At 38.4% G+C, this 72,089-nt stretch overlaps 2 protein-coding genes and 1 long non-coding RNA gene across 3 annotated transcripts; 1 reads left to right on the plus strand and 2 right to left on the minus strand.

Moving 5' to 3' along the window:
• Positions 1-27,646: 27,646 nt before the first annotated feature.
• LOC127120362 (uncharacterized) lies at positions 27,647-45,011 on the plus strand. Its single transcript, XM_051050775.1, has 24 exons — positions 27,647-28,104; positions 28,244-28,353; positions 28,482-28,647; positions 28,750-28,850; positions 29,001-29,073; positions 29,176-29,311; positions 29,494-29,654; positions 30,024-30,148; positions 30,230-30,329; positions 30,871-30,967; positions 32,384-32,435; positions 32,645-32,746; positions 32,835-32,981; positions 33,144-33,306; positions 33,401-33,631; positions 34,138-34,304; positions 35,442-35,570; positions 35,811-35,928; positions 36,061-36,256; positions 36,401-36,512; positions 36,591-36,745; positions 36,953-38,333; positions 39,216-39,410; positions 44,215-45,011. Exons 1-24 carry the CDS (start codon positions 27,972-27,974, stop codon positions 44,692-44,694), a joined length of 4,830 nt encoding a protein of 1,609 aa, XP_050906732.1. The 5' UTR covers positions 27,647-27,971; the 3' UTR covers positions 44,695-45,011.
• A 531-nt stretch (positions 45,012-45,542) lies between these two features.
• On the minus strand, positions 45,543-49,018 carry LOC127120363 (uncharacterized). Its single transcript, XM_051050776.1, has 9 exons — positions 48,305-49,018; positions 48,111-48,227; positions 47,563-47,991; positions 47,153-47,475; positions 46,978-47,077; positions 46,829-46,888; positions 46,654-46,737; positions 46,409-46,525; positions 45,543-46,143 (listed from the first exon to the last, which is right to left on the minus strand). Exons 1-9 carry the CDS (start codon positions 48,377-48,379, stop codon positions 45,841-45,843), a joined length of 1,608 nt encoding a protein of 535 aa, XP_050906733.1. The 5' UTR covers positions 48,380-49,018; the 3' UTR covers positions 45,543-45,840.
• Positions 49,019-65,444: 16,426 nt separating this feature from the next.
• Positions 65,445-67,640, minus strand: LOC127120364 (uncharacterized). The gene is made up of 2 exons (XR_007803189.1): positions 67,187-67,640; positions 65,445-65,742 (listed from the first exon to the last, which is right to left on the minus strand). It is a non-coding gene; the product is annotated as an uncharacterized LOC127120364 (long non-coding RNA).
• Positions 67,641-72,089: the final 4,449 nt, after the last annotated feature.

Below are 72,089 nucleotides of genomic sequence, written 5' to 3' on the forward strand. Positions count from 1 at the left end.
GGAGGAATGATTTGGAAGCTTCTTTTTCCTCAATTTCTTATAACGAGGATTTATTAATACACCCCATATGTTTCTTAGCCACCAAACAAAGAGACTTAAATGCCCATAGATTCCGGAGACGCATCTCCGGACGCACCCAAACATAAATGAACGTTAAAATATTCCGGAGATGCATCTATGAAATAATGTTGGGGATGCATCTTCCGAACGATTTTGTAGCTTAAATCGCGCCACAATCCTTCCCCTCCCTCATTTCTCATATTTCTTAAAAAACACTCCAAAGTCTCTCAAATTCATTCTCATCAACAAGTCAAATATCAAGTAAACGAGGTCAAAGGAAATTCAATCAACATCATCCAACACTAAGGCAAAGTGAAAAATTGTAAGTTTTTTGATGTTTTGAAAAGTTTTTGATTTTTTGTGTAAATGAGTAGAAATTGATGTATAAGTTAAGAAATGAGTAGAAATTGGATGATTGATAGCATAGTGTAAAACATGATAGTTGGCTGAAAATGACGATCAATTCAACATGATTGAGTTTTCATGTCTGCATTGCCTCCATTGACGCAATTTCTGAGTTGCAAAGAATTCCATAGATGTATCTCCGAATTTTCAATGTTTTATTTCCCCAGCAATCGGAGATGCATCTCCGCAATTTTGATTGTTTTTCTTTCTTACTTGTGGTGTTGTATGCTTGCATTAATTATCTGTTTTACTTTAACTTATAGGCATAATGACAGATAAGCATGATCAATTGAGGCACATGAGGGTTGCACAACACGCATCAATACGGCGAGAGAAGATTCAGCAGGTTTCAGATGCTCCTGGTCCCTTTGAACATGCAAAGCCATTTACTTCTGGGCCCGTGCTTCTCCTTATGCTTCTCCATTGTCATACCCCAAAATTTTCCCGTTAATCTTTCAAGACACTTTCAAGGCACTCCAACTCATTGTTCAAGGCATTGGAACAAAGACCCAGCTCACAGGTGGCCAAATCCAGAAAATGGCTCAAACTGGCATGCTCGCTAGGCGAGCAAATCCTTCGCCTAGCGAACCCTTCGCTATGCCACTCGCCTAGCGAAGCTTGCGAACATCAGAAAATTCTGGGCTTCATTCTGAGCCCATTAGGTCATAAAAAGAGCATTATAAATACCACAACTTCAGCCAGAAGAAGGGGGGACGAATGGAGAACGGAAACGGAGGGGAAATGCGAACACTCACAGACGGCAAACCCTGGAGGCTAACCCTGAGAGTTCAGAGCAACCCTAAAAGAAACCCTGAAGGAAACTCAGCCGCATCAAGGTTACCTCCGCCCAATTCAATCCGATTTGCCGATTCAAGGTTGCAATTCAATTGCAAACAGGTTTGCATTACTCTTACCGCTTTATGTTCTTAATTTGCATGTGGCATTATGATTGATTTTATAAAAATATCTTAAGTTTTGCATGTGAATTTAAGTATGTATGAATATCTTGAATGTTTAAACCATGTAATCTCTGTAATGGATGCCATAGGGTGTGAAGCTTGCTGAAATTGTACTGTTATCAAAACCAGAATCCGCAGCCGCTCGCTAGCACATCGCTAAGCGAGCATGTAGCGAGTATTCGCTAAGCCTTCGCTAGGCGAGGCAGGAGCGAACGTGACAGTCGCTGACTTTTCTGTTCTGATTTTTGCTCATCTGACATGTTTTATCATAGCCATGCATTGCTTACCTGACCCTACGACTGTTGTGATTTCTTTTGTGGTGTAATTCTCGATTGCACCTTGATTTGGTATTCTGACATGTTTGTTGAGTTTTGTAAAGGTTCACATATCCCTGGAAAAGATAGCTTGATAGGTATTCCACTTTATTTGTGGGATACCCTTGTGGAGATTCACCCTAACTTACTTAATTGATTTTAATGTATTAATTTTATTGCGAAGATCCACCCTGAATTACTTAATTGATTTTAATGTATTAATTTTAATGTGGAGATTCATCCTAATTACCTAATTGATTGTAAAATATGGCCTTTGAATATGTGATCTCGGACCTCTTTTTGTTGCCTTACGGTATTACGGTATTATGGTCATGTCCCGCGAATGTGGGGATACACTTAGCAAAGACCCTTCGATTAAATCATCATGTCCCTATAAAATAAATCATAGTCCCTCGGATGTTACCTTCGAATATATGATTTTGTCCCTCGATGACCCTTCGGTGTAGCCTACGGTTAAATGATGATCGTCCCTCCGAATGCTAAGGTATCCTTACGAATGTTGCCTTCAATGACCGATCGATGACCCTACGATAACCCTTTTACATCCAAAGGATAAAACTACTTACTTCTCAATAGTAAGGGCGGTTTTACCCTCATAAGGATAGGAAATGCCCATAAAGACCTTGGGTATGTATAACTCTTAAATGCTGAATCACTACTTAAAACATTTTCCATATCTCACACTTTGCAAATACTAGAAAATCACCACTTGGTATACATTCATACTAGAATCATTGCCAAGTTATATTTTTCTAAACCGCTTTCCAAATTAAACGAGATAAATACTTTGTATACATTCGCATAAGAATCATTACAAAGTTAAACTCTCTTTTCAAAAACATTTTAAAGCAATTCACAAACACTTTTTTCAGACAAGACAAACATAAGTGATCAAGCAATTAAGAGCCCATGGATAACCATGGATACAAAGGGTGCTAACACCTTCCCTTTGTATAACGTACCTCCCGAACCAAAAATCTAATTAAGGTCTTTCCTGTTCTTTTCCACCTTTCCTTATTGGATAAAAGAAAAGTCGGTGGCGACTCTTGCTATCCGCGACATTTGCTTTCCAAAGCAAAAACACATCACCAAGTCAGTTCACCGTATGACAGAACTGGCGACTCTGCTGGGGACGATTAAAGAGAGGTTACCTTAAAAAAAAAACAAGATCACTTATTCGAATTGTCTGATTTATTTTTAAGGGATTGTTTGGGTATTTTATGCTTGAGTGAAAGATCCTACACCCGGATCTAGTGTACCTTAGGTAAGTAGCAATAGATCATCGCGACTATCCGGCGTATACTGGAATGGTCAAAATGATGGCTACGGTTAATGTGACACTTTGGATGTCCTGATGTTCCTCATGTTTACTTGAGGAAAAATTTGGCTTCCGCGTGGTGTCATCAAAGCATTAACCAGACCTTTAGAACCCTAATTGACTCATCCTGGCCATTAGAAAGTAGTGAGATAACTGACTTCGGTTCCGACTGGGGTTGGTTGAGACTCGATACTACACTCTTTGAGATTGGACTTTAGGGAAGCTTCGGTCAACCACTTGGTGTTGCACTGAAGTGGACTTAAAGAAAAATCGATGATTTGAGATCCTTCTAGAACCCGGTTACTACTCTAGGACAGGTTGAACCAACCAAACTTCAGTGGGGAGGGTACTTACCTATGGAACTCATGCAAGCCTTTAAACTTAGGAATGGCTGTTGTGTGACTTGCTTGTGCTTGTTATTTACTTAACATCATAACATCATGACATCGTGGCATTGTACTAACCATTTCAAGGACTTTAAACATTGAAAACATTTCATACATTGCATAGCATAACATTGCATAACAGGTATTCTAAGGGATCAATGTTCTCACGGTTTTCCTCCAAACAGAAAAATGGACCTCGAACAAACTGTCAAAGATCTCCAGGCTCAGAATGCTCAGTTCCAGGAGATGATCTTGAACTTATCCAAGGGGCGGGGGGAACTGAAGGCTCTCTTGCTCGAGAAGAAGAAAGACAAGAAACCTGTGAGTTACATTAACCCGGGGAGAAGGCTTAAAGGACAGGCTGCAGGAGTCAAGATTAGGATTCCGAAGGATTCATAAGAGGAGAATGCTGATCCTTTCAGCCAGGAGGATGACGATGAAGATTATGAGAAGGAGCAGTACTCTCCAAAAGGTGATAAGTATAAACTGCTGGAAGAACGTATGCTAGCTATGGAGGGTCAGAGGGCGCCCGGTCTGGATTTCGAAAGCTTGGGTCTAGTCTCTGATGTGGTCATTCCTCGCAAATTCAAGATCCCCACTTTCACTAAGTATGATGGTGCATCTTGTCCTCAGATGCATCTGAGAGCTTACGTGAGAAAGATTCAGCCGTATACCATTGATAGGAAGCTATGGATCCATTTCTTCCAAGAGAGTTTGTCTGGCACACAGTTGGAGTGGTACTATCAGCTCGAGAGCTCTGACATCCGCACCTGGACTGATTTAGCGACAGCTTTCTACAAGCACTACCAGTATAATTCTGAACTAGCGCCTACTCGGCTACAGTTGCAGAATATGACTATGGGATCTAAAGAAAGCTTCAAAGAATATGCTCAAAAATGGAGAGATTTGGCTGGCAGAGTCAAACCCCCTATGACTGATCGAGAATTAGTGGACATGTTCATGAGCACACTGACTAGCCCATTCTACAACCATCTATTGAGAAGTTCCTCATCGGGTTTCACTGAACTTATATTAACAGGTGAACATGTTGAAAGCGGCATTCGAAGTGGAAAGATACAGGCGGCCACCTCTGATCCTCCGGAGACTCCTAAGGTCATCACTGCTCCTCTGCCTGATCATGACAAGACTCTCAATGCTGTGGAAGATACTGATAACGATTATGACTGGGATAGCTGGATTTTCCCAACAACTGGCGACGGACTCAATAATTGGAAGGCTGAAGACACTATCCTGATTTCCTTTAGTCAGGAGTAATTGTTATTGCTTATTTTAATGTATTAAATTTTGTTAAAGGTTTTGTCATTTTCATAAGCATATTCACATTCGATAAATCAATGGCCCTTTTTGCATTCAAATATTGCGCTCTTTATCTTTCCTGTAATCTTTCAAATAAGCTATGTTTTCTTGCACACACTCACGTAACAAATTGCAGATCCATATCCACTCTGGATCCTGTTGATAATAATTATGCTACTGTTTATTATGACTTTGAAAATCCGATCTACCAAGCCGAGGATGGAAGTGAGGAAGATTGTGAGGTCCCTGGAGAACTTGCCAGACTACGACAAGAAGAAAAGACTATACAGCCGCATGAGGAATCAATTGAGGTTGTAAATCTGGGTACTGAAGTAGACAAGAAAGAAGTCAAAATAGGAGCAGGCTTGGAAAACAGTGTCAAAGAAAGATTGAGTCGGATGTTACGTGACTATGTAGAGGTTTTCGCTGGAAAAATCAAGAGATGATATGGAATGATGAATGTCAAGAAGCTTTTGACAAAATCAAGAAGTATCACCAAGAACCTATAAATCTGATGCCACCAGTTGAAGGAAGACCTCTAATCATGTATTTGACCGTGTTAGAAAATTCAATAGGGTGTGTGTTGGGGCAACATGACGAGTCTGGTCGAAAAGAGCATGCAATATACTACCTTAGCAAAAGGTACCGACTGTGAAACAAGATACTCACAGCTCGAGAAAACTTGCTGTGCTTTGGCTTGGGCTGCTCGCCGACTAAGACAGTATATGTTGAATCATACCACTTTATTGATTTCTAAGATGGATCTTATCTTATATACATCTGAGAAACCTGCTTTCTCCGGAAGAACAACAAGATGATTGCTGAACTCTGCACGCAGTTCAAAATAAAACACCATAACTCTTCTCCGTACCGGCCAAGGATGAATGGCGCCGTAGAAGCTGCTAATAAGAATATTAAGAAGATCATACAAAAGATGGCAGTAACGTACAAAGACTGGCATAAGATGTTACCGTTTGCTCTTCATGGTTATCGCACTTCAGTACGCACTTCGACAGGGGCAACTCCTTTAGTCTACGGAATGGAAGCCGTCTTACTAGTGGAAGTTCAGACTCCCTCTCTAAGAATCATGGAAGAGGCGGGCTTAGATGAAGATGAATGGATTCAGACTCGACTCGATCAGATAAATTTGATTGATGAGAAGAGACTCGCGGCTGTTTGTCATGGGCAGATATATCAGAAGCGCATGACCCAGGCATTTAACAAAAGAGTCAAGAGTCGGGTGTATCAAATTGGTGACTTGGTAATAAAGCGTATCATTCTACCACAAGGTGATCCCAGAGGCAAATGGACTCCCACATACGAAGGGCCATTTGTAGTTAAGAAAGTATTCTCTGGTGGAGCCATGATGCTTGCTACAATGGATGGCGAAGACTTCCCACATCCCGTGAACGCAGACATAGTCAAAAAATACTACGCATAAAAGAGACCCGCTAGGTCAACGTACCTAGGCAAAAGTAAGGGCATCCCGGCGAACCAAAAGGGTTCGGGCAAAAATTAGGGATAAACATATAAAAATGTACACCCGGCAAGTCGAAAACCTGAAAAGGCGGCTTGGGCAAAAAAGGGTATCCTGGTGGACTGAAAACCTGAAAAAGCGGTCCAGGAAAAAATTAGGGATTAGAAGCGTATGACTATGTCCCGTTCTCAGTCAGCTTCACCCAAGTTCAAGGGACTGAACAAGCCAATCACTTCTATCCGACAGCAGGAGATGAGATGCTTGAAGACATAATAATAGTGGCAGAATTAAAATCAACAGGGCTTTTCCTTCATAGCTTTTTCTTTGTGTTCTCGACAATTTCCTCTTACTAGGATTTCTGTCTCCGTGTATTCAAAATTGCCTGTTTATAGGCCCTCTTTCAAAATCAATACAATGTTATTTCCAAAAAGATGCTTTTGTTTTACTCTCTCTGTTTTGTTTGCGTAAATGTCCATTGATTTAATTTGAATTAATATATGCATTTGAATATGATCGATGTTTACCAAAAATGCATGCATGAAATAGAAATAGCGATTACTACAAGACTTCAGGATCAAGGAGAAGGTCTAACCATGCTTTCCAATGAATCCGCTGCTAATTCTATTCCCCAGCAAAGCCAATTATTCCCCAGAAGAAATTGGCATTACTAGATAAATTGGCCATCTCTTCCACCCCCATCCAGGCTTCTGTTGAACATTTCTACCATCAGACAGAAATCCAATACCCCCAGCTGAGAAAGAGTCATCAATACAAATATCGCCAACCAGGATATGGGGATTTATGTCCCCTGGCAAAATTCCCAGACGCATGATTCATTCCATGCATCATTTCACATCACATACATGCATACAATGTTCGCATTTATTTTCAAAAGCATAAAACATCTCATGCATCATGACATGGCATAAAGCTAACTTTATTTTTCAGGTTAATTATCCTCCTGATACAGTCAACATAAAGATCCATTCAGACAAACATCTTTATCGATTACATTCAAGATTCAAATATATCTTTCAGATATAATCCATATGAACATTCATTCGGATAAGCACTCTGATATCCTCCCAATGGTGGCATCTCTAAAGCCTACCCCAGATATTCATTGCAAATACTATCAGATTTAGCCTAGCGTACAGTTCATTCTGATTCAGCTCAACATATGACTCCTTCAACTCAGATGCGATCTAACGTACGATCCATTCTGACCTTCGCCAACTCCAATACGGTCTAACGTACGACCCATTTGGATCTTCAAATCCTCAAATACTGCCTAGCGTACGGTACATTCCGGGGTGTAGTCTAGCGTACGACTACTTTCTTCTTCAGATACAGCCTAACGTACGGCTCATTCTGCAACTCCAATACGGTCTAACGTACGACCCATTTGGATCTTCAAATCCTCAGATACTGCCTAGCGTACGGTACATTCCGAGGTGTAGTCTAGCGTACGACTACTTTCTTCTTCAGATACAGCCTAACGTACGGTTCATTCTGCAACTCCAACACGGTCTAACGTACGACCCATTTGGATCTTCAACTCAGATACGATCTAGCGTACGATCTATTCTGATTCTACCTTCGTCAGATACAGCCTAACATACGGCTCATTCTGCAACTCAGAGACGATCTAGCGTACGATCCATTCTGATCTTTCATCCCCAGCGAAGTCACCCGCCTAATGGATAACTCATTCTGCTACTCAGACACGATCCAGCATATGGTCCATTATGATCCTTTATCCCCAACAGTGTATGACCCGTTCTGGTCTTTCATCATCAAACTTCCTGGATGGCATCTTTAAGCCCATCTCCATCTAGATCAACTTTTGATTAACAAGTGCAAATTTTTGGGGCATTCTAGTGTTTAATAATCTTCCACCTCCAGACCACGAATGGCGTACATACCATTCTAACTCTCTCGGTTCAAGAATATTGAACAGGGGCAGCGGTCATACCCCAAAATTTGCCCGTTAATCTTTCAAGACACTTTCAAGGCACTCCAACTCATTGTTCAAGGCATTGGAACAAAGACCCAGCTCACAGGTGGCCAAATCCAGAAAATGGCTCAAACTGGCATGCTCGCTAGGCGAGCAAATCCTTCGCCTAGCGAACCCTTCGCTATGCCACTCGCCTAGCGAAGCTTGCGAACATCAGAAAATTCTGGGCTTCATTCTGAGCCCATTAGGTCATAAAAAGAGCATTATAAATACCACAACTTCAGTCAGAAGAAGGGGGGACGAAAGGAGAACGGAAACGGAGGGGAAAGGCGAACACTCACAGACGGCAAACCCTGGAGGCTAACCCTGAGAATTCAGAGCAACCCTAAAAGAAACCCTGAAGGAAACTCAGCCGCATCAAGGTTACCTCCGCCCAATTCAATCTGATTTTCCGATTCAAGGTTGCAATTCAATTGCAAACAGGTTTGCATTACTCTTACCGCTTTATGTTCTTAATTTGCATGTGGCATTATGATTGATTTTATAAAAATATCTTAAGTTTTGCATGTGAATTTAAGTATGTATGAATATCTTGAATGTTTAAGCCATGTAATCTCTGTAATGGATGCCATAGGGTGTGAAGCTTGCTGAAATTGTACTGTTATCAAAACCAGAATCCGCAGCCGCTCGCTAGCACATCGTTAAGCGAGCATGTAGCGAGTATTCGCTAAGCCTTCGCTAGGCGAGGCAGGAGCGAACGTGACAGTCGCTGACTTTTCTGTTCTGATTTTTGCTCATCTGACATGTTTTATCATAGCCATGCATTGCTTACCTGACCCTACGACTGTTGTGATTTCTTTTGTGGTGTAATTCTCGATTGCACCTTGATTTGGTATTCTGACATGTTTGCTGAGTTTTGTAAAGGTTCACATATCCCTGGAAAAGATAGCTTGATAGGTATTCCACTTTATTTGTGGGATACCCTTGTGGAGATTCACCCTAACTTACTTAATTGATTTTAATGTATTAATTTTATTGCGAAGATCCACCCTGAATTACTTAATTGATTTTAATGTATTAATTTTAATGTGGATGTCATACGGTGAACCGACTTGGGGTGTTTTGCTTTGTATCCATGGTTGTCCATGGGCTCTTAATTGCTTGATCACTTATATTATTTTTTCTTGTCTGAAAAAGTGTTCGTGAATTGTTTAGAAAATGTTTTGAAAAAGAGAATTTAACTTTGTAATGATTCTCGTATGAATGTATACAAAGTGGTTATCTCGTTTAGTTTTGAAAATGGTTTAGAAAAATATAACTCAGTAATGATTCTAGTATGAATGTATACCAAGTGGTGATTTTCTAGTATTTATGAAGTGGGAAAAGTATTTTTAAATTGTGAGTAAGCAATTAAGAGTTATACCTACCCAAGGTATTGATGGGCATTTCCTATCCTTGTGAGGGTAAAACCGTCCTTATTATTGAGAAATAAGTAGTTTTATCCTTTGGATGTAAAAGGGTCATCGATTGGTCATTGAAAGCAACGGTTGTAAGGATACCTTAGCATTCGAAGGGACTATCATCATTTAACCGTAGGCTACACCGAAGGGTCATCGAGGGGCAGAATCATATATTCGAAGGCAACATCCAAGGGGCTATGATTTATTTTAGAGGGACATGATGATTTAATCGAAGGGTCTTGGCTAAGGGTATCCCCACATTCGCGGGACATGACCGTAATACCGTAAGGCAACAAAGAAAGGTCCGAGAGCACATATTCAAAGGCAATATTTTGCAATTAAGTATTTAAGATGAATTTCCATATTATGATCAATTAGGATGAATCTCCACATTAAAATTAATTAGGCAATTAGGAGGAATCTCCACATTAAAATTAATTAGGCAATTAGGATGAATCTCCACATTAAAATCAATTAGGACGAATCTCCACATTAGAATTAAGTAATTCAGAATCCATCTCCATAAGAGTATCCCACAAATAAGGTGGAATACCTAGCCGACCGTTTCTTCGGGAATATGTAAGCCTTTATACAATTCAGCATACGGGTTAGAACATCGAGATAAAGTACAATTGAAAATTGCACCACCAAATAAACACAACAGTCATAAGGTCAGGCCAACTAATGCAGAATTATAATAGATCTTGATTAGATAAACATAAGGCAGAACAGAAAAGAAACAAAACAGCCACTGTCCCGTTCGCTCCTGCTTCGCCTAGCGAAGGCTTAGCGAGTGCTCGCTACAGGCTCGCTTAGCGATGTGCTAGCGAGCGGCTACGGGTTTTGAGTTTGATAGCAGCATGATCTCCGGAACCCTGAACTTTATGGCATTTAATTACAGGAATAGCATGGACAAACATTCAGGATATTCAGGCATACTTAAATTCACATGTGAAATCAAATTACATATCCGAAAATTTAATCATGATGCCTTATGTATGTAGAGATTACCGATTAAAAGCATAAAACAGTAGTGATGCGCAAACATGTTGCAACTGAGCTGCGATGTTGAAGGGACTGACCACTCTTGGTATTGGATGGAGTTGGGCGGAGGTAACTTCGGTGCGGATGAGCGGCCTTCAGGGTTTCTTCACTCAGAATTTTCTGAGTTAGTCTCCAAGGTTTCTATGCCAGGGTTTCTGTCCGTCTTCGTCTGTCCATTTTCGTGACTGAAGTGTCGGTATTTATAGTGATTGTGGTGACCTAATGGGCTCAGAATGAAGCCCGAAAATTCTGACATATCGCAAGCTTCGCTAGGCGAAGGAGTCGCTCGCCTAGCGAGCGAGCTAGTTTGGGCCTTTTTCTGGATTGGGTCTGTTGTGAGCTGGGCTTTTGTTCCTTTAAGGTCAGTGCCTTGCAGAATAGGTTGGAGTGCTTCGAGAAATGTTTTGCAAGATTAATGGGCAAATTTTGGGGTATGACAGCTGCCCCTGTTCAATATTCTTGAACCGAGAGAGTTAGGATGGCAAGTATGCCATTCGTGGTCTGGAGGTGGAAGATTATTGAACACTAGAATGCCCCAAAAATTTGCACTTGTCAATTAGTCTTGATGGAGATGGGCTTAAAGATGCCATCCAGGAAGTTTGATGATGAGAGCTTCAGATTGTGTCGTACGTTAGACGATATCTGAAGACATGGGTGTCATACCGGGTCGTACATTAGACCGTATAGTGAGTCGCCCATTAGGCCGTCGACTTCGCTGGGGAGTCGGAGTGTGTTATATACTGTTGGGGATAAAGGATCAGGATGGATCGTACGCTAGATCATATTTGAGGGGATGAACATCCAAATGGGTCGTGCGCTAGGCCGTATTAGAGTTGCAAAAGGAGCCGTCTATTAGGCTGTATCCGAAGAAATAAGGATCAGAATGGATCGTATGCCAGATCGTATCTGAATTGCAGAATGAGCCGTCCATTAGGCTGTATCTGAAGAAAGTAGTCGTACGCTAGACCACACCTCGGAATGTACCGTACGCTAGGTAGTATCTGAGGAATGAAGATCCAAATGGGTCGTACGCTAGGCCATATTGGAGTAGTTGAGGCAATCATATGTCGGGCTGAATCAGAATGAACCGTACGTTAGGCTGTATCTGATAATATTCGTATATGTTGTATTTGCAGCAAATGTCCGGGATGTGCTTGTCGGAATGGACATTCATGTAGATTATATCTGAAAGATGTATCTGAATCTTGGATGTGATTGATAACGGTGTCTGTCTGAATGAATTTCTTAATTTGACAATACCGGGAGGATAATTAACCTGAAAAGACAAGTTAGCTTCATGCCATGTCATGATGCATGAGATGTTTTATGCTTGCGAGAATAAATGCGAATGTTGTATGCACGCGTATGCTGTGAAATGATGTAATGAATGAATTATGCATCTGAGAAGTTTTTCCTGGCGACTCCACTGGGGAAAATAAATCCCGAGATACTGGTTGGAGATATTTGTGTTAATGACCCGTTCTCAGCCGGGGGGGTACTTGGTTTCTGTCTGGTGGCAGAAATATTCAACAGAGCCTGGCTGGGGATGGATGAGACGATCAGCCTGTCTGGTGATTCTGACCTCTTCTGGGAAATAGCTGGTTTTGCCGGGGAATAATGCCAATTCCTTCTGGGGAATAACAGGCTTGCCGGGGGAATAGAATTGGTAGCGGGTTCATTGGAAGCATGGTTAGACCTCCTCCTTGATCCTGAAGTCTAGTAGTAATTGCTATTGCTATTTTAGGTATGTATTTTCGATAAACATCAATCATGTTCAAATGCATATATCAATTCGAATTAAATCAATGGACGTTTATGCAAACAAAGCAGAGAAAGTAAAGCATCTTTTTGGAAATAAAATTGTATTGATTTTGAAAGAGGGCCTATAAACAGGCAATTCGTGTACAAGGAGACATAAATCCTAGTAAGAGGAAATTGTCAAGAAAACAAAGAGAAAGCTATGCAGAAAAAGTCCTATTGATTTTAGTTCCACTACTGTCGTTATGTCTTCAAGCCTCTCATCTCCTGCTGTCGGATAAAAGTGATTGGCTTGTTCAATCCCTTTGACTTGGGCGAAGCTGACCGAGAACGGGACATAGTCGTACACTTTAATCCCTAATTTTTGCCTGGACCGCCTTTTCAGGTTTTCAGTCCACCAGGATACCCTTTTTTGCCCAAGTCGCCCTTTCAGGTTTTCGGCTTGCCGGGTGTACATTTTTTTATGTTTATCCCTCATTTTGCCCGAACCCTTTTGGTTCGCCGGGATGCCCTTACTTTTGCCTAGGTACGTCGACCTAACGGGTCTTTTTTCATGCGTAGTATCTTTTAACTACATTTGCGTTCACGGGATGCGGGAAATCTTCGCCATCCATTGTAGCAAGTATCATGGCTCCACCAGAGAATACTTTCTTAACCACAAATGGTCCTTCGTAGGTGGGAGTCCATTTGCCTCTGGGATCACCTTGAGGTAGAATGATACGCTTTATTACCAAGTCGCCACTTTGATACACCTGTCTTTTGACCTTTTTGTTAAATGCCCGGGTCATGCGCTTCTGATATATCTGTCCATGACAAACAGCCGCGAGTCTCTTTTCATCGATCAAATTTATCTGATCGAGTCGAGTCTGAATCCATTCATCTTCATCTAAGTCTGCATCTTTCATGATTCTTAGAGAGGGAATCTGAACTTCCACTGGTAAAACGGCTTCCATTCCGTAGACTAAAGAGAACGGGGCTGCCCCTGTCGAAGTGCGCACTGAAGTGCGATAACCATGGAGAGCGAATGGTAACATCTCATGCCAGTCTTTGTACGTTACTGTCATCTTTTGTATGATCTTCTTAATATTCTTATTAGCGGCTTCTACGGCGCCATTCATCTTTGGTAGTTACGGAGAAGAGTTATGGTGTTTTATGTTGAATTGCGTGCAGAGTTCAGTAATCATCTTGTTGTTCAAATTAGTACCATTGTCAGTGATAATTCTTTCCGGAATGCCGTATCGACAGATGAGATTATTCTTGATGAACCGTGCCACCACATGCTTGGTGACAGAAGCAAATGAGGCTGCCTCTACCCACTTTGTAAAGTAATCAATAGCAACGAGGATGAAACGATTTCCATTAGAAGCCGTAGGTTTAATCTCTCCAATCATATCAATGCCCCACATTGCAAAGGGCCAAGGAGTTGTCAACACGTTTAATGGAGCAGGAGGCATATGTACTTTATCCGCATAAATCTGGCACTTGTGACAAGTTTTGGAGTGATGGTGGCAATCAGCTTCCATGGTAGACCAATAATACCCTGATCTCAGAATCTTCTTGGCCATCGTATGTCCACTAGAATGAGTCCCAAAAATACCATCATGCATGTCTTCCATAATCTTTTCTGCTTCCTTTTTATCCACACAGCGAAGCAAAGTTGAATCATGATTACGTTTGTATAATACTCCATTACTCAAAAAGAATTTAGCGGAGAACTTCCTCAGAAATTTTCTGTCATTGATGGATGCCCCTTCAGGGTATTCCTGAGTTTCTAAATATCTTTTCACTTCGTGGAACCAAGGTTTCTCCTCTACTCCCTCAGTATTAAGTTCATAACAATATGCTGGTTCATCTAATCGTTCAATGGTGATCTTGGGAGCTTCATTGTCCCATCTGACTCTGAACATAGATGACATGGTAGCCAATGCGTATGCCAACTGATTCTCTTCTCGTGGGATATGTTCGAACGTGATCTCTTCGAAGTATGGGATTAATGTCAACACTCGCTCTCGATAAGGGATGAGGTTCGGATGTTTAGTGTCCCATTCTCCTTTGATCTGACTGATTACTAAGGCTGAGTCTCCGTATACGCTTAGAACCTTGATTCTTAGGTTTATCGCAGCTCGGAGTCCCAAAATACATGCCTCATACTCAGCCATATTGTTGGTACAATCAAAACATAGTCTGGCAGTGAAAGGCGTATGGCAACCCCTGGGAGAGATAATTACAACACCAACACCGTTGCCCAATGCATTAGAAGATCGGGTCCTTCATCCGGTCCATGTTCTTCATGATCAGCAACAAGCATGACGTCCTCATCTGGGAACTCAAAATTCATAGATTGGTAATCATCCACCGCTTGATGAGCCAAATGATCAGCTAGCACGCTTCCTTTGATTGCTTTCTGGGTAGTATACTGGATGTCATACTCTGTTAAAATCATCTGCCATCTTGTTATTCTTCCGGAGAGGGCGGGTTTCTCAAATACATATTTGATAGGATCCATCTTAGAAATCAATAAAGTGGTATGATTCAACATATACTGTCTTAGTCGGCGAGCAGCCCAGGCCAAAGCACAGCAAGTTTTCTCGAGCAATGAGTATCTTGTTTCACAGTCGGTAAACTTTTTGCTAAGGTAGTATATGGCATGCTCTTTTCGACCAGACTCGTCATGTTGCCCCAACACGCACGCACCCCATTGAATTTTCTAACACGGTCAAATACATAATTAGAGGTCTTCCTTCAACTGGTGGCATCAGAATTGGAGGTTCTTGGAGGTACTTCTTGATTTTGTCAAAAGCTTCTTGACATTCATCATTCCATATCATCTCTTGATTTTTCCTCAGTAACTTGAAGATGGGTTTGCAGGTAGCGGTCAAATGGGAAATAAACCGGGCAATGTAATTCAAACGTCCCAAGAAACCCCTGACTTCTTTATCTGTACGAGGGACTGGCATTTCTTGAATGGCTCTCACCTTAGCCGGGTCAACCTCGATTCCTCTGCCACTGACAATAAATCCCAAGAGTTTACCGGATCTTACTCCAAAGGTGCATTTGTTCGGGTTCAATCTCAGCTTGTATTTCTTCAACCTCTCAAACAATTTGTACAAATGGTCGAGATGTTCTTCTTCAGTATGAGATCTGGCTATCATGTCATCCACATATACTTCTATTTCATGATGAATCATATCATGGAACAAAACCACCATAGCACGCTGGTACGTTGCCCCTGCGTTCTTTAAACCGAATGGCATTACTTTATAACAGAAAGTGCCCCATTGCGTCACAAACGTAGTTTTCTCCATGTCTTTAGGTGCCATCTTAATCTGGTTATAACCCGAGAATCCATCCATGAAGGAGAATACTTTGTGTTGAGCGGTGTTGTCTACCAGAACATCAATGTGCGGAAGTGGAAAGTCATCTTTGGGACTTGCTTTATTCAAATCTCTGTAATCTACGCACATTCGCACCTTACCATCCTTCTTTGGCACTGGTACCACATTAGCAACCCATTGCGGATAAGAAGTAACGGCCAGAAAACCTGCATTAAATTGTTTCATAACCTCGGCTTTGATTTTCTCAGACATTTCAGGACGCATGCGCCGAACCTTTTGCTTGACGGGACGGCAATCTTCCTTCGTCGGCAAACGATGCACTACTATGTCAGTATCCAGTCCTGGCATGTCTTCGTAGGACCAAGCAAAAATATCTATATAGTCATGTAACATCCGAATCAATCTTCCTTTGATACTGTTTTCCAAGCCTGCTCCTATTTTGACTTCTTTCTTGTCTACTTTAGTACCCAGATTTACAATTTCGACTGACTCCTCGTGCGGCTGTATAGTCCTTTCTTCTTGCAGTAACAGTCTGGCAAGTTCTCCAGGTACTTCACAATCTTCCTCACTCCCATCCTCGGCTTGGTAGATCGGATTTTCAAAGTCATAATGAACAGTAGTAGAACTATCATCAACAGGATCCAGAGTGGGTATGGATATGCAATTTGTTACGTGAGTGTGTGTAAGAAAACATAGCTTGTTTGGAAGATGACAGGAAAGATAAAGAGCGCAATATTTGAATGCAAAAAGGTCCATTGATTTATTGAATGTGAATATGCTTATGAAAATGACAAAACCCTTGACAAATTAGTTATTGTGCCCCGGGCATAGACACAATGCTTTAAGAAGTTCAATTGTAAAAAATTAAAATTTTGCAACACTAAAATAGACAATAACAATTACTCCTGACTAAAGGAGATCGGGATAGTGTCTTCAGCCTTCCAATTATTGAGTCCATCACCAATTGTCGGAAAAATCCAGCTATCCAGGTCGCAATCGCTATCAACATTTTCTACAGCATTAATCTGATCTTTGACCATCCTTTCAGAGTTAAATCCCAGACCAGACTTGTCAGACTTGTGCGGTACGTTGATCAGTTGACCCCAGCCAGTACGGCCACCATCTTCGACCACGGCTTGAGCGTCTTTCAGAGAAATCATAGCAGGAGGAGCACGAATGACCTTGGGCACACGGGCAGTTGGCTTAAGGACAGGATTAGTAGGAGGAACTACTTCAAATGACTGAGACGGAGTCTCAAAGAATTCACCATCCATCTCGACGTATCTAAAGGTATGCACACTACTGACAATATACTCTTCTTCCCCACACACAGTGACGATCTTACCCTCTATTGGATATCTCAGCTTCTGATGGAGAGACGAAGCTACAACACTTGCCCCATGAATCCAAGGGCGTCCCAGCAAGCAGGAATAGGCGGGACGAATGTTCATTACATGAAAGGTAGTGTTGAAGACTTGAGGACCTATCTTGATAGGGAGAACCACTTCACCATGGACAACACTCTTTGCACCATCGTAAGCACGCACCACAATGTCACTAGGCTTCAGTTCAATGCTTTTGCAGTCAAGTTTATCGAGCACGGCTTTCGGCAGCACATTCAAAGAAGAGCCATTATCGATCAACACATGAGACAAGGTGATCCCCTTACACTCAATGGAGATATGCAGAGCTTTATTGTGATTCTTCCCTGCTGGTGTCAGGTCAACATTGGAAAAACCTAGGCCATTGTCAACAGTCAGGTTCGCAACATAGTTTTCGAACTGATCGACAGAGGTCTCCTGAGGTACATGAGCAGTCTTCAAGAATTTTATCAAGGCATTGGCATGAGATTCAGAAGATAACAACAAGGATAACATCGAGATCTTAGACGGGGTATGCCCCAACTGTTCTACCACATCAAAATCACTCTTGCGGATGATTTTCAGCACTTCTTCCATTTCCTGCTTGGCAACATCTTCGGTAGTAACTTCGACCGGTGTTTCTGACTGAGAAAGGTTGACTGGCTCCTTTCCTCGAATTTCAGGGGCGGGAGGTGAGATTTCCGGAGAGAAGATCCTTCCACTTCGAGTAATTTTACTAGTCCCAACAATGCCATTAGGATTAGCAGAATTATCGACTTGCTTTACGCCATGGATGTAAATATCACCTCCGTAATTCCACGGAATAGCTTTGCTTGAGGAATATGGTACTGGGCCAGGTGCAGTAATGATTAGGGGAGCTACCTTGGGTTCAGCAGTGATCTTCACAGGCCCCCTAGTAGCGGTAATCTTCACTGGAACTTTGGACCTAGCAATCACAGATATTTCTTCCACAAGGTTTTCCACCTTAGGAACCCTTTCAAGGAGAATTGTACGATCATCCATCAGTCTTTGAATACCATTCCTCAATTTCAGGCAACCATTGGGTCGGAGTACACAAAGATCACAATTTTCAGCACAACCTGGAAATAAACCAGCTTGCAATAAATTCTTCTTGATGATCAGGAAAGGAGATGTTAAGTCCGCTACATTAGAAACATGAGAATTGTCATCCACAACATTAACAGTCTGGTCATGGTTAGGCATAGGTGCAGTGATGACATTAGGAGTCCCTGGAGGATCAAATTCAATTTCACCAGCGTCGATCATATCCTGAATCTTATTCTTCAATGACCAGCAATCGTTTGTATCATGCCCGGGGCTATCGGAGTGATATACACACCTGGCATTGGGATTATAACGAGAAGAAGTAGTGTTGGGATTCGTAGGAGGATCTCTGAGGGTGATCAAATTTGCCTTTAGTATTCCCTGCAGTGCCTGTGCTAAAGTCATATTGATCCTGGTAAACTGCCTTCTCGGCTTGTCCTGTCTGTGTTGGAAGTTTTGAGATGGCGGTGCTGCAATCGTAACCGCTCCAATGGTATGATCACGATTTTTCTTGTTACGACCCTTTTGACCGTACACAGCATTTGATTCGTTCCTCCCCTGATAGGACCTTTTGGTGCTTGCAGAGGTAGCCGCCTGTATCTTTCCACTTCGGATGCCGCTTTCAACATGTTCACCTGTCAATATAAGTTCAGTGAAACCTGATGAAGAACTTCCCAGTAGATGGCTGTAGAATGGGCCAGTCAGTGTGCCCATGAACATGTCCACTAATTCTCGGTCAGTCATAGGGGGTTTGACTCTGCCAGCTAAATCTCTCCATTTCTGAGCATATTCTTTGAAGCTTTCTTTGGATCCCATAGTCATATTCTGCAACTGTAGCCGAGTAGGCGCTAGTTCAGAGTTATACTGGTACTGCTTGTAGAAAGCTGTTGCTAAATCAGTCCAGGTGCGGATGTTAAAGCTCTCGAGCTGATAGTACCATTCTAACTGTGTGCCAGATAGACTCTCTTGGAAGAAATGGATCCATAACTTCCTATTAGTGGTATAGGGCTGAATCTTTCTCACATAAGCTCTTAGATGCATCTGAGGACAAGACGCACCATCGTACTAAGTGAAAGCAGGGACTTTGAATTTGCGGGGGATGACCACATCAGAGACCAGACCCAAGCTTTCGAAATCCAGACCGGGCGCCTTCTGACCTTCCATAGCTATCATGCGTTCCTCCAGCAACTTGTACTTGTCATCTCTTGGAGAGTACTGTTCATTCTCATAATCTTCATCGTCGTCTTCAGGGTTGGAGAGATCAACATTCTCCTCTTCTGAATCATTCTCTGCCTCCTCTTCCGGACCATTCGGAATTCTAAACTTGACTCCCGCAACCTGTCCTTTACGCCTTCTTCCCGGGTTAATGTAACTCACAGGTTTCTTGTCTTTCTTCTGCTCGAGCAAGAGAGCCTTCAGTTCCTCCTGCCCCTTGGATAAGCTCAAGATCATCTCCTGAAATTGAGCGTTCTGAGCCTGGAGATCCTTGACAGTTTATTCGAGGGCCATGTTTCTGTTTAGAAGGAAGACCGTGAGAACATTGATCTTTTAGAATACCTGTTATGCAATGCTATGTTATGCTATGCAATGTATGAAATGTTTTCAAGGACTTTTGGAATTTAACTTTGCGTAAACTACCAAAAAGAGAGGAACTTTTATTAATAATTTCTTTAATCAATGTTCATTACAAAAAGAATAATAATAAAAATACAATGAAAGCTCAAGTTTCCCACGGGCGGCTTCTTTTTGGGCGAAGATATGCATTGAGTCTTCGTTCCTCATTAAGCTGACTGGTAAGTTCTAGCACTTTCTTCCTTTCAGCACAAAACTGGGCTTCGAAGGTATCCCTTTCCTCTCTCAACTGGATCCAGGACCTCTTCAATTCTTCAACATCAGTAGGCATATCTGGATAAGAGATGATCTGAGGAGTACCTCCTTCAACTTCTGGTTCGACAATCTGAGGTCCGATTGCAAGATATGGCATGACAAGTTCACGAGCTCTGGCGCGTACCCGTCTGAGATAAGGTTCCATAGGAATAAAGTTTTTCTGTCCTAAAGTACTTCTTTTCACCATGCCCCAAGCTCGTACAAACCTTTGACGGAGACCTTGAGAATCGTTGTCATAGTCAAACACAGTGCCTTGGATAATTATCTCATGCGGACCGTCTCTTCGAGCACGACCGAACTGACGCAGGGCTAAAGCAGGATTATAGGTAATACCTCCTCTTATCCCCAGGAGTGGTACATTAGGGAATTCTCCACAACGGTCAATGAGGATAACATCTTCTTTGAGATGAGGACACCAACGGATGTCTGAATGGGAGAGCGACATTATCCTTTGAGACCATTTTAGATTCTGCTCGTTCTTCAAGACTGATTGAGGAAGGTGCGAAATAAACCACCTAGACAATAAAGGTACACAGCACATGAGGGTCCCTTGCCTCTTTATAGTACGGGTGTGGAGGGAATGTAAAATGTCTCCAAGCAAGGTAGGCACGGGGTTATGAGTGAGGAATATCTTAATAGCATTTATGTCTATGAATTGGTCTGGATTAGGGAATAACATCAAACCATAGATTAGTAATGCTAGGACATCCTCGAAAGCATGGACATCCATAACTTTTAGGAATTCTCGGACCTTATTTGTCAGGAATTTGGCAAGTAAACCCTTAACTCCACTCCTTGTTACCCAATTAGCTTCAATGTCGAACTTTGTCATGTGTAAAGTTGCGGCAACTTCTTCAGACTTCGGAATCTTTTCTAAACCACTGAAAGGTATTTGATCAAGGATAGGTATCCCAAGCAGTCTGGAGAATTCTTCTAATGTGGGTACCAACTGATAGTCTGGGAATGTGAAGCAATGATGTTTAGGGTCGAAGAACTGGAATAAAACTCTCATCATATCTTCCTTGAAACCAGTGATAACCAAATTGAGGAGAGAACCATGTTTCTTGATAAACTGAGCATGATCGGGAAGTTCTGACACTAAATCCTTGAGTTGAGGAGAGATGGCTACAAAATTGATCCGGATGGTCTTCCTGGAAGCCATAACCTGTTTAACAGAGCAAAGCTAAATCCCTAAATCCTTGAAATGGTTAGTACAATGTTATGATGTTATGATGTTATGTAAATAAACAATCATTCCTAGGTTTTAAGGCTTGCATGAGTTCCATAGGTAAGTACCCTCCCCACTGAAGTTTGGTTGGTTCAACCTGTCCTAGAATAGTAACCGGGTTCTAGAAGGATCTCAAATCATCGACCTTTCTTTAAGTCCACTTCAGTGCAACACCAAGTGGTTGACTAAAGCTTCCCTAAAGTCCAATCTCAAAGAGTGTAGTATCGAGTATCAACCAACCCCAGTCGGAACCGAAGCCAGTTATCTCACTACTTTCTAATGGCTAGGATGAGTCAATTAGGGTTCTAAAGGTCTGGTTAATGCTTTGATGACACCACGCGAATGCCAAATTTTTCCTCAAGTAAACATGAGGAACATCAGGACATCCAAAGTGTCACATTAACCGTAGCCATCATTTTGACCATTCCAGTATACGCCGGGTAGTCGCGATGATCTATTGCTACTTACCTAAGGTACACTAGATCCGGGTGTAGGATCTTTCACTCAAGCATAAAATACCCGAGCAATCCCTTAAAAGTAAATCAGACAAATCAAATAGGTGATCTTGTTTTTTTTTTAAGGTAACCTCTCTTTTATTGTCCCCAGCAGAGTCGCCAGTTCTGTCATACGGTGAACCGACTTGGAGTGTTTTGCTTTTAATCGCAATGTCACGGATAGCAAGAGTCGCCACCGACTTTTCTTTTATCCAATAAGGAAAGGTGGAAAAGAACAGGAAAGACCTTAATTAGATTTTGGGTTCGGGAGGTACATTATACAAAGGAAAGGTGTTAGCACCCTTTGTATCCATGGTTGTCCATGGGCTCTTAATTGCTTGATCACTTATATTATTTTTTCTTGTCTGAAAAAGTGTTCGTGAATTGTTTAGAAAATGTTTTGAAAAAGAGAATTTAACTTTGTAATGATTCTCGTATGAATGTATACAAAGTGGTTATCTCGTTTAGTTTTGAAAATGGCTTAGAAAAATATAACTCAGTAATGATTCTAGTATGAATGTATACCAAGTGGTGATTTTCTAGTATTTATGAAGTGGGAAAAGTATTTTTAAATTGTGAGTAAGCAATTAAGAGTTATACCTACCCAAGGTCTTGATGGGCATTTCCTATCCTTGTGAGGGTAAAACCGTCCTTATTATTGAGAAATAAGTAGTTTTATCCTTTGGATGTAAAAGGGTCATCGTAGGGTCATCGATTGGTCATTGAAAGCAACGGTTGTAAGGATACCTTAGCATTCGAAGGGACTATCATCATTTAACCGTAGGCTACACCGAAGGGTCATCGAGGGGCAGAATCATATATTCGAAGGCAACATCCGAGGGGCTATGATTTATTTTAGAGGGACATGATGATTTAATCGAAGGGTCTTGGCTAAGGGTATCCCCACATTCGCGGGACATGACCGTAATACCGTAAGACAACAAAGAAAGGTCCGAGATCACATATTCAAAGGCAATATTTTGCAATTAAGTATTTAAGATGAATTTCCATATTATGATCAATTAGGATGAATCTCCACATTAAAATTAATTAGGCAATTAGGAGGAATCTCCACATTAAAATTAATTAGGCAATTAGGATGAATCTCCACATTAAAATCAATTAGGACGAATCTCCACATTAGAATTAAGTAATTCAGAATCCATCTCCATAAGAGTATCCCACAAATAAGGTGGAATACCTAGCCGGCCGTTTCTTCGGGAATATGTAAGCCTTTACACAATTCAGCATACGGGTTAGAACATCGAGATAAAGTACAATTGAAAATTGCACCACCAAATAAACACAACAGTCATAAGGTCAGGCCAACTAATGCAGAATTATAATAGATCTTGATTAGATAAACATAAGGCAGAACAGAAAAGAAACAAAACAGCCACTGTCCCGTTCGCTCCTGCTTCGCCTAGCGAAGGCTTAGCGAGTGCTCGCTACAGGCTCGCTTAGCGATGTGCTAGCGAGCGGCTACGGGTTTTGAGTTTGATAGCAGCATGATCTCCGGAACCCTGAACTTTATGGCATTTAATTACAGGAATAGCATGGACAAACATTCAGGATATTCAGGCATACTTAAATTCACATGTGAAATCAAATTACATATCCGAAAATTTAATCATGATGCCTTATGTATGTAGAGATTACCGATTAAAAGCATAAAACAGTAGTGATGCGCAAACCTGTTGCAACTGAGCTGCGATGTTGAAGGGACTGACCACTCTTGGTATCGGATGGAGTTGGGCGGAGGTAACTTCGGTGCGGATGAGCGGTCTTCAGGGTTTCTTCACTCGGAATTTTCTGAGTTAGTCTTCAGGGTTTCTATGCCATGGTTTCTGTCCGTCTTCGTCTGTCCATTTTCGTGACTGAAGTGTCGGTATTTATAGTGATTGTGGTGACCTAATGGGCTCAGAATGAAGCCCGAAAATTCTGACATATCGCAAGCTTCGCTAGGCGAAGGAGTCGCTCGCCTAGCGAGCGAGCTAGTTTGGGCCTTTTTCTGGATTGGGTCTGTTGTGAGCTGGGCTTTTGTTCCTTTAAGGTCAGTGCCTTGCAGAATAGGTTGGAGTGCTTCGAGAAATGTTTTGCAAGATTAATGGGCAAATTTTGGGGTATTACGGTATTACGGACCTCTCTTTGTTGCCTTACGGTATTACGGTATTACGGTCATGTCTCGCGAATGTGGGGATACACTTAGCAAAGACCCTTCGATTAAATCATCATGTCCCTATAAAATAAATCATAGTCCCTCGGATGTTGCCTTCGAATATATGATTTTGTCCCTCGATGACCCTTCGGTGTAGCCTACGGTTAAATGATGATCGTCCCTCCGAATGCTAAGGTATCCTTACGAATGTTGCCTTCAATGACCGATCGATGACCCTACGATGACCCTTTTACATCCAAAGGATAAAACTACTTACTTCTCAATAGTAAGGGCGGTTTTACCCTCATAAGGATAGGAAATGCCCATAAAGACCTTGGGTAGGTATAACTCTTAAATGCTGAATCATTACTTAAAACATTTTCCATATCTCACACTTTGCAAATACTAGAAAATCACCACTTGGTATACATTCATACTAGAATCATTGCCAAGTTATATTTTTCTAAACCGCTTTCCAAATTAAACGAGATAAATACTTTGTATACATTCGCATAAGAATCATTACAAAGTTAAACTCTCTTTTCAAAAACATTTTTAAGCAATTCACAAACACTTTTTTCAGACAAGACAAACATAAGTGATCAAGCAATTAAGAGCCCATGGATAACCATGGATACAAAGGGTGCTAACACCTTCCCTTTGTATAATGTACCTCCCGAACCAAAAATCTAATTAAGGTCTTTCCTGTTCTTTTCCACCTTTCCTTATTGGATAAAAGAAAAGTCGGTGGCGACTCTTGCTATCCGCGACATTTGCTTTCCAAAGCAAAAACACATCACCAAGTCAGTTCACCGTATGACATCCATCATCTTCTTTCCGTAGGAGACATGTTTCACCTACCAACGCATTTATCCCCCATCCTTTCGTAGGTGCCAAGTTTCACCTATTCAGGCACCTGAGGTACCCGAGTCACCTGTGGTACCAGATGGTGAGGGTGCTGATGTTGCTGATCCAGTGCCACCTCCGGAGAGTGTGGCTATTGCGGATGTTGAGCCATAGGCATTTGGAGGAGTCCAGTGTAGATTTGTCATTATTACCTCTGTGCCCAGACCATGCTGCCAGATATATCTGAGACAGAGAGGTAACATTAGTTGGATTCATTATTTTTTTATTTACGTTAATTTTAATTGACAACTGTCTGCCGTTGATTTTTTTTCTAGGAGCGTGATCCGCATAAGTTTATTAACCACAGGCAGAAGATTACTGGCTTGCCTCAACAGAATGAGGATTGGTTTCAGGCAATTTTGTCCCTATCAGGCCTGAAGGACTTATGCATGACTAGTTATACTACGACCAACCATGGGATACTTAATGCATTCGTGGAGAGATGACACTCAGAGACCTCGCCATTTAATCTCCCGTTTGGTGAGATATCTATCACACTCGACGATGTCTCGTGTTTGCTACATCTTTCGATTAAGGGGAGACTCCTAGATCATGAGAGGATTATCAAAGACGATGCAATTGATATGATGGTAGACAATCTAGGGGCTGACCCATGGGAGGAGGATGAGGAGTTTGATAGGACCAACGGATCTCATGCTAGATTTTAATACTTGAAAAAGGTATATACAGAGGAGCTCTAGAGAGCACATCAGACTACAGATGATGACTAACAAGTGGCATTCCATATAGCGCTTACTATGAGATCATACTTGTTATATTTGGTTGGCACTACAATTTTTACGGACAAGTGTGCCACTTATACATATGTCTCCTACCTACGGTGCTTCTAGGATTTCGAGCGGATCCATGAGTACAATTGAGGGGCCGCTTGTTTGGTCTACCTGTACTCAAAGTTGAGAGGATTGTATGTGGAAGACGAAATAGGTCACAGGCAACATCACACTACTGACGGAAATAATTATTGGTCTTTTAGTTTTTCTTTGTCATTTTCATTTCATCTTTGCAAAGCCATTACTGATAATTCGTGTGTTATAAACTTTTCATTTTAGGCTCAGATCCTCCAGCAATTCCCGCGCATCTCCAGCTAGGCGAGTGTTGACACTTACACCTAGGATATGCCGCATGCTACTGCTTTTTCCTCTTTTAGAGGGAACTAGGCGGCCGAATCTTTCATAGTGTATCTTGATCGTTTGGTTGCCGATGACATGCACTTCAACAACTATGTCGATCACCGTCAGACGCGGCCATTTGACGAGATAATGCTATACTCTTGATGGTTGGACTACGGATCGCGTCTCATTCTCCTCATCTTCCCGAGCGCATCATGCGGCAGTTTGGTTACGCTCAGACCATTCCCAGACACTTTGTTGTCTCTACTTCTCCTGCTTTGACACTTAGACATATATATGACATGTTTGATGATTATGAGAGTCATCTTATATCGGAGGAGGCACAGAGTATCATAGTCGTGAGCGAGTGGAGCTACATCGAAGGGTATATCAGATGGTTCTTCAGGGTGTCACATTTGTACATGGTGCATGCTGCTCTAGAGACCCGCCGAGACCAACTATTCATGAGATATTAGAGGAGGAACATGCACAATTAGATCATGTAGATGATGTCTTTCCTAGATGTCATCGTATTGTGGAGATTGTGCAGACAGACATTGAATGAGGTATCTTCCCTGATCGGTCTAATGTGAGACAGGTCCTAGATGCCATCATGAGGGAGACACGGTGGACATTGATGAATCAGAGACAACGCCGAAGGACGGGGGAAGATTGATGGGCGAGGAGGCAGAGATGAAGTAGTTCGACATATACAGTAGTGTATTAATATATAGTAGTAGTGGTATGAATTGTATTCTATTTTGACATCATGCTACTTTATTGTTATTCTCAACCTTTTTTCATTTATTGATCTTTTATTTATATATGACATTTTTGAACTATCTTGATTTATCTACATCACTATTTGTATATTGATTATATGGTTTATATCGCGTCACATAACATGACACATAATGTCAATAAATCTTAATCTGAATACACGAAAACAAGAAATAACTTATGATTCATTATGTGCTGATATGTTATGATGACGCATCTCCAGAATATTCTAACATTCAATCAGGATTGGATGCGTTCGAAGATGCATCTCCGAAATCTGAGAGTATTTTAGAAATTTCACATGATGGTTGAGAAATATATAGGTGCATTAAAAAATCCCCTTATAAAAAAGCTAATCATGTCTTTAGATACTTTCAAGCACATGTCAAAGGTGAGAATAGAAGATCAAGATTTTGCAAGTGACTTGAGTTTGCATCTAATTAGACTCTCATCAAGGGTGCTCAAACTATCTTTAGAATGGTCAATTATCTCCCTCCTCATATTAGATTACAGTTTTCTTTCTTTGAACATTGAGTTCTTCCTTAAATAATTAGAATAAACTCCTAATTTAGTCGTGGGTATCAAACTCTCAAATTAATTTAATAAAATATAAAAAAGAAATTAGTCTATGTTGTTAGATGCCAAGAAATAATGAAACATTTTCATTAAATTTAGGAATCAAAGTATGCTTTTAGAACTATTTAATACCTTTATATGATTTAAGTATGTGATGATGCTTCAATAATAAAATTGAGGGGTTATCATGATTCATACACACAAAAATAAACTGAGGGGTTATTCTAAATACCAATCAAAAAGAGAAGGAGGTGTATAATAGAAAAACCGTGTTGCAAATGGCAATCATGCTCTTTATATCAGCCCATTTGAAGCAGTCGCTCAGTGGGTTTATGGACAGAAGTTCAAATCCGGTTGAATCTCGCGTTCATTTCGTTCCTTCCTTCAGTTGTGGCGCGAACATCATGCAATTCCTACTACTATTCCATTTTACCGTTATATAACAAACTCTAGTTACAATTCCACGCTTTTTTCTAGCATCTTAACTCTGACACTAGATCTCAATCACCTCGATTCGCAAACAATGAATTGGTTGTAGATGAAGAAAACTTGAGGAGAATCGGGTTAATTCATTCATGGAGTGGACAACATTACAGCATCTTGATCTCCGTCACGTAGGACGTGGCGTCGTGCCTTATCAACCTCATGCTGCTTCCTTCCATTCTCATCAGGCACTCGTTGCCGTCGCTATCGGAACCTACATCGTCGGTGAGTTTAGCAACCTCACTATCATAGAACATTAGAACTAACTCTCTTTTAGCAATACAGTTTTTATATGCTCCGTTATTTGGCTTTTGAATTGATTTTGGCAAATACATTACGAATTAGGGTTTTTCCATGCATGCAGAATTCGACGCGTTGACAGGAAGCAAGATTTCTGCTCTTGATATTGGTGCACCTGTTGTCCGCATGTCATATAGTCCTACAGGTGGCCATACTGTGGTTGCAATTCTCCAGGTTGGATCCACCTGAACTTCTCTTTGATGCATATTTGAATTATTTATTGTTGTGTATAGTTTTTTTGTGAGTTGTTGTGATTGCAAAGTTCTTTTCGATTTATTACCGTTGTTGCTTTTTCTTTGTAGGATTGTACAATAAGATCTTGCGATTTTGACTTGGAGCAAACATGTGTATTGCATTCGCCGGAGAAGAAGTCAGAGAAAATTTATTCTGATACGGACGTTCATCTGGCAATGACCCCATTACAGCATGTTGTGTTTTTCGGGTTTCATAAACGGATGAGTGTTACAGGTTGGATGTCTTGTTTCTTATCTGTGTAGGTAGATGTTTTATTGTCACAGGTTTGATCAATAATCATTATATTTCTTTACATCTGTTTTTGCATAAACGAAGTTGTTGGAACTATTGAAGGCGGTAGAGCACCTACAAAAATCAAGACAGACTTGAAGAAGCCTATTGTTAATCTTGCATGTCATCCTCGCCTTCCTGTTCTGGTATTTCTTGATTATACTACTTGTCATAAATCTATTTATTGGCAAGTTCATGTTATATGTATTTCTCGGTAACATGATCCAGTCTTCTGTTTTTCTTCTAATGATACTTCATTCTCCTTTCTCTTTGTTGTTTTTGTGTTTGTGTCCTAGTATGTTGCTTACGCAGATGGTCTGATTCGAGCATATAACATTCACACTTATGCTGTTCATTACACACTACAACGTGAGATGATTTGTGACACATTCTATTCTTATTGATATCGTTTATATTTATCCATTAAGCTACACCCTTAATGTTATTTTTTTATTTTTGTCTCTTATTCAGTTGAAAATACTATAAAGCTTAATGGCGCTAGTGCATTTGCATTTCATCCAACTCTAGAATGGATTTTTGTTGGAGATCGACGTGGTACACTATTGGCATGGGATGTATCAATCGAGAAGCCTAGTATGATTGGAATGTGAGTGACTGTAGTTTACCTATGACTGAGGTTTCTCCATTATCTAAATGAAAGACCTATCATCATGGTTATCTATTTTGAATTTGTTATTTACTCGTATCCTATTGATGGAAATGTTTGTATGTTATTTTGGTTACTCTTGTTCTAGACTTGGAATCTAATGATTTTCTTATGGAAATCAGAATTCAAGTTGGCTCACAACCATTAACTTCTGTTGCTTGGCTGACCACTTTGCGTATGCTTGTAACCCTATCAAAGGATGGAAATATGAAGGTTTGGAAAACACGGGTTATAGTTAATCCTAATAGACCTCCTATGCCAGCAAATTTTTTTGAGACTGCTGGTTAGCCATCTCGATTCTTTCCGCCTCTACTCTGAAATTTCTGTTGGTTTTTGAGAAATGGTTTCCCATGTTATGTTTATTTCAAAATTCCCATGCTATGTATCCCTCCCAATAGCATGAATATCATCAGTGCCTTCTTAACAAGGTGTCCATAAAGTCCTTGGCCTAGAAACAACACTTCAACAACATTATGCCAATCCATATAGTTCTTACCTTTTCTCTGTGGTGATGATGGGATGAGGAAAGAATAAAAGAAATTTAGAAAGAATTAAATCAAATATAAACAATACCAACAATCGACTTGCTTCACTTTATTATTGTTCTTGTCATTGTACTTGGCTGGTTAATTCATAATAAATTCTGATGCAGCAATTGAATCAATTGATATCCCACGTATCCTGTCTCAACAAGGTGGAGAAGCAGTGTATCCCTTACCGCGAATTAAAGCTATAGAATTTCATCTAAAGTCTAATTTGGCTGCATTAGTGTTTACAGTTAAGTGCCACCCTTCATTATTTATACCCTTCTTGCTAGTGAATATATAGGACACATAAACTTGCTGTTGACTTTAACAGAATGCAGCAATTGGCGATACTTCAAAAAACAAAACCATATCCAATAGAGAAAGGAGAAAGCAACTTTTTGCAGTTTTGCAAGGTGCACGGGGATCGTCGGGTAACTATTTTTTATTTAACTGGAATAAAGGCTAAAAACCCTTCAGTATTTCAGAATATTTTCAGTTGGAACATATAAAATTTCCACAATTTAGGTTTGTAATTTGTTGCTATACTTTCATCCATCAACATGATGCATAGTAAAATCTTGAGTTTTTCTGTTTATTTTAAATAGGACATCTTACTTTCTGAGCCTTGTTGCCCTGTGTGGTAAATTTATATGATATTTTTTTCTCCACCTTTTTTGGATATCTTGTTTAGTGTTCCATGCAATGTGTTATATATTTATTTATTTGTTGGGTACAATTCCAAGACATATCTTTAATTGTGTCTTTTGGACAAAAATATTTGTTCATTTAGGTCTATGTCTTGATTTTCTAACATACCTCATTTGTTTAGTACATATTTTTGCTTACTGTTGTAGGCTGTGTCTTTCACTTTCTGACTTCTAACAGTATCATTGAGTCAGTCGTATTTGCATTAAACTTGTTGTTCTGTCCATCTCTTTAATCATATATACTAATGGTTGAGATTCTTCACAGCATCCGTTTTAAAAGAAAAATTATCCGCCTTGGGTTCATCTGGAATCTTAGCAGATCATCAGCTTCAATCTCAATTACAAGAACATCATCTGAAAGGGTGAGTTGAAATTTGTAACGGGTAGAGGAAATATATAACTAGTATTTTATGGAAAACTAGAAGTTGGAATATATTTTGTTGTTCAGATTTTATTCCCCTCACTGTTCTGAGTATTTAGTCTTGAATCTTTTGTTGGATTTGTTTGAATTATGAAATTTCACTTGGTATCTACACTTGCACATAGGTATAGTTGCAAGTTACAACAATAATGTTGAGTTTTGGATGCAGCATGTAACCTAGATATGTGGACCATTGATGACAAAGTTTTTGGTACTTTAATTGAAAGTGTTTTGTATTTGTCCATTATGCTCCTTCTTGGACTGATTTTTCATTTAGCAGTTATCCGTTTTGAGAAGTGTATTGTTTCTCAGCATGTTCTGTGAAACCATTTCCTTAACTTGTCAATGAACAAAACTTCTTCACAAATCAAACATGTATGTAGGTTTCCATATTAGTCAGCCTTGACCCTCAAACCTATGATGGGAGACATAGATCTTACCATCGAAATGAAATGTTCATTGGCTTCTTTTAAGTCGTTGTTAGGAGTGTGTTTGATTTCTCAACGTGGCTTCCACCAGTGGGGGGAAATTTACAAGTCTTGCAATTTGAGCCTGACTTACATCTAGTGTATGAACTTCTTTGGTGAAACCAATTATTGTTTGCATATATTTTTGTCAATAAATAAACTTGTGCCGTATGTACAATGTATTGATCTCTCACTTGGGTAGAATTTTTCCATCAACTTTCATATTTTTAACTCGTTATCCTTCTCCATTCCTTAATTGAAGTATTTAGGTATTTGCACAAGATCCATATGTTGCTTAAATAGAGCTGGTCTATGAGGTTGCATCTCAATTTTCTAAGTTTTATAAGGCCACACAAAAGAAGATTGAACTTGGGACTTAAATGGTCTAGTAATGATTAAGCTGGACAAATATAAATTCAGCTTTAACGTCCAAATTTCAAAATCAGAATAGGAAAAAAAACTTTTAGTCCATGAAGGGGTAGAAAAGAAAAATGTATAATTCAAAAATGTTTTGTATTGCTTTAGCACTAATTTTCATAAACACTTCTGAAAGGGACTTGATAAGATTGATTACATGCCTGTTTAGTTATGCATTTCAACCTATAAACATGCGAGACAATGGAAAAAAATGTGAAAAAAGTGAAGCTTCAATTTCTAGCATCAGGGAAATGTACGGTGGGGATACCCACCGTGTTTCCAAACACATACTACAACACTCAGAAGAGGTGTAAACCATCTCTTTTGGCTGAATTTCTATGTTTCCTACAATTACATGACTGTGGACTTCAAGCAGCTATAAATGCCATGGAATCTTGGTCTTGGAATCCTTGATTTGTGATAATTCATAATTATTATATGTCATTATTGACAATCTAGTCTCTTTCTTGCAGCCATAGTCATCTTACGATATCAGACATTGCAAGGAAGGCTTTTCTTCACAGTGTATGTTTCTTTCATATTGTATTACTTTCATTTTTATTTTTATAAATATCAGAGTCAGAAGGTGAAATGGCTACAATGTGACTCTTTAATTTGACAACAAAATTTGACGGCTCAAATTTCCTTACAGTCCTACATATAACTTCCTTAGAAAGCTTTAGGAAATCTCTTTGCCTTGACTTAAGTTTTGATCTTTTGCATTATTCTTGTAGCATTTTATGGAAGGCCATACAAAAAGTGCTCCCATATCCCGCCTACCCCTTATCGCTGTTCTAGATACAAAGCATCATCTGAAGCACATCCCTGTTGTCCAGGTAACGTTTCTTTGGCAATTTGGTTAGGATCTGATGAACCTTATTAGACATTTTGTCCAATCACCTAAAACCACTTATGCACTACCAGCCATTCCATTTGGAGCTTAATTTTTTCAATAAAGAGAACCGAGTTCTTCATTATCCAGTCAGGGCTTTTTATGTGGATGGACCAAATCTTATGGCATATAATCTCTCATCTGGATTGGAGAATACCTACAAAAAGCTCTATAATTCGGTAATGTAGAGAGTAGTAATTTTTTCAAATATCGCTGCGTTGTCCCTCTAATGCTATTGATACCATCCATTGCATAATATAGTTTATGTTGTAACTATTTATCTTTGCAAGTGAGTATTCATGTCTATATCCAGTCTTTTAATGTTTCGCAAAATTTTATAGGTTCCTGGCCATGTGGAGTATCAAGCAAATTACTTGATTTACAGTAAAAAGCAACACCTGTTTCTTGTAGCTTATGAATTTAGTGGCATTACAACTGAAGTTGTGCTTTATCGGGAAAATACTGAAGTAGAGGCAGTAAACTGTAAAAGCAGCACTGTGAAAGGTACTTTTGTGTGTGGAATACATTTCTTTTCTCATTTAGCCACAGTTTGGTCATGCATTATTTGCTATAAAATGATTCAAGCAGTTGTCTACAGGTCTAGATGCAGCATTTATTGGTCCCAATGAAAATCAGTTTGCTATTCTTGATGATGACAAGACAGGGTTGGCACTATTTACTCTACCGGGAGGGCCCTCACATGATCCGAAGGAAATTGAAAAAGCTTTTGAAGAAAATCAACCTACAGAAACTAGTGATGGTTCAATTAAAGGCCCAACACCATTTATGTTTGAAACTGAAGTTGATCGTATCTTTTCTACTCCTTTAGGTGCTTGAAAGTTTAATAATTACCTATCTCCACGTATACATTTATAGATTGTTTTTTGGTTTGTAGACATGGGATTCATTGATAGTGACGTAAATCAAAATTCATCTATGACAACTAAAGTAACCTTTCTATAGGGTGTATTTCATCCAAAGTCCACTCATGCATATGCATTAAATTTCCTATTAATTGCTTCATGTGCTCCATCAAACATTTTTAAGATTAATGTACACCTTACTTTTTTCAAATACATGGAAATATCTATGCTTCTTCTATAAAACTTTTATTGTTTTACATTTTCTTAAATTTAGCCTGCAACATTTACATACTATTTACTCACATTTCACAGGTTGGATTGGTAGTTTTCTAAAAGAAATCATTCCACAAAAGCATAGTCTTAAACCAGTCTCTATGTATTCCCCATTCATAACAAGACATACACAGCTTTTTATATGCTTACTATTAATTTAGTAATAATATAAAGTAATCATTAGTTTTCTTGGTTGTAGAGTCAACATTGATGTTCGCTTCTCATGGAAACCAAATTGGATTAGTGAAGCTCGTAGAAGGGTATCGCCTTTTAACTTCAACTTCAACTTCTAATGGACAGTATATATCAAGCAATAGCGAGGGGAAAAAGTCACTCAAGTTGAAAATAAATGAGATTGTACTCCAGGTATCACTCAGTTGCATGCCTATTTATGACTAGAACTAGTAGTGATACACAGTTTCCCTGTGCAATCAAGCACAGGTGGAGAAAATAAAGAAAATGGAGAGACAAAAGGCCTTATAGTCGATAGCGGCCTCTACAACAGTAGTGTAGTGAGCTCTAGATAAGAAACTCATTGCATTGTGGTTTCGAGTAGCGGCTGCAACATCGCCAATAGAGGTCAGATAGTTTCCCAATAGAGATTGCAGTAACCGCTAACCTGAAACTCAAATTCTGAAATTTTTGTTGTTTTTCTTTAATCATTTTACCTGTTAAATAGCTATTTTTTGCCCTGAACTTTAGGACATTTCGGTCGTTTCACCTTTAAATTCTGAATGAAAATGAACTAGAATCCTCTTGTCTTTGCCATTTCTTCTCTGAAATGGCCTCATCATCCCCGATAACGAAAACCATAGTAGACGGTCCACCGGATCTTAAACGAGACTCTGATACCATGTTAAGAAATGTGGTTGGGCCTAACTCAACCCTACAAAACCAATTGGTAAGGTGAGGATTGTCCCCACTTATAAAGACATGTTCGGGCCATATATTGTCCGATGTGGGACTCTTAACACATGGTATCAGAGCCTATCCTAGATCCATTGTTGGGCTTCCCGCATCGTCCACGCTTCGGGCTCATTGAGGCCCAAGCGTGAGGGCGTGTGTTGGACTTTCCGCCTTAATTGCGGTCTGTCCCTAGTCGCTTTAATTGCGGCACTTTGACTTGCCTCATTGCATCCCCTAACACCTTCATTGTGTTAGCTTTGAAGGGGTGGATTTAGTCCTACATTGCTTAGAGATATGTCCGGTGTTGTGTTTATAAGTGGGGACAATCCTCACCTTACAAGCCGGTTTTGTAGAGATGAGGTAGGCCTAACCCAAATTCTTAGACTTACTATATTGTTTCTATGTAAAGTCGGGTAGATCCACATAAGAATCATGCAGACTCATGTAGAATTGTTAGTTTGAGGACAATTTGAATGACCAACGACATAATGGTTATACCTGCTTCCCCTACCTACCTAAATATAAAATGAATCTGCATTATGGAACAAACAATATAAAATGGTTCTGCTTGGTAACACATTTTTTCAAATTTGTCAGGTGCATTGGCAAGAGACTCTGAGGGGTCAAGTTGCAGGGGTTTTGACAACTCAGAGAGTTCTTATTGTTTCTGCAGCACTTGATATACTTGCTGGCACTTCTACAAATTTTGACAAGGGGCTTCCTCCGATATCCTTGAATGTAGTTTAGTTGAACCATTTATTCATATTAAAGGGTTTTTAAATGATTGGGTGGAATTTTTTAAAGAAATGAACAGTTGGAAATAAACCGCATCACGTTAATTAAAGCCATGTTCACTCTTTCCTCTGCTTCTACCCTCCCCCTTTCCACATACTCGGCTCAGCAGGCCAACAATTTCATATGCATTTTGAATTTGTTCCTGTTTTTAATTCCTTAATTGATGCCTACTTCAGATCACTCTTATGGGTTGGGCCTGCCCTTCTCTTTTCTACTGCCACTGCAATCAGTATACTAGGCTGGGATGGAAAAGTGAGGACTATTCTCTCAATTAGCATGCCTCGTGCAGGTAATTATCTTGCTCTATTCTGGGACTTCATAATATCTTAGCCAGCTATTTTGTCTGTTCTACTTTATCAACTACGGTACTATTTTTTCCAGGTTCTGTCCTATTGATATATTTTAATAATTTCTTATACAGTCTTGGTTGGTGCTTTGAATGATCGGTTGTTGCTTGCTAGCCCGACAGAGATAAATCCCAGACAGAAGAAGGGAGTTGAGATTAAAAGCTGTCTTGTTGGTCTTCTTGAGCCTCTTCTCATTGGATTTGTCACAATGCAAAAAAGTTTTAAGCAGAAGCTCGAACTGTCAGAAACACTATACCAAATAACATCAAGGTTTCATTCTCTGCTACCAAATACTCTCCTTTTAAAAAATCTAACTTCATAATGATGGAAGTTCTAGAATTCATGATATCATTTCACATTTCTTTATGTTAAAGCTAGCAGCTACTGACACTGTCAATTTTCATCTGAATGAAGATTTGACAGCTTGCGTGTAACACCAAGGTCTCTGGACATCCTTGCTTTAGGTTCTCCTGTTTGTGGAGATTTAGCCGTGTCATTATCTCAATCAGGCCCACAGTTCACCCAGGTAAGTAGTAATTCTTTTTATCTTGGCATTTAGTTATTCTCTGTCGGATCTCTTAAGGATGTTGAGTTTTTATCTTAGGTGATGCGGGGGACCTATGCTGTGAAATCTCTTCATTTTTCAATAGCTTCATCTGTTTTGAAAGATGAGTTTCTGCGTTCAAGAGACTATCCACGATGCCCTCCGACATCTCATTTATTTCACAGGTTCAGACAGTTGGGTTATTCATGTATCAGGTAGGGAAATTCACGGTACTCACGTTTCTGTTATTCTAGATAGAGGGACTACAGAAATATGATGATTGTTTGTTCCACCATTACTGATTTTCTTGATATTCTAGCAGAGCTCATGCTATTGATGAGAAGGTGTAATGTCGTTCTCTGAATAGTATGAATGGTTGATCCAAATGTTTGTTCACTTTTGTAATTTAAGATTACTTGCAGGTTTGGACAATTTGATAAAGCAAAAGAAACCTTTGAAGTTACTGCAGATTACGAAAGCCTGCTTGATCTGTTTATATGCCACCTTAATCCTAGCGCCATGAGGCGTCTTGCTCAGAAGTTGGAAGAAGAAGATCTTGACTCAGAATTGAGGCGACATTGTGAAAGGATTTTACGGATTCGATCTACTGGATGGACACAAGGCATATTTGCTAACTTTGCTGCAGAAAGTATGGTTCCTAAAGGACCTGAATGGGGTGGTGGAAACTGGGAAATCAAAACCCTTGCTACTGCAAAGGATATACCTAAGTGGGAGCTTGCTGCAGAGGTGACACCATATATGAAGACTGATGATGCTGCGATTCCATCCATCGTTGTAGATCATGTTGGTGTGTATTTAGGATCAATTAAAGGAAGAGGCAATGTTGTAGAGGTAAAGGAAGATAACTTGGTCAAAGCCATCACTATGGCAGGCAGTGATGTTAAAGCCAATGATCTTGAATTATCTCCAATTAAATCCCTACCTAATCAATTGAAGGGGGTTGATAAGACAAAAGGTGATTCACTGATGGGTCTGGAGAGTCTTAACAAACAGGTTGCTAGTTCTTCTTCTGATAAACAGGCTAAAGCAGCAGAAGAATTTAAGAAATCCATGTATGGAGCTGCTGCTGATGGTAGCAGTAGTGATGAGGAAGGATTATCAAAAAGCAAAAAAATACATGTTAGAATTAGAGAGAAACCAATTGAATCTTCTGTGGATGTGAACAAAATTAAAGAAGCAGCTAGTAAATTTAAACTTGCCGCAGGGTTAACTTCATCAAGGAGCAGGTCTTTAACCAGTGGATCGCAAGATTTTGGCCAGATTTCAGCCCTGCCACCTGTAACAACAGGAATGTCTGCTCATACAGTTTCAACTCCCGGCGACCTGTTTGGTACAGAAGCTTTTACTCGACCAGGATCAATTTCACAACCAGCAACTGGGGCTGAAGGTAGAGGGCCTATTCCAGAGGATTTCTTTCAGAATACTGTCTCATCCCTCCAGGTTGCTGCTACACTGCGTCCTGCTGGGTCGTATCTGTCTAAACTTACTCCAAGTGTAGAAGGCAGCCAGGCAACTGCTAACCAATTTAGTGCTTCTGAAGCTGATGTAGCCAATGTTCCTTCAAAAGCTGTTCAACAACCAGTAGTTTCAAATGATCCCATTGGGTTTCCTGATGGTGGTTTGCCACCTCAAGCCTCGGCTCAGGCTGCAGGAATGCCCCCATCACAGCAGCAGGCACCAATTTCTACTCAACCTCTTGATCTTAGCGTGCTTGGAGTACCGAATTCTGCTGATAAGCCTGCACAAGTTGGGTCTCCGCCATCTTCTGTACGACCTGGACAGGTATAAATAAAGATATGCATAGGCATCCATATACGTATTGAAGATATAAACAAGTACATGCATAGCCATTCATATACATGTGGAACTAAGAACACTTTCTAAACAGACCTTTGAAGATACTTTGTTACTTTGTTTGTGCCATTTCTTTTTTTGAAATTCAACGGTATTTTCCATATATTTGGGAAGAACAAGAAAAGGCATGCAAGAATCCGGTATTCTGCACTAGATTAAACCGACATGCAGCATAAACAGAGAGGAATACTCACTTTGTTATTTTACTTTCACTATTTGGTGGATTCTAGAGATAGAGGAAACTATGAAGGTTTGCTAATAAAAATGTTCTTAAGAGCTAGTGTACCTATAAACAATAGTTACTTCGAATAATGCCACATCTTAGAAGCCTGCTTTATTGAACCTGGGAAGTTTTAGCCTTTCACCTATAACTAAGGTGTTCTTCAGGAAGAAAGAAAATAGAAGGAAGAAACTAGTGGCATGTGGATACAATGGAGGAAATATGTGAGGTGATCAGTTTGGGGGATTATGTGTGAGCAGTAACCTGCACACTTGACAGGTGGGGCTGGAACCTGATTCTGTTAGTAAAACAGAATAAAGAGAGAAGGAGGGTGAAGAAAGCAAGGTTTTGGTCAGGATTGGGAAGGGTAGGAGCAAAGAACTTGAAGAGTTTGTAATGTCTCTATCATTTTTATTTTTTTTATTTTTTTATCTTTGGTAATGTGTACAGGTAAGGGTCTGATATTATAATGGAAGCTGAAGAAGGAACTCAGATAATTCTTCAATATAACCGTGTTCTAGTTCCACTTTCCTATTACTGATCATGTATGATTTATTTATTTGTTCCCAATCTCATGACTCTTATGACAGGTTCCTCAAGGGGCTGCTGCTTCTGTATGTTTCAAGACTGGACTTGCTCACCTTGAACTCAATAATCTTCCAGATGCTTTGTCTTGCTTTGATGAAGCTTTTCTTGCATTAGCTAAGGAACAGTCTCGCGGAAGTGATATAAAAGCTCAAGCAACAATCTGTGCTCAATACAAGATAACAGTCACTCTTCTTCAGGTATCAGGACCATGCTCCAAATTTTAATAACAGAGAGAGAATGGACTCTGACCTAAAAATACATTAGGTTACTGAGCTCATGTATCTCTACTCTTGCCCGTGAGGAAGTATTATCATAAGACTGTAGTTAGAGTTTTTCCTGCTGTCAATATTTGCTGTGTAGTTAAAGTTTTTGTAAAGATAGCTGACTCCTGACATAGCAAAGCATTAGAGACAATAAAAGGGATTATTATAATCTCTGCTACTGTCATAGTTGATATGAAATTATACTTGAAGAATGGGTGTAAAATTTTCCGTAGTTGATATAGAACCCAAGGCCGATTTTAATTTCATTTTAGTCTAAGCTGCGAGGAATAAATAAACCTTTAATCTACACTTGTGAATTAAGTGTTAATATTTTTGTGGACAAATTGGTGGTTGTTAAGAATATGTTATCAATCAATTAGTATTGATTGATATTCAATTAGTCATAACTGTAATTGATATTATTTCCTATTGTATATTCCCTATTTGCATATAAATATACACCATGTGTGATCATATTAGACACACAGAGATGCAATTACAATATGGTATCTAGAGCTGGTTGACCTACTGTCTTCCACAAAATAAAAAAAATAAAAAAAATTCTTTTTCTTTTTTTTCCCGGCCACCCACAGCGCCGCCGCCGTCTCCGCCGCTCCTGTCGACTTTTCGGCGAGATTCCTATACGCCGGAATCGTCTCCTACAAATCGGCCAGATTCACTGGCTTCCGCCGCCGCACGCGTCCGCACACGTCTCTCCTTCATCGCACGTGAATCTCACGCGCCGGACAATCAGTCGCGCATCCGCTGCCCCCAGCCGTCGCCGTTGTTCCAGATCTGCTCTCGGTTTTTCGTTCCGAGCCATCAAATATCATGGGAGATACCGATTCCATCATGTTCACTAAAGATGTCACTATTCCCGCCGCTGATTACAATGATTTCCTCCAATACAAAGCAGCCCATCAACAATCATCATCTGCCGCTGTTGCTCAGTCGGGTAATCCTGTAGCTTTTGTCTCTACATCTTCACTTGGTCCTTGGGTCCTTGACTCTGGTGCATCTGATCATATGACTGGTAATAAATCTCTTTTATCTCATTTGTCTTATTCTGATTCTTTGCCTTCTGTCACTGTGGCGGATGGTTCTAAAGCCAAAGTTCAAGGCCTTGGTCGGGCACATCCACTTCCAAACTTGTCTTTAGAGTCTGTCCTTTACATTCCTGGTTGTCCCTTTAATCTAATATCTGTTCACAAGCTTATTCGTACTCTTGATTGTTCAGTTCTTTTTAATGCTAATTCTGTTCATATCCAGGATCGACGTACAGGACGGACGATTGGAGCAGGGAGTGAAGCTGGAGGATTATATCATCTTTCTCCACCGGTGGCCTGTGCTTCTATTGCTTCTCAAGAACTCACACATCAACGTTTGGGTCACCCTAGTCTAAATAAAATGCGTCTTTTAGTTCCTAGTCTTTCTAAGCTTTCTTCTTTTGAGTGTCAGTCCTGTCAATTAGGCAAACATACTCGTAGTACTTATTGTCAACGAGTAAATAAAAGTGTTGCATCACCTTTTGTTTTAGTTCACTCTGATATTTGGGGTCCTAGTCGTGTGAAGTCTACTTTAGGATACTATTACTTTGTAACGTTCATCGACGATTACTCACGATGCACTTGGTTATTTCTAATGAAAAACCGTTCCGATGTTTTCCGTATATTCCAAGAGTTTTATGCTGAAATTAAAAACCAGTTTAATACTACCATTAAAATTTTACGCACAGATAATGCTCGTGAATATATGTCATCCCAGTTTCAATCTCTTTTAACATTACAGGGAATTATTCACCAATCATCATGTGCTCATACACCACAACAGAACGGTGTTGCTGAACGGAAGAATCGTCATTTAGTTGAAACTGCACGGACTCTTCTTCTTCACCACAATGTACCCTCTCGTTTTTGGGGTGATGCTCTCCTCACCGCATGTCACCTTATCAACCGAATGCCTTCCTCGGTCCTTCAAGATCAGATTCCATACTCTATCTTGAATCCGGAACACGATCTCTACCCCATTCCCCTTCGTGTGTTTGGTTGCACATGCTTTGTTCATGATCTTAATCCAGGTAAAGACAAACTTTCCGCTAAATCTCTCAAATGTATTTTTCTAGGCTACTCACGTATACAAAAGGGATATCGTTGTTTTTGTCCTCAACTTCAACGGTACATTGTCTCTTCCGATGTAACATTTTTTGAAGGTTCTCCTTTTTTCTCTGCCTCTTCGTCCTCCCAGGAGAGTTGTAATTTAGATGATCAAGATATCCCTTCTGTCATCCCCACACCCATTAAACCTCCTTTGCAGGTATATCAGCGACGCACAACGCGTCCATCGGCAGTTAGAGATGATATTGATCCACCAGCACCATCTCCTACTCCAATTGTTCCTCCAGCTACGTCACCTGAACTTGACCTTCCAATAGCATTACGAAAAGGTATTCGATCTCATAATCCAAATCCTAAATATGTCTGTGCTTTAAATTATGACCGTCTATCTACTTCCTATGTTTCTTTTGTGTCTGCTTTGGATTCTGTGTCTATTCCTAAGTCTACAGGTGAAGCTATGACTGATCCCAATTGGCGTCAGGCGATGGTGGAAGAAATGACTGCATTGCATTCAAATAACACTTGGGACATTGTTCCTTTACCTACAGACAAAACTACAGTGGGCTGTCGATGGGTTTATACAGTGAAAATTGGACCAGATGGTCAGATTGATCGTTTTAAAGCTCGTTTGGTAGCCAAGGGATACACACAAATATTTGGCCTTGATTATGGTGACACCTTTTCTCCAGTGGCCAAGATTAGTTCAGTCCGTCTCTTCCTTGCATTGGCTGCTATTAATCATTGGTCGCTTCATCAGTTGGATATTAAAAATGCATTCTTACACGGAGAATTGGAGGAGGAAGTGTATATGGATCAACCTCCAGGTTTTACTATTCCTGGTAATTCAAGATTTGTTTGTCGGCTCAATCGATCTCTTTATGGGCTAAAACAATCTCCACGTGCTTGGTTTGGTCGCTTCAGCTCTGCCTTGATACAGTTTGGTATGACTAGATGTGAAGCAGATCATTCTGTTTTCTTCCTTCACTCTTCCAACGGACAACACATCTTTCTTGTGGTTTATGTTGATGACATTGTTATCACTGGAGACGATACAGACGGTATTCAGCGACTCAAAACTCATCTTTTCAAAAACTTTCAGACAAAAGATTTGGGTTCACTCAGATACTTCTTAGGTATTGAGGTTGCACAGTCCTCATCAGGCATTGCAATTAACCAACGTAAGTATGCATTAGACATCCTAACTGAAACTGGTATGCTTGACTGTCGTCCGATTGATACTCCTATGGATCCCAATGTCAAGCTTCTTCCGGGTCAGGGGGAGTTGTTGAAAGACCCGGGAAGATATCGACGTCTAGTGGGTAGACTCAATTATCTTACCGTCACCAGACCGGATATTACTTTTGCAGTGAGTATTGTGAGTCAATTCCTTAATGCTCCTTGTGATACTCATTGGAATGCCGTTATTCGGATTCTCAGATATATAAAGAATGCACCAGGAAAAGGCCTATTATATGAAGATAAGGGTGATGCTAAAATCACTTGTTACTCAGATGCAGATTGGGCAGGATCACCGTCGGATAGGAGATCCACTTCTGGATATTGTGTTCTTATTGGAGGAAATATGATCTCATGGAGAAGCAAGAAACAAAACACAGTTGCATTATCTAGTGCTGAAGCTGAATATCGGGCTATGGCAGCAGCCTCAAAAGAACTTGCTTGGCTTAAGAATTTGCTCTCAGAACTTAGGTTCGGTGACCTTCAGAACACAAAACTCATATGCGACAATCAAGCGGCACTCCACATTGCGTCCAATCCGGTTTTCCATGAACGGACCAAGCACATAGAAATAGATTGTCACTATGTAAGAGACAAGGTACTGTCGGGAGAAATAACCACGGAATTTGTCAAATCTGAAGATCAATTGGCTGATATGTTTACCAAGTCTCTCAGGGGTTCTCGAGTGAATTATATTTGTAACAAGCTCGGATCATACAATATATACGATCCGGCTTGAGGGGGAGTGTTAAGAATATGTTATCAATCAATTAGTATTGATTGATATTCAATTAGTCATAACTGTAATTGATATTATTTCCTATTGTATATTCCCTATTTGCATATAAATATACACCATGTGTGATCATATTAGACACACAGAGATACAATTACAATAGTGGTCAATCAAGTGATAAATTGTTAAGGGTCTCACGTTGGTTGATAAGGATACGGTTTGAAAATATGTTTATAAGTGAAGGCAATCCTCACCTTTGGTTTTGTAAGGTTGAGTTAGACCAGTCCAAATTCTAAGATGATATCAGAGCCTATCAATTTGGGCTATTGAGAAAATCTTAAGTCCCACATTGGTTAGACATCCGGTTTGAAAAAGGTTGGGTTTCTACCATCGGACCACCCCTCATTTATATCTACGCACCAAGATCAATAGTGTTGGGCATGTGGGATATAGCATGAAAATATATTTATAAGTGGAAGCAATCTTTGTAATGAGTTAAGCCTAACTCAAATTCTAAGATAGATTACTCCATACTTCTTTAATCTTGTTGCCAAATAATGTATATGTTAGATATGTACATTGTTCCGAATTTCTTTAACTTGTTCATATTTCTAGTACTTTTATTAATTTTAAGATGTCCTTTTGACGACAGGAAATTGAACGTTTGCAAAGAGTTCATGGTTCAAGGGCAGCCAGTGCAAAAGATGAGATGGCAAGACTTTCACGCCATCTGGGTTCATTGCCTCTTCTGGCTAAACACAGAATAAATTGCATTCGAACTGCCATAAAACGAAACATGGAGGTGCAAAATTATGCATATTCCAAACAAATGCTAGAACTACTATTGTCGAAAGCACCTGCAAGCAAGCAGGAGGAATTTAGGAGCCTGATGGACTTGTGTGTCCAGAGGGGTTCGACTAACAAATCCATTGATCCACAGGAAGATCCTTCGCAGTTCTGTGCTGCCACATTAAGCAGACTGTCAACCATTGGATATGATGTATGTGATCTATGTGGATCCAAATTTTCAGCTGTGAATGCTCCTGGATGTTTCATCTGTGGAATGGGAAGCATCAAAAGATCAGATACACTCACAGGGTCAGTTGGCCCAGTTCCTTCCCCATTTGGTTGAGTCCCCTAGTAGTGTGTGCTTCCTTCGAAAGCTGTTAACATAACTTCACTCTAAGGAGGACACACAACTGATAGGAAGGGAGAAAAAGTTCTTGCACGAGTTTCTGAATTTTGTGCACAGCGCCTGAGTTTTTTAGTGGTTATTTGAGATGACCTCTCCAGACTGCTCCCCTCGCATTCTTTAACATGATTTTTCCTTCTGGATGATTTTTTCTCTGTATTATAGGATTTTGTTATCCAATAATTTGTGACACATATTGATCCTATTTGAAGACACAAACAGGAAGTTGAATAGCATAATTACATTCTACGTCATAATACATCATCTTCTGCTTTAGAATTAATCTGGGCTTTCAATGAAAGTTAACAGGTAATATTGAATAGCATTGCAAAAATATGTTATTATGTATTCGAAATGAGACAATCACTCCGCTTAAACTTTATTGCTAAGGGTATGTTTGGATTGGTGGAATGTGACAGAATGGAGCGGAAAGGAATGGTATGGAATGGAATGAGGTTCCATTGTTTGGATTAATTAAAATTGGATGAGGCAGAGCAAAATTGGGTGGTATGGATTCCATTTCATTTCATCACTTATTATTATATTTCTTTCCCTCCGATTTGTGCGGGATGGAGAATTTGCCTTACTCCGTCCTAAAATACCCAAATGATGAAATGAAATCTTCATTCCACTCCATTCCACTCCGCTTCCTTCCACTCCGCTATGTTCATTTCATGATATGAACATAATATCCAAACATAGCCAATATGGAAGAGGTATTACATGTTGTATATAGTATTGTTACCATAGTAATATCTTAAAGATTATGTTTCTGTTAGGTTATTCCATTCATCCAACCCCATTTGTGTTTGTATTATTTTTCAAAGATATCTCTTTATTTGTTGGGATCATGGAATTTTTTCCCAAGCTATGCTTCCGGAGAAGAACCTTATTACAGTTACAAAGGTCAAAACCCTACCAAAGGAAAGGAAACACTGTTTTCTATCTACTTTCTATGTGCACTATCCAATATACAAAATCCACCACATCAAAGTTCAGAAATCTGCGTTGATTAAAGAATTGAGTCATTAACAGCACCTCTCATTGGGTTATTTGCGCTTGTCCAGAAGAAGAAGAAAAATCAGGTCATTGGTGTACAAGCAACCTGAAACTGAAGTCATAGGGCATCATTTGGACCAGCTGCGAAAGAGGCTGTCTTCCTTTTCTTTCAAGGCATTCAACTGCTTCCTTTCTCAGTTCAACAGGTAGCTGAAGGCAGACCCAATCCAACAAAGATTCCAAGTCCTTTGCAAAGTCAAGTAAAAACCAGTCAAGTATCTTTGGAATTATTAACTTGTTTGTTGTTGTAATGCCAACTGCTGCTTGTAAATAATCTCTCTTTGCTGCTTCTAACTCATTATCAACTTGTGATGCTGTGTACACCCTTACCTTCATTACATCAAAATATGTATATATATTTGTTCCATCAACTCAATCAAACTTATTAAGAAGATCATTGACTTATGAATTCATCCACATTAAGAATGACTAGTAATGCTAACTATATTTAGGACAGACTATAATACATCTAAGTTTTAAAGCTAACTCAATCCTACGAAACTGATGTATACCTTGTATGGTAATGATTGTCAGAGTTTTGTAAGTTCTATTTATGTCATGTCATATTGCCATCTAAGTTGAGAAACAAACTTACCACAGGTGAAGACCAGCTTCCACAGGATAGTGCAAATGAAACCAAAGGCTCAGTCCATTCCAAGCCAAATATGCTTCTTGCTTTCATCTCATCATTTTTTGCAGCTTTTAAACAGGTCTGTTGCATGAAGCAAAGATGAAAATCAAGGGATGAATTGTAATCTACAAAACATGACAATAACTTCAAATATTAGAAAGACTGCCTAATGTTTAGAAGCACAAGCAAAGAATAGATTATGCACTTACAAAACTCAGATGATAAGGAAGTCTCAATATGAAATGCTCTATTGTAATTGCCTTGAGCAAGTGGCCTCCCACTACTATTGTTGCCTGTCACAAGCATTGCCATATTTTTGAGCTCGGAATAATTTGTTCTTAAAACAAAAACAAACTTTGAGAATGTTAAGAGAGATTATTGTACCTTCTGCATCAGTGCTACAACCATTTCAGGATTCTCAGGTATGCCATGCTCAAAATATGCCTACAATATATTCAAACCAAATAATTATAGTCACCTTAACATATTAAGCAAAGCTACTGTGAATATGTAACATCAAACATAAATCTTACATTCATCATACAGGAATTATAAGTGTTTATCCAAAATGCAAGTTTCTCCTGATGAGAGAGACCCTTCAAGTTCACAGAAGCAAGCTTCCCAAATAGGAACCTGAACATGTTTGTTAGATTAGACATATACTCATAGATAGCATCAGAGAAAAGTTAGTAAGCCTTTATAACTTACTTTAATCTATTGGTCAGAAACGCTGCATTTCTCATTTGGTTGAAATCAACGGTGGGTGCTTTAATCTCATAAAAACTGTTGTAGGCACCAATATCTCTAGTTTTGGATACTGAACAGATACCATATGGATCACGTGGAGGTGCTTTTGTTTTTGACTCTCCGAAATTGTCCTTGAATGTGCCAATTCTCATAAATATGCTACATAAACACTTGACAATATCCTCTGAAACTCTATTTGGTGTGCTATCAACTTCTAACACCTTATCATTTGATGAAATTGAAGAATTTTGTGCGCTTTCCTTATCTACTAATCTCTTTTCCAGCTGAACAGAAAAAAACAAAATGATTGTTAAAATGACTGCTCGATCATTTCAAACATTGAATATTAACTGTCGAACACTGTTGAGTACCTGCAACTTCAAGTGATCTACACTCTTGTCAGATGCTTCTTGTTTGGTGGGTGATTTCCTCACTGGAGTGATAACCTTTGCGGTTTTCTTTTCGAGAGATTTCTCTTGTGGGATCGATGATAAGGAATCTTGTTTTGAATGCAATTGCTTCCTATTGACTAGCTTTCTACTAGAAGCACTTTTGGCAGGAGAAATCTGAGGCTTAATGGTGGTAGAATTAAGCTCATTTTGAGACAGCGATTTTGATCTTTGATGATTGGATCCTCTGATTGAATTCTGCTCAATTGGATCGATCGGATTTTCTGCATTCCTCTTGGAGGAAATGTAGACAGCTTCCTGATATAGACCTTGTCTGAAATTCACTATCTTCTCTTCTAATCGAACCACCTCTTCCTCCAATACCGCAACTTCAGCCACAAGCTCTAACGTCTAAAATACATAATGCACAGTTTTTCTTACTTTCCATGCTCATAGAAATCAAAAACTTAATTCAAATCAGGATATAAATTATGAATACAATTGATCAATTACCGAGTTAATCTACTTACACGAGGAGGGAGATAAGGAGGAAGACGAGGAAGTGCTCCCAAAGGTCTTGCAAGTGCTCTTTCCAACACTCTATGAACATTCTCTTCATATCTTAGCTTCCTCTTTAACTTATCAACCTGCATAACTAACTAGAATGAAAAATTACAGATGATGTGAAGAACAACTCATAATGTAAGGATTATGTCACACTCACATCCTGTACCAAAGCCATTTTCCTTTCTCGACGCCCAATTTTCGATGCCATTCTCTTGCTCCCTCCTTTTTCCATGTTGTCCTGCTTTGTTTATAGAATTGGTTTTAAATTAGTTTGCCGTATTTTGAAGGAAGTTTGATTACCTGGAGAGTGGTGTGCGCTCTGGTACTCATGTTACGACTTTCACGGAAAACAAGAAAGAAAGAAAATAATGCAATCTAAAAGAACACTACAGCAGAAAAGGTAAAACATGCACAAGGTATGCTAACTCTGATAAAGTGAATCTGCAACAAAACAGTAACCAATAATTCACACAAAAAAAAAACATTTAGAGAGTCACGTAGAAACTAAGAAAAATATTCATACAATTTAGGAGCGGGAAAAAGAAAAAAAAACAGAGTGAAAAGAAAGGGAAGAAAAGGGCAAAATGTAAGGAGAAGGAAAACGATGAGGTTTGTTTATTTGTTTGTTTGTTTGTTTGAGGGGGTAGTGGCTGATATAATGACCAATGAAAGTCTGAAATGTTTAATGACAGTATTGAATAGTGTGCTACATGCATATTGCTAACAAATTAATGTTGTTGACAGCCCTAGAGAGAGACAGAAAAATTTGTTTCCTTAGTCAAACTGCTGATACTAATGTGCAATTAATAGGGCATTGGATGTGAAAACAAGATTAAGAAGCAAGCAACGTTTGTCAGTATAAAACGTTGGCTTCATAATCTCATACTATAATCACAAAACAAACTTTATATAAAACGCTTTTTATTTTTAAATTAATTAAAAATATTTAAATAAATATTTTGAAGTCTAAATTTTATATTTAGTCTGCAATTGGCAATTTGAATCTCACTTTTATAAATGAGTTAATTGAAAGTGAGGGAGTCACTTTAGTTACCTATTATGGATTGTATAATTGGATTTAGGGGTGCTCTTAATTAAGAATGGCTTAGCAATGTAGCTAAAATGAAAATGGGTCAAATCAAAAGCTATTAATAAAAGGGCTTTGCTTTGCTTTAGTCATGATGAGGATTAAGGGAAAAGCATGTCATGGAGCATTAGTGCTAGTGGAACTTTTAATACAAAAGGCATCACTTTCATACACGTTGTTTCCAAAGGACAAAGAAAACGACTTCAACATCAAAGTAAATTAAATAGGAGAAAATATAAGAAATATTAATATCTGTCTCTAAATATAAAAAAATTAGGAGTAAATCAGAGAAATTTAAAAAATTAATTAATATTAAATTTCTTAATTGTATAGTTTATGTAATTTTCTAAGTTTATTCTTGAAATAGAGATCATTTAATATTTATGTAAAAATATTTAATGAAAATTGCAGAAAAATACTACATTTATTATTGATATATATTTTTAAATTAGAAATTTTAAATGACATAGGTTTAAAGAAGTAAAATATAATGATGCTAAACAAATAACAAAGTTGATTATTTAATCACCCTGTACATTCCTATTAAAATTATAAATTATGGGTTAAATATACGATACATTTGATAATGTAAGTGATATTTGGTTTACATTCTTATAAGAGAATTTATTTTATTCTCTTTTATAATGTGAAGATTCTCGGTTTATGACCCATGGATATACTACTACTATTTACTGATGTGGCTTGTCTACGTATCATTTAATTGAATTTTTTAAAACTCATGTGGATTTTATTTTATTTTTAAAAAATAATATTTTTTTTTACAAATTATTTTAAAAAAATTCATTTATATTTTGCGAGTCATGTATATCCTTCCACACTAACAACATTCTCCGCGGGTCTTTCCTTTCTTCTTCCTCCATGAAATTCACCCCTACATAACCCTAATAACATCAATGATAAACTCCGTTTGGGACGCTGTTGAGAGTGACAGTTGTTGATTATTCGTGTGTTGCTTTTGGTTGGATGATGATTCTTTCCGTGAAGCAACCTTCTTCGAAGTTGGAACTCTTTGGACTTCTTTCGCTTCCTATTATTTTTGTTCTATTTGAATCGCTTATGGAAGAACCCTACAGATAAATGCATTATCTTATGTTGTTATGATTATATATAATATTTGAGTGACTTGTTAATCCAAATATATATCTGAACTAGTTTGGATGCTGTGGATATTGGAGAAGTATTAAATAGGCATAAATTTTTGATTTTTTTTATAAGTATAATATAACGCATGTAAATTGCATTGTGATATGTAGCTCTGACTATTGTGATCTCAGAGTACTGGAGTAGTTAGTTGACAGATGAATAATATTTTGCAGTGATTTTATCTGGTTTGGCTTAAGTGGTTAAAGTTGACAGTAACAACTTTTGTTTTTAGGGCTTAGATTGTTTTATAAATTTTTAACTTTTATATATATATATATATATATATATATATATATATATATATATATATATATATATATATAATATATATATATATATATATATATATATATATATATATATATATATATATATATATATATATATATATATATATATATATATATATATATATATATATATATATATATATATATATATATATATATATATAATTCCATATTTAATTGCCCAATGTGAAGGCTCAAAAGCTTGAGGAGGGTCCTTCGTCTACTGATGATACTGCCTTGCCTACCTCTGGGAAGGTGAGCCCCCGGGTGTCTCCCACATGTGAGGCTCCCCATCTTCCTACGACTTTGTGGAGCGGTGCCAAAGCTGACACTCTCCGATTCAAGAGTTCTCATCTTTTTTTCACTAAGAAATTTTCTGCTGACTACCAGACTCTTTGCTCCAAATAGACCTAGACTATTGTAAGCATGAAAGATAACCTTCTACTGAGGGTGCTCATGGTGCATGATGTCGAACATGAGAGGCGATACAAGACGAAGAAAGAGATAGGGGAGAAGCTCCACAAGCACGTGGATGCCTAGAATGAGAGCCAAAAGCTGCTGAAGGTCCTCTAGAAAGACGAGGAGAAATGGGAGGAAAAGATGGCGGAGGTGAAGGCCAAGGCCAAAGAAATCTCCAATGAGAAGTAATCCTTGCAAAAATCATTGGACACCGTCATTCTTCGCCAAAAGGAGTTTGAGAAAGAGGTGTTGAAGCTCACCAATAAGGTGGTGTCCACTCCTGGCGTTTATTTTGAGTGCGTCAAGGAGTAAATTTCTTTCCTTTACCCCAATCTGGACTTGAGCCAATTGGATTTTCTCAAAGTCGTATGTGGTGGTCAGCTAGTAGATAAGGAGGCGGTGGCTTCCCTAGCCTAAAAGTTTTGCTTCCCTCATGGACACCCCTAAGAAGTGCGTGCAACGAAGGGTGGTGAAACTGGAGTCGTCAACAAGAGAATGCCAGCGGGAAGGAAATGACTCAGGAGAAAGATTGATGCTGTAGTTTTTCTTGGCCTATAATGGCATTTTTGTTGTATTTCTTCACCCCTTTGGGGGCTTTTTGTAATTGTACGAACAATAGTGTCCCTTGAGAGTGCCTTTTAAGTTAATTGTCTATACCGTTACTCTCTTTCATAGTCATTTTTGTACGATTAGTTCTATGGCCTTTTACTGAGGGCGTTTGTTATCATCGCTTCTCTTGTAGTAATTTGACTACTTTTAAGAACTGCAAGGGGAGCCATCGTTTTGCCCAGGAGGTGGCCATGATCTTACTTAAAATCTGGTGCTTTGGTTGCCTTTGTAGGCGGCAAGGATCTCATATAGGGATCTCGTCTTTTGATCGTCTTTGTGGGTTGCAAGGATCCTCTATTAGAAATCCAACACTTTGATTGCCTTTGTAGGCGGCAAGGATCTCATATAGGGATCTCGTCTTTTGATCGTCTTTGTGGGCTGCAAGGATCCTCTATTAGAAATCCAACACTTTGATTGCCTTTGTAGGTGACAAGAATCCCCCTTTAGGGATCTAGCATTCTCATTGCCATTATGGGCGACAAGGATCCCATTTAGAGATCAAACATTTTGATCGCCTCTATGATCGACAAGGATCCCCCTTTAGGAATCTAGCATTCTCATTTGCCATTATGGACGACAAGAATCTAATTAGAGATCCAGCATTTTGATTGCCTTTATGGACGACAAGGATGCCCCCTCCAGCGATCCAACACTCTCATCGACACTATGGGCGACAAGGATCCCACTTAGAGATCCAGCGTTTTGATCGCCTCTATGAGCGACAAGGATCCCCTTTAGGGATCCAGATCTAACCAACTTTCTCATTTACATATTCTGATTTTATTTATCTAATATGACACGTTTCGTTACCTCGTCTTTGAAATCGAGGAAAAAACATTTTTTCAACCGATATAAAATTACTTTTTCGTTGTATGTTAGAGATAATAATATTACAAGTTAGTTATAAATTGATTACACTAAACAACAATTAATAATTATTAGTAGCAAATTAGTTACAAAATTGTTTGACTATGTGAAATCTAGTTATTTTTTTGGTTTATTTAAATATCATTGTATCACATTAATTAGTTAATTAAACTCTCATTTTAATAAATACAAAGTTTATACCATTTTTTATATTTTCTCTTCTATAGTTTTTTAAGATTTATCAGATATCACTAATTTAATTAAAAAAAAATATTAATATAGATCGTCGAATGATTTATTTTTCATTAATATCAAAAAATATAATTCAATAAATTCGACTTTAATTTATAATAATAATAAAAATAATAGAATAATAGTACATTCATAATTAATAATGTGAATAATATAAATGTAGTATTAATATTTGTAGGGTTATGGAGCGGATGGTCCCTCCCATCCAGCAGTTTATATAGATGAAGGAAGGTTGTGAAGAAACGTACCATAAAATTGTGAGGTTGATCCAAAGCATAAAAGTAGAAGAAGCATATGAGTTAGTGGTTCATTTGTTGCGATTCGCGAAACAGGAAAGAACACACTCACATGCACATCAAAAAAAGTGGTTCGTTCTTCCGATACCAACCAACCACTCTCCATTCCTTTCTTTTTTTTCTCGTTTTTAATCACTTTTTGAATGTGATGCCAACTGCTTACTTTTAGGGCACGGCCTTTGTTTCACTTTTTATTTTAAAAAGTACGAAGTCCTGACATTTAGACGGACAAGATTTTTATTAATTCTGAAAGAGAAAAAAAATATATACAGAAAGTATAAACATTATTTTTTATATGGGTATTTTTTATTTTAAATTATTTATAAAATAAAAAAAATTAAATGAATGATGTATGCAAATCGCCATATGACCAAGATTTTAAAATAAAAATTAAAAAAATATTATTAAAATAAAAATAAACTACACCAAAATTATGTTTTTTCTTTATATATAGTTAGAAATTTTATAATATTATACTATATTTTTATTTAAAAAATTACAATTTTCTTCAAAAAATATTAATTTAAACATTTTAAAAAAAAATATTATTTTAGATATTTTAAATTTTATTATAATTTTTTTAATATTAAAATTTCAAAAAATGGTTTAAATTTAAAACTATTTTGAATAGCTTTTCATACAAAATATTTTTAAGATACATGTTTTTATAAAACTATATAGTATTGATTATATTTTAATCTTCTTTAGTATATATTTATATGATTGAATGTCAACGATGATATTAAAAACTTCATGTGCCGACGACGAAACAATGATGATTTAAAAAACTTCAAATTAGAAATCATTGTTATTGTGAAGTATTGAGATAAGCTTCATATTTGAACCATCAAATTTTATGAGATATGAGATGAGTTTCTAAGATTCATACTTATGTATTAAATTTGAATTTTGGTTTAATTAGTTTTTGTTAAATGGTTGGATTTTTGTTAGCTTTGATTTCATAGTTTTCTTTTAAACATAAAGACTGAAGTGAGTTTGGGGTTTAATTAGTTTTATGTTTATTTTTAGGTTTGTTTTGTTTTATATTTTTTTAATAAGGGTCTATTTGGTTCAAATGATGAGGAAGGGAAAAGAGGAATTTTAATGGAGAAAATCGGAGGGGAGGTGGGAGATTATTTTAATCAGAAAAAAATTTGGTTCAAAAGAGAGGAGGGGAAGGGAAATGATGAATTTTAATTAAAAACGTGTTTGGTTAAGAAGGGATGGGGATGAGTTTTATTAATAATTTATATTTTTATCCTTATGATCTTATATAAGTATCTGATATTTAAATGTGAAAAATTCATGTATATTTTTTTGGTAATAAAATTTCTAATATTGAGTAACTAAAAAAGTATTAATTTACTACATAATGTTAAAAAATTGAGTACATTTGATTCAGATTATGACTCTCCAAGACAAGTTAAACTATAGGCTGATAACAACGTTTAAGTTTAAATCATGATGAATCATCTAAGAAAACAAATATATAAAATAACTTATTATTAAATATTAATAGTTCAAAATAATTAATAAAATGAATAAACAAAAATAGATAAAATGAATGGCTTAAAGTTTGATATAAAAGAAAATATGATAGAATGCATAACAAATATTGAAGAAAAAAAATGAATATAAATAAAGATAAAAAAATTTATTAAAAAAAAAGTGTAATGATTATGATTTACATTAAATACAAAAATTCAAAAATAATTTGAAGATTGAGAATGATTATAATAAGTTGATGGAAGCAATCGAGAAAAATCACACAGAAGCAAAAAAAAAACGAATAATTTTGAAATACTAAAATTAAACTAAGAATATTTTAGTAAATATAATAATTTTTTAAATATGAAAACTTATATTCCTCCCTTTCCCTCCAAATCCTCCAATTCGGAGAGAAGCAAAAAAGTTGTTTTGGAGGAATTTTGCTCCAATTCGGAGAGAAGCATCAATATATACATGAGACTTATCCACAAAGATAGTACATGCTACTAGATGTAGCATGTGCACCCTTGCGGCTTCTCGTCACGCTGCGAAAAATATCTGAGCGCATCGCACGCTTGAAGATACAACATAGTCTCCACCAAACTTTGTTTGTTCTTTGCGTGAATGAGTGTTATTACCTAAAAGTTACTTGCAAAAGGGAAAATAAAGGTTCAATAATTAGTGTGATCGCTAAGGATTCGAACCCTCGTGCTTACGTATTCTCATAGTGCAATGAGAAAATCAGAGCTTCGTAGTTCGTGGTAGAAAATACGGACTTGTTGGTTGATTTTAAGGAATAACTATACTCGTATCCTAGAAGTGTGTAGACGTTAGCTGAATTGATCCTAGTTTGGATACTCCAAGCTTTTAGTATGACTACTAAGAAAGGGATTATAAAAGTTCTTTTATAAAAAGATGAATTGTTGTAAAAGGTTTAAGTGATAAAAGGAAAAGAAAGAGTTGATTGAATAAGGAAAGAAATGGGCTTGCGTAACTAAGAGTTGTGAAGTGATAAGTATTGTGAAACTGTTATTTGGACCAAATGTTGTGTTGTTTGAATCCATAAAGAGTGGTGTGTCTGAACCAAACAGTGTATGGCGATAACCAATGATTGGTGTGGCCAATAGAAGAAAAGAGTATGACGGTAACCGATAAGTGGTGTGGCCATATAGATTGAGATAAATAATGGCGGTAACGATTAAGTGGTGTGGCCTTAGAAAAAGAGTGACGATAACCAATAAGTGGTGTGGCCCTAGAAATAGAGTGGCGGTAACCAATAAGTGATGTGACCCTAGAAAAAAGTGTATGGCGATAATCAATAAGTGGCGTGGCCAAAAAATTATGGTTTAGAAATGGGGTTTTAACCATGAAATGATTAACCCACGGAATATATGTGTCATATGTTGGTGTAAGCCCTAGAGGCCAATACTTTGGTACTTGTCTCGAATTATTTATTAATAATAAAAGGCTTTTTCTTTATTACGTTTGTTTAATAAAGTCCCTAGAATAGCTAGTCTGTTTAATGTATCAAGTATGACTTAATCATGAGATCACATTAAACATAAAGACACTATTCTTAAAGTATCCGTAGTTGAGCTTTAGTGTGAAGTGGGATAACATTAAAGCATTAAGACTATTATGTTTGTAGACTGATGATCACATCTCATGGATCATGGATAAAGAGTTATCAAGTTTTAAACATAGGTATGAATATTAAGAGTAATATTTATACAGGATTGACCCGCTATGAGAATACTATATAGAAAGTTATGCAAAGTGTCATAAGTTATTCTCATGGTGATAATGGTGTATACCACTCTTCGACCTGAAACCACTATGGATCCTAGATGTAGAGTCGAGTGCTTTATTGCTGATCAAACGTTGTCCGTAACTGGATAACCATAAAGACAGTTGATGGATACTCCACGAAGCATGTTGAGGGACATGAGTGACCTAGATGGAATTTGCCCATCCTGCATAACAGGATAAATGTCTATGGGCCCAATATTGAACTGGACAAGGATGACACGGTCTATGCCTTGTGTTCAATATAGACATAAGGGCAAAAGGGTAATTATACACATAAGTATTATCACAAAAGGAATTGTCAGATCACATGACATTTTCGTGTCTTGGGTAGCAGTGATGTGTTGCTAGATACCGCTCACTGTTTATTATGTTAAATACATGATTTAATATAATTGCCAATGCCGCAAAAACCTACAGGGTCACACACAAAGGACGGATTGATGAGAGATAGAGTAACTAAGGAACACCATAAGGTACGGTGCCCTTACGTGAATTGTAGAACATCGTAAAGGTACGGTGTACTTAAGTAGAATACGAAATATGGTAAGGTACCATGAGCTTAAGTGATTTTGGGCATATTATAAGATATGGGCCAAAATACACTTAAGTGGGCTTTTTAGCTTGAAACCCACACAAGTGGTTCTATAAATAGAACCCTTGTGCAGAAGCATTGATTTGCAGTTGCATTATTTCGTTTTCTCTCTCTCTCTCTCTCTCTCTCTCTCTCTCTCTCACTCAAAGCCTTCATTCGTACCAGCTAGCACTGAGATTGAAGGAATCCGTTCGTGTGGACTGAGTAGAGACGTTGTCATCGTTCAACGTTCGTGATCGCTCCGTGGATCTGCATCAAAGGTTTTGATCGTCACAAGAGATCTGCACCAAAGGTTTTAATCGTCACAAGAGGTAAATATTCTATCACTGATCATGACCATTCGTAAGGATCTCTAAAGGAGAAAATTTTAATTTTCGCTACGTTTTGGATCACAATTCTCCTTCAGTGGTATCAGAGCCACTTACGAAACCATGACTCGGATAGCTGTTTATTTTCTGTATTAATATGATTAAAAGACAGAATGAATCAATTAATTAAATGAGTAATTAAATTTGGCATCATGAGTGTACGAGTTGGATGATTGATGTTGACTATGCTTCGGGACCGACATTAGTATGGTGAAGCAGCGATACATCGATCGTCCATAGGTTACGCAATTGAGACCGATCAACTTATATATGATATAAGTAATCCTAATGCAAAGTACGGTATATGTGATATACTGTTTCTGTTTCGTTCATTCAAACACTAAATGGTTGTTTTTCTTTGAGCGATCAATGGTCATTTGCTTCGGAATCCGACATTAGTATGGTGAAGCAATGACCTGTTGATCAATCATACTGAATCAACAATCGAGATGTGTTTGACGGTCTGAAATTGGTGCATTAGGGTTAGTGACGGTGCAAGGGTTGTGCCGTCAAGGAGTTGTGAATTGAGGGCTTGTTGGAACACGTCTGCTGACTGTTTCAAAGTGCTGGTATTTGGCCGCGTGACGATCGCCATGGACTTGTGACGATCGTAACAAGCTGGACGTGACGGTCGTCACGTGCTTTGTGACGGTCGTCACATTCACAGATCCAGAATTCTAGGCGTTTCTGTTTTTGGCCGCGTGACGTTCGTCATGGGCCTGTGACGGTCGTAACAGCGGAACCCCCGGCTAACTCTGCGTAGTATGATCGGTCGCCAAAATTTAATTTGGTTTTAAGTAATTAAAGGAATTAAAATTAATAATAATAATAATGTGTTTATTATTATTGCCTTGTGGTGATCAGTTATGGCCTTAGTTATCCTTTATCTTGTTTTGGGTTTTAAAATACGACCTGCGTGTCGTGCCTCTCCTTTTAATCTCTTAATCTAACTTCTTTTCTCATCTCAATCCCTCGTATGTAACACGAGTTTCTTCTGTAATGTAATGTTATGAAGAAAGAGAAGAAGACAATGTTATGAAGAAAGAGAAGATTTCAATATCAAAGGAGGACAACCTTGAAGATCTTGCTTGAAGAAGCTTAGAGAAGAATTCAATATCAAAGGAGGACAACCTTGAAGATCTTGCTTGGAGAATCTTAGCTCGTTATTAGGTTAGCTTAGGTTCTCTCATTGGCTTGGGAGAACAATTGCGCTAGGGGCCATGACTGTTTCATTATGTACGTTGTTGCATGTGTATGTATGTTGATGCATGTGAACATATGTTGATGCATGTGAGAGACGATTTATATGATAAATAAACCGGTGAGATCATAACAATTACAATTCCCTCAAATTAAATATTAAGTTTATGCTTTCCAAGTTTTAGCACTCATCAAGACTAGTATTGGATAATGTAGGTTTCGCCTACGCGAGGTGCATGTTCTATATTAGAAAGGTGCGATGAGATAATTGTAATATCCAACTGCTAAAACAATGGGTCAAACTTAACTAAAGAAATTATGATAATATTATATATGTTTGCTTTCCAAGTTTTAACACTCATCAAGACTAGTATTGGATAATGTAGGTTTCGTCTACGCGAGGTGCATGTTCTATATTAGTAAGGTGCGATGGGATAATTGTAATATCCAACTGCTAAAACGATGGATCAAACTTAATTATAATAATATTATATATGTTTAGAAGCAAGAGTTGGGAATGATCCATATGATGGATTGGAATAAGGAGTTATTCACCCAACTGAAACTTTCGAGAGTTGTATGAGATACAATTGGAAGGAGTTCCTACCTAAATAACCTAGTTTTGTGTAATCCGCCTACGCAGACTTAGAACGAAGTGAAATATGGATCTCGACCCACTAGAAAATCTTCCAACGGGATTTTCCGAATCAACTGATGAGGGTCATTTGTTTTTGAGTAAAATAGTGGGAGCATATTTAATTAAAGGCCTAATTAAATATGTTAATGATACTTATATTTTCATTAATCTCAAAACACCTATAACAAACATTTTGTGATCAATCCTTGACAAAGATAAATTGTCTGGGACAAATTTTCTAGATTGACACCGAAACCTGAGGATTGTCCTCAAACATAATAGAAAGCTGTATGTCTTGGAGACACCTGTTCCTGAAGAGGAACCTCCTAGTTCTGCACCTAAGGCAGAAAGAGATGCTTATAAGAAGCATGTCGATAATGCCAATGAAATTGCTTGTCTCATGCTGGATGTCATGAACTCAGAGTTGCAAAAGCAACATGAGAACATGATAGCATTCGATATGATCGAACACTTGAAGATGCTCTATCAAGAGCAAGCAAGGCATGAAAGGTTTGAAGTTTCAAAAGCCCTTTTTTTCAGGGCAAGTTAGATGAGGGAGCCCCTGTAGGTCCCCATGTGCTCAAGATGATTGGGTATGTGGAAAACCTTGAAAGGTTGGGTTTTCCCCTCAGAAAGGAACTTGCGACTGATTTGATCTTGTAATCGTTGCCAGATAGATTCAGTCAATTTGTCCTAAATTTCAATATGAATGACATGGACAAATCGCTTCCTGAACTGCTAGGCATGTTGAGAACAGCTGAGCAGAATCTGAAGACAAAAGGGAAGTCCATTCTGATGATCGGAAATGGAAAGAGACAGAATAAAAGGCCCACCAAGCAGGGTGATAAAGGGAAGGGCAAGGAAGTTGCCAAACCCAGACCCACTATTGCTGCTTTGAAGCCTAGTGGAGGCATAGTAAAAGCAGGCACCTGCTTCCATTGCGGTAAGACCGGACACTGGAAGAGAAACTGCCCAAAGTACTTGGAAGATGATAAAATCTCCATTCACAGGAAAAGGTGAAAGAGCTAATGATCTTTTGGCCCTCATACATACTGATGTATGTGGATCATTGAACATACCAGCCAGAGGAGGTTTTCAGTACTTCATCACATTCACTGATTATTTTAGTAGATATGGTTATGTGTATTTAATGAAACACAAATCAGAGTCCTTTGAAAAGTTCAAGGAATTCAAGAATGAAGTACAAAACCAACTAGGTAAGAATATTAAAACTCTTCGATCAGATCGAGGTGGTGAGTATTTAAGCCTAGAGTTTGATGACCATCTGAAAGAGTGTGGGATCCTATCCCAAATTATTCCTCCTGAAACACCCCAATGGAATGGTGTATCTGAGAGAAGAAATCGAACCCTGTTAGACATGGTCCGATCCATGATGAATCACACCGATCTTCCAAACTCCTTTTGGGGACACGCACTATTGACAACAACTTACACACTTAACCGTGTTCCATCCAAAAAGGTTGAGAAGACACCATATGAGATATGGAGTGGTAAGAAACCACATATGTCTTACATAAAGATTTGGGGTTGCGAGGTTTATGTGAAACGACAAATTTCAACTAAGCTTGAGCCCAAATCTGACAAATGCTTATTTGTGGGGTATCCTAAAGAAACAAGAGGGTATTACTTCTACAATCCTTCTGAGGGCAAAGTGTTTGTCGCTCGAACTGGAGTTTTCCTAGAAAAGGATTTTATTTCCAAAGGAACCAGTGGGAGGAAAGTAGAGCTTGAAGAAATTCAAGAATCACAAAGCATAGATACACCTATGGAGGAATTAGAGCAGGAAACACAAGAAGTTGTGGAAGAGCAACCTGCTCAAGTAGAACAAGACCAGCGTAGGTCAAGCAGGATACATCAACTACCTGAGAGATATGGATATCTCATAACTGATCAAGGTGATGTATTACTCATGGATCAAGATGAGCCTGTGACCTACCAAGAGGCCATAACTGGTCCCGAGTCTGAGAAGTAGGTAGAAGCCATGAAATCTGAAATGGATTCCATGTACACAAACCAAGTTTGGACCTTGGTAGAGCCTCCTGTAGGAGTTAACCCTATAGGATGCAAGTGGGTCTTCAAAAAGAAGACTGACATGGATGGTAAGGTACATACCTATAAGGCAAGACTGGTTGCAAAAGGATATAAACAAATTCATGGGATTGACTATGATGAAACCTTTTCACCAGTTGCAATGCTTAAATCTGTTCGGATTTTACTTGCTATCGCTGCATATCATGATTATGAAATATGGCAGATGGATTTCAAAACTGCTTTCCTTAATGGAAATCTTCTTGAGGATGTGTACATGACACAGCCTGAAGGATTTGATATACCAGAGGAAGCCCAAAAGATATGTAAGTTACAAAGATCAATCTATGGATTGAAGCAAGCTTCCAGTAGCTGGAATCTTCGTTTTGATGAAACAGTAAAACAATATGGATTTATCAAGAACGAAGATGAGCCTTGTGTCTACAAGAAGGTTAGTGGGAGCATGATCGTTTTCCTGGTATTATATGTAGATGACATATTACTCATTGGAAACGATATCCCTACCCTACAACAAGTAAAGTCTTGGTTGGGGAAATGCTTTTCTATGAAGGACCTAGGTGAAGAAGCCTATAAATTAGGAATCAGAATCTATAGAGATAGATCACAAAAACTGTTTGGCCTAAGTCAGAGTACATACATAGACAAAGTGTTGAGACGCTTTAATATGCATGATTCCAAGAAAGGATTCATACCTATGCAACATGGCCTGTGTCTATCAAAAACACAATCCCCTTTAACTAAGGAAGAAAGGGATCGCATGAATAAGATTCCATATGCATCTGCAATAGGATCTATCATGTATGCCATGTTATGTACTCGACCAGATGTCTCGTATGCTTTAAGTGCAACGAGTAGGTACCAATCTGATCCTGATGATGCTCACTGGGTAGCTGTCAAGAATATCCTTAAGTATTTAAGAAGGACTAAGGACTCATTCTTGATATATGGAGGTCAGGAAGAGTTGGCTGTAATTGGATACACCGATGCTAGCTTCCAGACAGATAAGGATGACTTTAGATCGCAATCTGGTTATGTGTTTTGCTTAAACGGTGGCGCTGTGAGCTGGAAAAGTTCAAAGCAAGATACAATTGCTGATTCTACAACCGAGGCCGAGCATATTGCTGCCTCAAGTGCAGCAAAGGAAGTTGTTTGGATCAAAAAGTTCATTAGTGAACTTGGCATAGTTCCTAGCATTGTGGATCCCATTGGTCTCTACTGTGATAACAATGGTGCTATCGCACAAGCCAAGGAGCCTAGATCTCACCAATGATCCAAACACATACTTAGGCGTTATCATCTCATTTGAGAGATAATAGATAGAGGAGATGTGAAAATATGCAGAGTACCTACACTTGACAATATTGCTGACCCACTGACAAAGCCTCTTGCGCAGCAGAAGCATGATGGCCATACTAGATCTATGGGTATTAAGGGTATGCCTGATTGGCTCTAGTGCTAGTGGGAGATTGTTGGTGTAAGCCCTAGAGGCCAATACTTTTGGTACTTGTATCGAATTATTTATTAATAATAAAAGGCTTTTTCTTTATTACGTTTGTTTAATAAAGTCCCTAGAATAGCTAGTCTGTTTAATGTATCAAGTATGACTTAATCATGAGATCACATTAAACATAAGGACACTATTCTTAAAGTATCCGTAGTCGAGCTTTAGTGTGAAGTGGGATAACATTAAAGCATTAAGACTATTATGTTTGTAGACTGATGATCACATCTCATGGATCATGGATAAAGAGTTATCAAGTTTTAAACATAGGTATGAATATTAAGAGTAATATTTATACCGGATTGACCCGCTATGAGAATACTATATAGAAAGTTATGCAAAGTGTCATAAGTTATTCTCATGGTGATAATGGTGTATACCACTCTTCGATCTGAAACCACTATGGACCCTAGATGTAGAGTCGAGTGCTTTATTGCTGATCAAACGTTGTCCGTAACTGGATAACCATAAAGACAGTTGATGGGTACTCCACGAAGCATGCTGAGGGACATGAGTGACCTAGATGGAATTTGCCCATCCTGCATAACAGGATAAATGTCTATGGACCCAATATTGAACTGGACAAGGATGACACGGTCTATGCCTTGTGTTCAATATAGACATAAGGGCAAAAGGGTAATTATACACATAAGTATTATCACAGAAGGAATTGTCAGATCACATGACATTTTCGTGTCTTGGGTAGCAGTGATGTGTTGCTAGATACCGCTCACTGTTTATTATGTTAAATACATGATTTAATATAATTGTCAATGCCGCGAAAACCTACAGGATCACACACAAAGGACGGATTGATGAGAGATAGAGTAACTAAGTAACACCGTAAGGTATGGTGCCCTTAAGTGAATTGTAGAACATCGTAAAGGTACGGTGTACTTAAGTAGAATACGAAATATGGTAAGGTACCATGAGCTTAAGTGATTTTGGGCATATTATAAGATATGGGCCAAAATACACTTAAGTGGGCTTTTTAGCTTGAAGTCCACACAAGTGGTTCTATAAATAGAACCCTTGTGCAAAAGCATTGATTTGCGGTTGCATTATTTCGTTTTCTCTCTCTCTCTCTCTCTCTCTCTCTCTCTCTCTCTCTCTCTCTCACACTCAAAGCCTTCATTCGTACCAGCTAGCACTGAGATTGAAGGAATCCGTTCGTGTGGACTGAGTAGAGACGTTGTCATCGTTCAACGTTCATGATCGCTCCGTGGATCTGCATCAAAGGTTTTGATCGTCACAAGAGATCTGCACCAAAGGTTTCAATCGTCACAAGAGGTAAATATTCTATCACTGATCATGACCATTCGTTAGGATCTCTAAAGGAGAAAATTTTAATTTCCGCTGCATTTTGGATCGCAATTCTCCTTCATCATATCCCAAAATTCACCTTACCCTTCACAAAGTTCATATAGGTCACTAACCCTAGTCATATGCACATCTTCATATCATTCATATCACCTGCATGGTTATTGATCCAATACAAGAGGACATATAATGGACTCGAAGCTTTGTGCTTGTATCTAGTTGGAGCTAGGGTTTCTCTATAACTTGAGGTGGCTCAAGCTATCAAACCATAATTGGAGGTATCTCTTGGAACCAACATTGGAGATTCAAATGTGGCTTCTTGGTGAAGCAAAACCCTACTTTTGTGATCCTCATTTCATCATGGTTCCATAACCCTGGTTTCATCTGATCCATTTGCATTCCATTGATGTTTGATCCTCTTGCTTGGTCAAGCTTCATCCCATAACCTTTTATTCATGTCTATTCTTGTTAGTTCCTTGGTGTTGATCCCACATGTGCATCATGTATTTGTATCCTCTGGTTTGTGCCTATTAATATGCCACGTAATCATCCTCATTCCTAGCTATAGTCATTGCCTTGCTTATTTCCATCGGGTCAAGGCTATTCAAGTTCACTTCATGCCATTTTGATTGTTTGTTGATTTAGTCCATGGATCTTTGATCCATGCTTATCATTGTCCATTCAAGCTTGCTAAGGCCTAATAAGATTCATTCAAACTTGTCTTATATATGTCTTTCTTGGTTTATGTGTGTATCTTGGGTCCATAGTTGGTCACCATGCATGTTTATATTGATTCATTCAAGTTCATATCAATATCATTCATTATAAATATCAAATCATACAAGATCATTCAAGGTGTCAATTCCATTTGTATCAACCTATTTCCATTCATTATAAACCATCAAATTATAAAGAAATGATCATTTTCTACATAAGTTGACTTTTGGTCAACTATTGACTTTTTGGTCAACCAGTTGACCAAAATCAACTCACCATTTTCACATCCCAAACCCTAATCCCTATTTCCATTCTTCCATAATCCATCCATGATTCATTTTGAAACCAAAATCATTTTCTAGTAATGCCCATTTTAATCCATGATGATACAAACCATAACCATTTCACAGGCTATTGTAACACATTCACTTAAATTTACCATAATCTCACATCATGACCTAATACCATGTGATTACATTCATTTAATCTAATTGACATTTTCATTCAACTACAAACAAGTACATAAACCATACTAACATGTATATTAAGCTTCTTTTTTCATTTCAATCTTAAATTCAAACTTTCCATTCAATTCCAACTTTCTATACATTTCAATTTACATATGTTCACAATTTCAAAACAATTCTCAACTTCAATCCAAAGTTACAGTATTTACAAACATTAAACCAAATTTATACACAATTTCAAACCATATTCCAATTCCAATTACAACCAAAATTACATCCATTCCAACTATTAGATATTACATTCATTCCATGATTCCAACTAATCCATTTCTCTTATGGCTCCATAACATTCCATTCGCACCAGTTTTCAATCCATCTCCATGAATCCAACAACAAGCACACCTACAAAGCCAATGTAATAACGTTATGCACCCACATTACAAGCATAAGCACAATCCAATTCTAACATGGCAGGAAGTTCAACATAATTCACAGTTACAAACCTATTCAATTCATACATTTCCTAACAAAAAAGCATTCAATTCAAATGGCCATCCACATCAAATATGATGTTCATATCGATTCATTTTAGACTATAGCAAACTAACTTTCAAGGCAATGTTTAATAGCATATTCATTTAACATGTCACTAACTAAAAACAGAGTTTTAAATAACTACATAACAAATTATGAACCTAACTGAAAAAACCACTTCATAACATAATTCCATCCAGAAAAACTTCAACAAAAGCTGCAAAAATCAAAACTGAATGCAAATCACACTCACAACTTCAACTTCGTGAATCGTGTTGCTAACTAAAGAACTCTCCAACCATTTTCTAACGGAACCACCATTCCAAAACCTTCCTCAAACCTCCAACAAACTGCAAAATTTCATTCTTCGAAAACAATTCCCAATTCTCTCTAAACGGAACCCTTGAATCACCTGAAAACCGAATGTCAGAACTGAACCTAGCATTCGAAACTAACATTGCCAGCAGCCCATACATATGCCCCTGCACCAAGTTAACAATAACCTGCAATACAACCTCATACCAAAATTGATTCGACAGCAAATTCGCCAAGCTAGAAAATTCACAAAAACAGTTATTTGCAATTAAACAAAAATTGAACCTTCAAATAGAAACCACCAACTAGCTTCTCTTATCATCTCCTAACAAGCTAACATAACAAAACTTGCAACAGTCCAACTAACTACCCAACAACAAAACTAACTCTTCAACCATCCTAACTGCCTAACCGAAATTCACAACAAACCTCTCTAACTAGTATAACAGAATGATAACTTACCCAATTCTGAGGGATCTCGCCAACAGAACATAACAGTTCCACATAACCAACCTTCAACAACCGGAATCCATAACCAACCTTCAATACAAACTTCTGTCACACTTAAAAAAAAAAACTCTGCAACCTTCAAGGAATTCCCTAACTAACCCTCATTCCAAAACTGACAAACTACTCCTTCGAAGCTCACTCACTGAAATCATTCAACTGAACCTCTACAAAACAACCATTTTAATAACCTGCATAAAAAACATGCCAGAATCAAGAAACAAATTCAAGAACCCTCAACAAACTTCCATCACCCTCAGCAAAACTGAACTGAAAAACGGATAACACCCTCAGCTTCTCGAACCGTGGCTCACCCTTAACCTCTTAACAACAAGTCATGCCACAACAAGAAGACAACATAACAAAAGCAGAAGAAAACAGCATAACAGAAGCAGAAGAGAAGAGCATAACAGAAGCAAAAGAGAAGAAGATAATAGAAGCAGAAGAGAACAGAAAACGGAAACAAAAGAAGGAAAGGATCGGTTCTCACCTGTTCGCGTTTTTTCGGAGGCACTAATTGGAGCGTCATCCTCATCACTCGCCATCCCAGAACAACCATAACGAGGCAATGGATTGAAGAACGATGCATAATGACGAATTAAGTATCAACACGCACGAATTCAAAGGCTCTTCATCTTCATCTCCATGCAACGCACGAACCTGGTACATTCTTCATTCTTCAATTGGTTCCATTCTGTACACAAGAACAAGTGGTTAAGCGATTTGATTTCGGCCAATTGCGATTCGACGTCGAGATCGGACAAGGATTTGAAATTCGCGTGTGTTACTAAGTGAGAGTTCTTGTAACTGTGAACGAATCTGGATCACACGCTCGACCATGAGTGAATCAGTGAGCAATTTCAGTGATGATATGTTGGTAGTGACGATGCGTGGTTTTTTTATACGTGAAACTCACATGTTCAAATCTGAATTGTGCTAAGAGCTTGGGCCAAAGGCCCAAGAATTTTGTTGTCCATCTACACCTCCCTCCAATAGATTGTACCCTGGGCCCATTAGTGTTCATGTTAATCCTTCCCTAATTCACTTTAATTATCCTGAGTTATTTTATTTGATTTTTCTTAGTTCACTTTGTATTAACCTTGCTTTTGTTTTTGTTAATCTTGATTAGAAATATTAGATAATTCTTAGAAATTGAGCCATTTTTGTTGATTTTAGTTTAACCCTTAATTAGGTTTAATTAGGTGATTAGGATTTAGAAATTAGATTTAATCAACTTGTTAGATTAGATTTATTTTTTTTTCTTCTAATTTTTCAAAATTAATTTTCATTTGATTAACCATGCCATGATTAATTTTTAGTCATTAGATTATGGTTATTTCGTTTTGTGGATTTTGTATGGATTAATGTGATTAACATTTGTTTTTATCGTGATTAGACCTTAGGTTAAATTTCCATTTTATTTAACTATTGTATGGTGATCGTTCATGTCCATGTAGATTAGAATTCATTTCATGATTTGGATTGTTAATTTTCCATTTGATTAGTTCGTTCCCGAATTCATGTTTAGGTAGATTTTAATCTTTAGATTTAATATTCACTTTAGTTGTCCATTTAATCGATTCATTTGGTTTGTATGCCTTATTTCATTTGTCATGATCACATGATAGATCTTTGATTACTTTTCGTTGACTAATCCATTACCATTTGAATTGATTTAAACCATTGAATGTACTCACACTTGTTGCATCATTCTCATTTGGCTTGATCTCATACTAACCCCGTTTGTTGTTTTGTTTCTACATGTGACTTGGAGATCCAAGCACACTTCTAGCTATCCATGCTTCTAACCTATCCAATAGCCTTGTATTGTTTGAAGTACCATGCCACTTGTATGCTTTAGGCATGGTACATATTTTGTAATCTTGTCTAATTTTCTTTCCATTTATGTTGTAATTGCTTACATCCCCCCATTGTAGGCCATATGTCCCCCCACCCCATGATCATGTAATAACTTAGGTTTATTGCTTTTAGTTAATTCATCATGCATGCAAATTAAAATATAAAAAATAAAACAATAAATAAAGCATTTCAAAAGAAACAAAAGGTACTTGATCCAACGTCAAGTTATTTTCCAAATAAAACTCATACCATTGCAACGTGAATACTTGATCCAACATCAAGTATTTCCCATTCATTCCATGATCCATGATTCACATATCTTCTCCATTCGCTTCTCAATCTCATCTCTTCCCCATTCTCTTCTCAATCTAAATTTATCTCTCTCACCTTCATTCTTCGCACATATTTTTCGTAATAAATTCAAACACTTGATCCAACGTCAAGTTCCTTTTTCAAAACTATTTTCATAACAAACCGGAATACAAAAATGGGGTGTACGTGTTTGTACATAACATTCAAGTACTTGGGTTATCGATCATACCTAGGTTGAGGATCTGACATTTGACTTCCCCCTTAAAACATCTAATGATTCAAATAAGTTAGATCTATGTACTATGAGGGAGAAAAAGGGCAGTTAAGGCTCCATTATCCACTTGACTCCCAAGTACTCTGATTGTTGGCCGTACTTAGTCAAGGGTCAGATACTTGTCTCTCTCTAAGTTCTAATGATTAAACTTGCCAAACTTTTTTCACAATTCAAATCTCTTTTTTGGATGAAAAAGAGCGGTTAGGATAACATTGTCCTCTCAAATCTCGAGTGTTTGGACTGTTAATTGTATCTAGCCAAGGGTCTGATGCTTGTCTCCGTATATAAAATCAACCCCAACAAATCAAATCATATTTTGCCTCAATGCACATTTCTTCAAAGCTTTCAATAAGGGTGTGTTACTTCCATTCTACCGTGAACGACGCTTAAGCCTCCATGTGTGAGCAAGTAATGTTTAACTACTAGAGTGTGATCAAAGCGCATCCACTTTACCGCAAACAAGCAAATACTTCCCGCTCCCATGATAGAGTATACAAGCAAGTGAATAGTAGCATGCGAACGTCAACATTGTTCAGTAAAAACAACCAAACAAATGTTCTGTTTGTGAGCCGAACTACGGAGCTCTGACTTCCTTATTGCACGTATGAGGATATGTAGGCACAAGGGCCCAAATCCTTGGCGAGCACACTAGCTTAAAACTTATTCTCTCCCATGCCATTCTTTCATCTTGTTCTTGATAGCAAGCAACTTACAGGTAAACAACATCCATACGCATTTGTAGTGAGAAATTCATGATCATCAAGCTATTGACAAGCTAGAAATCAAATAACAAGAGTCGCCACCGCGCTTTTATTGTTTCCAAGGGAAAAGGGAAAAAGTACAAACAAAACCCAAAAGTAAGAAGTTTTCAAATCAAAACTAATAAAAAGTCAGAGATCACGGGTAAGGGGGTTGGTTACACAGAGGGAAGGTGTTAGCACCCAAAGTGTCCTAGGTACTCCTAGGGAGCCCTTTTTGTGTGCATATGTAATTGGTATAAAGTGATATTTACAAACAAATAGAGTGGGGGATGAGAAAAGAATTCATTAATTATATTTTTGTGTTTGACAAGACCTTTGGTCTTGTGCCTACGTACCAACATAAAAATGAGGGATCAAAACCTCGTAGTTCATGATACAAAATTCAAAATGGATGTATTGCTTTTAAAAAAATTTAAGTTTGAAAGGCACAAAAGCCTAAAAATGGTTTGAATAAGTTAGTTATTTTTTGGATTTTTGAAAGTTTAAGTCAAGTATATTTAAGTTTATTTACAAGTTTGATTTAAGAAAAGAAGTTTGAAAATGCAACGGCATAAGGCCAAAGTTTCTATATTTTTTGCAAAAGTGGTCAAAGTTTAGAACAAAATAAGTTCACATAAAGAAGATTTTAAAAAAAATGGAGGGAGAGATTTTGAAATTAAAGAAATGGGGAGAAGATGAAGAGACTATCCTATGTACCAAATTAAAAGTTAAGAGTTGAAAAGATCTGACCAAATGGGTAGCAATCCAATAGACAAGAATGTCAATAGAAACCCAGAATTCCCTTGGACTTTTTTAATCAAGCAACATACTGTCGCATCCTGCGAAAAATCAACCGGCGAGCTAAAAAAGAAAACACACAGAGCCGCCACTAAACGTTATTTATCCCAAGATAGGGAAAGGAAACGCTCAGAGAAACCTGGAAAGACATGGTCTCGCGACCAGAGAGGAAAGGTTCGGGAGTCGGTTACGCAAGGGGAAGGTATTAACACCCCTCACGTCCTAGGTACTCCTAGGGATCCACGTCCTAGAATAAAGAAAAGGTTGCTAAACATCACACACACACACGGGGAACACAGGTGGGGTTAGGAGAAACGGGCTCGATAAGGTATCGCACCTTATGCCTACATATCTTGTCTGGAACAAGAATCAGAGCCACTGTAGTTCGGCTTACGCACGCCAAACAACACAAAACATACAAGCAAGCAAGGGTGGCAAACATGGAGCCCGACAACCAATTGATGGAATTACGTCGGCATCCGAACCAAAACATGCACAAAACGGCAAACGTGGAGCCCGACAGCCAATTATTGGACTTACGTCGGCATCCGAGCCAAAACACATAGTCAGATAACAATTAAACGCACGCAAAAAGAAAAAGGTTGCCCGGAGTGGTCTCGCACGACCACCTGCCTACATACCTCGTCTGGAACGAGGATCAGGGCGATGTAGTTCCCCTGAAAGGGACTAAATTGCTAACCAGAAACCGAGGGGAAAACACGACACTAGGGAGCTGAGACTCGAGCCTAATGTTGTCATGCAAAGTCACCCTAAGTTCAGGTTTCTACCTACTCGCATCAGTGCGATCTAATCCTAACCAGGAAAGAAGCTAGCACACAAGCATACAATCATATATCAAATGAGAACAGGCATCTCAAACAAGCATGTCAATCAGATATCCACATAACACGCACTATAACCAAACAAGAGGCTCAATCAAAGGGGTTTGACCGCCGAAGCGAGTCGTCTGTACAGGCTGGTTTGCTCTTAACCTTGCCATTACGAGGCTAAGGTGAAGCAGATGATAGGATGAAGTGAGGATCAGACCTCACAGCTCTTATCCCTAACCAGGGAGAGCTGACAAATGAGCATGGGTCCAGAATAGGGGAACCCTTCTATACTCGATGACTCTGACTCAATGTGCACTGCACAGGATCTTGGGCTTTTGATCTCAATGCTACAACCATGTAATGGGAGCAAGGAGAAGACTCACTGAATAGTGGGGGACAGGTTGCTTGTCCCTACCTTCCACCAATTGCCTTACTTGAAGGACTTTCCCTGCTTGGGCTTAAAAATAAACATACACAATCATTGCCTCTTAAGGAGGACTTCAGACAATTTGTTTGCCCGGCCCGGTAACAGCCGGGTCTCCAGACTACATGAAGTTCAGAAAGTTATACCTCAAATGC

Source organism: Lathyrus oleraceus, chromosome 2, assembly GCF_024323335.1.
Source record: "Lathyrus oleraceus cultivar Zhongwan6 chromosome 2, CAAS_Psat_ZW6_1.0, whole genome shotgun sequence".
Classification (NCBI taxonomy): Eukaryota; Viridiplantae; Streptophyta; class Magnoliopsida; order Fabales; family Fabaceae; genus Lathyrus; species Lathyrus oleraceus.

Coding starts and splice junctions, on each gene's coding strand:
- LOC127120363 (XM_051050776.1), bottom strand. CDS start 48,379: ATGGAAAAAGGAGGGAGCAAGAGAATGGCATCGAAAATTGGGCGTCGA. Junction 47,992..48,110: donor CTCCTTATCTCCCTCCTCGT/GTAAGTAGATTA, acceptor TATGTATTTTAG/ACGTTAGAGCTTGTGGCTGA. Junction 46,889..46,977: donor ATAATTCCTGTATGATGAAT/GTAAGATTTATG, acceptor AATATATTGTAG/GCATATTTTGAGCATGGCAT.
- LOC127120362 (XM_051050775.1), top strand. CDS start 27,972: ATGGAGTGGACAACATTACAGCATCTTGATCTCCGTCACGTAGGACGT. Junction 28,851..29,000: donor ATCCTCGCCTTCCTGTTCTG/GTATTTCTTGAT, acceptor TTTGTGTCCTAG/TATGTTGCTTACGCAGATGG. Junction 30,968..32,383: donor CAAGAACATCATCTGAAAGG/GTGAGTTGAAAT, acceptor TCTTTCTTGCAG/CCATAGTCATCTTACGATAT.